General features: G+C 30.1%; 5 protein-coding genes, 1 long non-coding RNA gene and 2 other non-coding genes across 16 annotated transcripts in view; 7 read left to right on the top strand and 1 right to left on the bottom strand.

Moving 5' to 3' along the window:
* The first annotated feature begins 3851 nt into the window (after positions 1 to 3851).
* LOC100799756 (probable magnesium transporter NIPA7) lies at positions 3852 to 8149 on the top strand. Of its 3 annotated transcripts, XM_003525097.4 has the most exons (10): positions 3852 to 4265; positions 4380 to 4436; positions 4531 to 4621; positions 4903 to 5063; positions 5154 to 5281; positions 5424 to 5561; positions 6955 to 7047; positions 7153 to 7270; positions 7592 to 7742; positions 7839 to 8149. In XM_003525097.4, exons 1-9 carry the CDS (start codon positions 4145 to 4147, stop codon positions 7717 to 7719), a joined length of 1035 nt encoding a protein of 344 aa, XP_003525145.1. In that variant the 5' UTR covers positions 3852 to 4144; the 3' UTR covers positions 7720 to 7742; positions 7839 to 8149. The 3 variants fall into 3 exon arrangements, with proteins under 3 accessions (XP_003525145.1, XP_040871549.1, XP_006580355.1); XM_041015615.1 differs by lacking the exon at positions 6955 to 7047 and having other exon boundaries at positions 3854 to 4265; XM_006580292.4 differs by lacking the exon at positions 6955 to 7047 and having other exon boundaries at positions 3855 to 4265; positions 7592 to 8149.
* A 1723-nt stretch (positions 8150 to 9872) lies between these two features.
* TRNAH-GUG (transfer RNA histidin (anticodon GUG)) lies at positions 9873 to 9944 on the top strand. The gene has a single exon. It is a non-coding gene; the product is annotated as a tRNA-His (tRNA).
* A 2788-nt stretch (positions 9945 to 12732) lies between these two features.
* Positions 12733 to 18019, top strand: AMT3.1 (ammonium transporter AMT3.1). Its single transcript, XM_003524271.5, has 3 exons — positions 12733 to 13566; positions 14250 to 14535; positions 17196 to 18019. The coding sequence occupies exons 1-3, from the start codon at positions 12901 to 12903 to the stop codon at positions 17702 to 17704; spliced, it is 1461 nt and encodes a 486-aa protein (XP_003524319.1). The 5' UTR covers positions 12733 to 12900; the 3' UTR covers positions 17705 to 18019.
* Positions 18020 to 21051: 3032 nt separating this feature from the next.
* On the top strand, positions 21052 to 26954 carry LOC100799227 (probable LRR receptor-like serine/threonine-protein kinase At5g63710). 2 transcript variants are annotated; one of them, XM_003525096.5, is made up of 11 exons: positions 21052 to 21425; positions 21990 to 22142; positions 22697 to 22829; positions 23252 to 23323; positions 23739 to 23882; positions 24193 to 24258; positions 24357 to 24427; positions 24583 to 24729; positions 25028 to 25369; positions 25571 to 25965; positions 26391 to 26954. In XM_003525096.5, exons 2-11 carry the CDS (start codon positions 22034 to 22036, stop codon positions 26700 to 26702), a joined length of 1791 nt encoding a protein of 596 aa, XP_003525144.1. In that variant the 5' UTR covers positions 21052 to 21425; positions 21990 to 22033; the 3' UTR covers positions 26703 to 26954. The 2 variants fall into 2 exon arrangements, with proteins under 2 accessions (XP_003525144.1, XP_014631284.1); XM_014775798.3 differs by lacking the exon at positions 21052 to 21425 and adding an exon at positions 21453 to 21829.
* An 8442-nt stretch (positions 26955 to 35396) lies between these two features.
* LOC100306557 (putative SAUR-like auxin-responsive protein) lies at positions 35397 to 35903 on the top strand. Its single transcript, NM_001249773.2, has one exon. The coding sequence runs from the start codon at positions 35415 to 35417 to the stop codon at positions 35718 to 35720; it is 306 nt and encodes a 101-aa protein (NP_001236702.1). The 5' UTR covers positions 35397 to 35414; the 3' UTR covers positions 35721 to 35903.
* Positions 35904 to 51567: 15664 nt separating this feature from the next.
* LOC121174906 (uncharacterized) lies at positions 51568 to 54158 on the top strand. Of its 4 annotated transcripts, none has more exons than XR_005891601.1 (3): positions 51604 to 53168; positions 53248 to 53341; positions 53512 to 54158. It is a non-coding gene; the product is annotated as an uncharacterized lncRNA (long non-coding RNA). The 4 variants fall into 4 exon arrangements; XR_005891599.1 differs by having other exon boundaries at positions 51618 to 52595; XR_005891600.1 differs by having other exon boundaries at positions 51628 to 53341; positions 53512 to 53827; positions 53933 to 54158.
* MIR166N (microRNA MIR166n) lies at positions 52248 to 52390 on the top strand. The gene has a single exon (NR_126721.1). It is a non-coding gene; the product is annotated as a microRNA MIR166n (primary transcript).
* A 4140-nt stretch (positions 54159 to 58298) lies between the features above and the next one.
* The window catches only part of DGK2 (diacylglycerol kinase 2), a 5977-nt gene continuing 2602 nt past the window's right edge, over positions 58299 to 61673 (bottom strand). For all 3 annotated transcript variants that reach the window (XM_041015613.1, XM_041015614.1, XM_041015612.1), the window contains exons 3-8: positions 60999 to 61374; positions 60849 to 60925; positions 60263 to 60382; positions 59987 to 60151; positions 58896 to 59033; positions 58299 to 58814 (exon numbers count right to left, since the gene is read on the bottom strand). In XM_041015613.1, the coding sequence (XP_040871547.1) occupies positions 58662 to 58814; positions 58896 to 59033; positions 59987 to 60151; positions 60263 to 60382; positions 60849 to 60925; positions 60999 to 61374 (1029 nt within the window). In that variant the 3' untranslated portion in view covers positions 58299 to 58661. The remainder of the gene's footprint in view (positions 58815 to 58895; positions 59034 to 59986; positions 60152 to 60262; positions 60383 to 60848; positions 60926 to 60998; positions 61375 to 61673) is intronic.

Genomic DNA, 61673 nt, shown 5'->3' with positions numbered 1-61673 from the left:
AAAAATTTAAGCCAGAGCGGTGATAATTTAATAAATTGGGCAAAAATGGAAAATCTAGAAGGTGGCAAGGTCAACGAATGAGTGTTGAGTAGTCATGAATGGAGGAGCAAGAAGCAACTTGGGCAGACAAGCCGACTAAACAAACAAACAAACTTGTTTACTATGAAAGCCAAGAAATCATTAGTTTGAACTTTGAACAAACAATGTAAACACAACACGCATGTACATCAGTACACATATGCAAGTGCATAGAATACAATAAATAAATCAATAGTGTATCAAATCTCTCATAAAATATAATAAACAGGTGGTTGGTAATGGTAGTGATGGGCTGGGAAAGCGACTAGTGAAGAGTTTAAATTTTCACATATGAAAAATACTTGATTTTGGAGAAAACATCTCACTTTTGTGTACTTTAAATCCCCCAAAGCCACGTAAAAAAAAAAAAATCCCCCAAAGTAGATTAATCCCATATATTGAATCACGGAAGATACTCCTCACAATTATATTTGTACTAAAAAAATCTCTCTGTTAACTTTTATAAAGTTGGCTTAACGTAAGGAAAGAAGAAAAAAGAAAAAAAATCGTTAATAAACAAAAAAATTACCCACATGCAATAAAAAATTAAATTAACAATTTCAATAAAACAAAAAAACTTTGTCTAAGTATTTGCTAAACTCCCCAACAAATTTGGCTGTCAAATCACTTCTTGTAGAATGAAACTAATTTTATTTTAACAATTTAAATTTTAAGATTTTCACAATAACAACTGTTCATTCATTTCAGGTTAGCAGTAGCATTTGTGGTGCACATTTCACAATCTTTGACTGTTTTGCATATTCCTCAAAATAGTCTAATAATTCTGTCTTGTTTTATCAATTGAAATAGTCTAGCATGACAACCCATGCATTCACCGTCCATAGACAGCAAAATTTGCTCCCCAACAAAATAAGATAATTAGTCAATTGAAGTCACAAACAATATAAAACTCTCAGAGGTTTGGACACAGTATTTGGAGGGAAAATGCTCATCGAAAAGGACAGGTATATAGTTCCAAGTCTGGCCAAAATTTGTCATGATGATCTTAGATTTATAGAAAATATATTAAAAAAATAAATTATTGATAAAAGCAGAAAAAAGAAGACAAGGTGGACAGTTGTCGCCGGAGAGAGAGAGAGAGAGTGCAGAGCCAACGAACAAATCAATGAAGACGGGAAATGTAATAACGAAAGCCTTTAAATGTTTGATTTTAATATATATGTTATTACATTTTGTCTGTATCTATGCGTTTCTAATTTCTATCTTCTCTTTCATTTGGGATAATTTTATAACTTTTTTTTAAAGAAAATTCGTAAGCTAGTAGTATTTTTTTAAGAACTATTAATCAAACACTTCTATAGAATATTATTTTTAGTCAAATAGTAAGATAGTTTATTAAAAAAGTCAAATAAGATAGTCGATTAACTTATAAGTTATCATTAGTAAAAAAAATATTATATGTTATCTAATTATCTTGTCAAACACTTGATTTTCTTTTACATCACATTAATAAGGTCAAAGAATTGAAATATAAGTGTGCAATTTTTTTTAATAAGACCATATATAATTAAATGACGAAAATGATACGCATGTGAAATAAGAAAAAAAAAGTGACAATCTTAAACTTTGACATTTTGAAAATTCATATGGTGAACTTTAAAATCTAAATTTTCAAATTGTTATTTACAAAGTAAAGTTAGGAATATATATTTTCACGTTTAATATAAAATTTTTAAAATATATATAGATATTATTTATTTTAAAAAAAAAGTAACACTCATATTATACTTAATTAATTCAATTGAAAATTGTGGTGTGTTTAATCTTACAATATATGAAATAATTACATGGCTAAAACAAAGTATTCTCATGAGCATTCATCGTTTATCATTGTCACAATTTGTAAGGACAGAAATGAAATAATATTTTTTCACGTAGGAAATAAATTTCAAATCATAATCAGGTATAAGGACAATTTTTTTAATTTAGCATAGGTATTCAAATACATGTTGAAGTCAAATCATACTCCATCAATCAGGTAGTTAGGCCGACTGACTCAGACTATGTTTGATTTATGGTGGAAGCTGAAAAAATTTACACATTTTATTTATTATTCATATTTTTTTACATTTTATTTTAATTTTAAAAAAATATTTTTATTTTCTGAATCAAACACATTTTTACGGAGTTATGTTATGAGTCTTGTTTTGTTTGACTATAATAAATGGCAAGAAATTATTTGAAAAAAAAATAATCTCGCGGACAAATATATCACATTAAAACATATATATATATATATATATATATATATATATATATATATATATATATATAAATCAAATTAAAATAAGTGTCAAGTCAAAAGTTTTAATTCAATCTACTAACTAGTAACTATTCTCATAATGATAAACAGAAATGTATATTTTTCCAGTAGGCAATAAAAAAAATGTGTTAAAGAAAAATATATGTCAAAGACTGCATGTGTACTGGCATTTCTCAACTAGGTAATGCGACATGTGCATTGGATAATTATGTAGTTTCCACAAGTTCATATAAAAATTGTTCATTTTTATTCATAACAAAAATGAAAAGTAACATTCATGTTGATTATATAAAAAATAAATTATAAAAAATGGTTAGTAAATTTTTTCAAATAAGAAAATTTTCATATAATAAATTTATAATATGAATAGAAATTGATATTTACACAAATAAAAATTTGTATTATGCAGTAAAACTATAAATAATTATAAGTATAAAATATCATAAAAAAGAAAAGCATTAAAATTTTAATAGCATCATTGTTATTTTGATTTCTTTTAAAACATTGAATTGCATAAAAAAGTATAATCCTAAATAAAATAAATAGTACTATTGAATTCAATAAAGATATATATATATATATATATATATATATATATATATATATATATATATATATCAGAGGAAAGATTGATATCTCATTTGAAGACAGAAAAATTTTCTAAATTCAAAAGTCAATAAAAATATATTACTACATAAATTTAATATTAATATATATTATTAACATAAATAATTATACATTATTAATTAACTAAAAAAGACTTTAAATATATTTCCTTTGTCCCAAAATATTTGTTTTCCTAGGTTTCATTTACACAAATCAAGGAACGAAAACCAATAAAATGATGAAAGAAAGATATAATTTTACAAAATTATTTTTATTATCATTAATTTACTTATAAATTGCGTTGTCTTTTATTAATATTATAACAAATATAAGTTAAAAAATAATATTAATATTACATTGAAAAATTAAAATGATTATTAGTATGTTTGGGTCAACTTTTCTTAGAAAAAAGTTGTTTTCAAAATAAGTTAAATGTCTGGGATGGTAACTTAAATTTTTTAAAATATATATAAAAAAAGAAATTATTTTCATGAATCTGAAAATTTATAGCTTATGGTTGTTTTTTCACGTTTTTTATTTCTACTATTTTCATACTCTTTTACTTTAATTAGTAGAATTTAATTTTTTTATTACATCCAAACAAAATTAATTATTTTTAAATCAATTTTGAACAAACTTACCCAAGCCTAAATTGAATCTAATTATAATCAATTATAACAATATTTGATTATTTAAATAATCTAATTTTTGTAGCTGCTCCAAGCACACCATTTTTATTCTTATAAAAGAATTATTTCGAGGTGAAGGAAATAATAGAATTTAGAATATATCACTACAAAAATTAAGAAATTTGAATATGATGAAAATTCAGCAATTAAATTCCTAATTCGTATGGAACAAAGTAATTGAGCTACTTTGGACAGTGAAGAATAAATGGAGAGGCTACTAATGACAAACTTTATCTAGAGATGCGACCAAAGCCAAGGCCCGTTCCGACAGACAAGAGCGACAGAATTTTAATTGATTGCAAAATAGAAAAAAAAGAAAGTGAAGCGTGTTAGTTAGTTAGTAGTTGGTGCGCTGCGTTGTGAGTTCGAAAGTGAATCTAGGAGAAGAAGGAGTAAACAACACAACCAACAAACATCTTCGATCTTATTCTAGGGTTTCAATTGTGATGTGAATCTAATGAATGTAACGGGAAAAGACTGTAGATAGATGAGCTCCAGCAATTTGACGGGGTTTGTGTTGGCCGTGCTTTCCAGCGCTTTCATTGGCTCCAGCTTCATCATCAAGAAAAAGGGTCTCCAACTCGCCAGTGCCAATGGCCCACGTGCCAGTCAGCCTCTCTCTGCTCTCACCCAACTTTTTCTTTTCTTTCTTTAAAAAAAAAATACATTTTTCTGGGAAATAATGTTTCATTCGTGGTCGTGTTTTGCATTGTGGTTTTTAGGTGTTGGTGGCTATGGCTACTTGCTTCAACCTCTCTGGTGGGTCGGAATGATTACCAGTATGCAACATTTTCTCTTTTCTTTGCTTTTTTACCCTTTACTTCACCCATTTCCAGATTTTTTTTTGTTGCTGATTTTGCTTTTTTGTTGTAGTGATTGTTGGAGAGATTGCTAATTTTGTAGCCTACATTTATGCCCCTGCTGTTCTTGTTACTCCACTCGGTGCTTTGAGCATTATTGTTAGGTAAATATTTATTTCCATTTTATACTATACTAAATACTATAGCTGTTTCCATTTCATGTTTTAGTCCCTATACAGTTTCTTTGTAGTGATTTTGTACTGCTACAAAGTCTTCTATATTAGTGAGAGGGACCAAAATTTTGTCAGGCATGCATGTGCAGGGACTAAAACTTATAATTTTCTCGTATAAAAACTAAAACTTAAAAATGGGGACAACTATAGGAACCACGTGAATAGTTTAACCTTATTATTAAGGAGCTGAGAATTGCTATGGATATGGGCAGTGCTGTCTTGGCACATTTTCTCTTGAAGGAGAAGCTGCAGAAAATGGGCATGTTGGGGTGTCTTCTGTGCATTGTGGGATCAACTGTTATTGTGTTGCATGCACCCGAAGAGAAATCTCTTAGTTCTGTACAAGAAATATGGGAATTGGCCATTCAACCTGGTATTCTGTCAATGTTTCGTTGATTATCCATTATGAAAAAAATGCCTAATGGTATTTTCTTGATTATTGCTTTCTGCTTTTTGCATCCAGCATTCCTCTCGTACACTGCCTCAGCAATTGCCGTGACATTGTTCTTGGTTTTGTATTGTGCTCCCCGTCATGGCCAGACTAATATTTTGGTTTATACTGGAATATGCTCGATAGTTGGGTCCTTGACAGTAAGTGACTCTACCCAGTTAACCTTGTCATATGTGATATTTTTATCATTTTGGATATTTCTGTACTTTCTAGCTGTTGACTGAGTTGTATACCATAGTCCACCATTTGTTTTATCTTTCTGATAAAATACTAATTTCTCAGGTCATGAGTGTAAAAGCAGTTGGCATTGCGATAAAACTTACACTGGAAGGTGCAAACCAGGCTTTCCACTTTCAGGCATGGGTTTTTGCAATGGTTTCTGTCACCTGCATCATTGTCCAACTAAATTACCTTAATATGGTCAGTACTATTTTTTTTTTCTGTGCATAATTTTTTGCATTACACATTAACTAGCTGTTAAAACCAGGCGTGCTTTCTTCAGATACTTTGTTGCATTCTGTTGCTTTGTTCTCTGTGTTTTACATGTATAACATGTCCTACTGAAGACAAGTTAGGCTGTTTGTGTTTGTTGAAACCTGTGATTGATGAAAACTATGTGAACTTTGTTTTCTTGTTTAATATCCTCTTAATTGTCTTCATTTTGGAGGATACACTCATTCATGTTTGCTGACCATTTATAAAATCTTGATTTTAAAATTATTTATTTTAATGATTTTCTTTGCCTTGATGCATTTGGCTACATATTTTATATGGTCTAATTGTCTAACCAAGAATTTGATGAATTCTAGGACAAGGTTTAAAATTGAGCTTTAGTTTTCATCTCCTATGCTATTGTTTGCAATCATACCTTATATTTTTTTATACAATTTTCTCTAGTAAGTAATTGATTGATTGATTGATTGAAAGAGACAGGTGCATTTTCCATAATGCAATCAATGAATCTGTTCATCCCACCACTTAGTTGATCTGTCTAGACTTATAACTTTAACACCAGTTCATTTATGAATTGCATGATTCAAAGCCACAATTTTATCAGTGATAAATAATGACGCCAGTTCATTTATGTATTGCATGGTTCAAAGCCATTTATGATTTATCACATGATATGAATGGCTTGTGGAGTTGTATGGAATCATTCAATTCTAACAACTATGGTTCAGGTAATTTTCAATTTGGAGCAGAACTCTTTTTCGAGTAACTAAGGTTGAGATTAACTTTGAATAATAAATACTGTGGTTAGGAGTGTATATGCCCAAAACACTACTTATTTTTTAACTTGTCTGTTGAGTATATGAATAAAATTTTGACGTCCAGAATCATTTGATTTTGAAATAAGATTGTTTGTCCTTCCTTTAGAAGAAAAGATCTAGCTCGTGTTGGGTTCCTGTTATATGTCTCATCTGATTATATGTAGTATGGGGAATTATTTTAGTTTGGAGACTTTGATCATACTTTTCTTGGCTTCTTAACTTTTTCTTTGATCACTAACTATAATCATGCTTGTATTGTGTTTCCTTGCAATTCTTCTGACTCCATGTGCCCATTGATTGTTCCTTTCTAAATTAAATTGCATATCCAATTTTTTAGAAACTCTTTGAAGGTTGTGAAATAATTTAGAAGCCAGAGATGTAAATCCCTTGTCCAAATAATATCTATGTGATGCTTGAGCTGAAGCCTACCACCTGCATTTTGATTTACTGGAGTGTTTCTGTTCCTTTTAGTTGTCATAATTTTCTTGTTATTTAGTCTTCAATCCTGGCTTCTATGGTGACCAACTGTTCCATGGTTGCAGGCATTGGATAATTTTAACACAGCAGTTGTTTCTCCAATCTATTATGCATTGTTCACTTCTTTTACAATATTGGCCAGCGCAATCATGTTTAAGGTTTATACTTTTCAGAAACATAATGAGAAAATTTGTGTGTGGAAGGAGACATTTTATGGTTCAAGTATTTTTTGTAATCCTGCCTCCTCTGCTTTTCTTATTTAGGACTATTCTGGTCAAAGTATAAGCAGTATTGCATCAGAGCTATGTGGTTTCATCACTATTTTATCTGGAACGACTATATTGCACAGTACAAGAGAGCCAGATCCTCCAGTCGTTGCAGGTAATACCTCTTGCACTTTAGTGTGGAGGACTTGGATGATAGAAGCTCATCATTATTCCAATCTTATGTTTACGTGGATAAGGGCTTTTCTTATGTTGTTCAATATTCTAATCAGTATATTGTACATTTGTCCTAATCCTGAATTCAATATCTGGATAGGGGTCGCATCAGATAGTGTAGGATTTCATAGCATAATAGGATATGTTTACTCTTGGCACTGAGATTGGAAATTATTTGCTACTTTCTAGTAATCTTAAGTTGAGATAACTAATGCTGTTTCCCAAAAAGTACATACACTATCTTATTGTTCTTCACATTCAGATTTATATACACCATTGTCTCCAAAAGTGTCATGGTATATCCAAGGCAACAGCGAACCCTGGAAACAGGAGGAGGATGTGTCACCCTTGAATTTAATTGCGATTATACGGCAAGACCATTTCAAGTGACAAAGGAGGCTAAACTGCATGAGGTAGATCTATCATGTGCTATCCTTCCATTAAGCTAGATATAGCACCTGCATTTTTCATATTCCTTAAGCTTGTTTATATTAAGCAACACTGTGCAGGCAGAGAGGAGACAGTGCTTCCTTTTTTGGGGGGAAATCTAGGTTTTTGTCTACTGGTAGCACTTGAAACGAAGGCTTGAGTGCTATCACCTAAGAATTAAAATGGTCCTTTGACCATGTTCATGTTTCTAAGGAGTGAGTTATAGTCTAGCTTGCTTCCTTTTTCTCAACTCTCTTGTATTTCTTCAATGTATTTCCCTATTGGTTCTTCTCACACCACCCTGTCTTTTTTATTTCTTATTATTTTTTTTGTTAAATGAAGAATGTTTCAGTGTTCTAGTGTTTTGCAGGCTGTGGAAGCTAATAATGTATATCGATCCGTGTAGTTTCAACTTTCAATTATTTAATTAATTAGTACTTGAAAATTATTGGTAGGATCTATGCATACATATGTCATAGTAGAAAACCTATTTGTGCTAACTGCTACTGCCTAGAGACCAGTAAGGTTTTGAACCAAAATGAAGTTATTCTGGCTTAAATTGTGGGATTTAGCTCATATGAAGCGAGTGATTCACTATACCGAGTACATTGAAGAAGAGTTACAGTCAGTGATTAAAAAACTACTGGAGAAGATCCAAACGACATCCTCCAAATTACAGCCATTGGTTAAAAAAATTTATAGGTTAAATTGTGGTAAAAATTAAGTAGATATGTGACAAATGTTTTAAGTTATTAACAATATCAACCTTTAGTTTTTCCAATTAATGGTTATAGGTGTGCTTTATCTTCTAAATTACACTCTTTTCATTTTAGAGAAGTCAAAAGCTATTTGTTACAATTTTTTTTTTTCGAATGGAAGGGGCAAAGCCCAAAATACAGTTGCAACGAATTACACCAAGGTCTTCATTTCTCGTGCACAATTCCCAGGCAACTTTCATCATGAAGGCATCATTCACATGCCTTCATCATAATCTTAACCAATAATTTTCAGGCAATAATCTTAGTTTCTCACATAAATTTGTAAAGTAAATCCTTTATTTTAGAAGGGTTAAATATTAAATTGTATGATGGCAGTTTAGTCATTAGAACTGAATGATACTACTATGGAATTGCACATAAACCAACAAATAATGGCAATATATTTTGTAATTTGATATAATTGTTATTGACAATGGAAAAAGTTAATAAATTGTTGCAACTGTGAATATGTTGTTATATCCTTATTATGTTAATCATTTAAAGTTTATTAATATTGATACTATTCAAATTATTATATATTTTACAAATTTTCTCTTTTATTAAAGTTAACTACTTAATTTTGGTACATTATTAGTATAAATATTTTTAGATTGTTAATTAATTAAAAATTATCTTAGAAATCTGTCAAAAAAACATCTTAGAAATAAATTTTAAAGTCATTATCATAAAAGTTAATAATTTAATGATACATTTTAATGATTTTTATCATAAAAATACATTAAAATTTATGATTGAATCATAATGTAAAAATTATTTACAATATTAATACATTCTGATTATATTCTTTTGGGATTTACTTTATTTCTCAATCATATTTTACTGTCAAATATTATTGTTAAGATTTGGTTAATTTTAATTTAAAGTTGAAAATTAAACATATTAAATTAAATTAATAACATGGAAATTATGTATTTTTTTATTTAAATAATTTATTCTATATTCTATTTTCAATTAATTTTTTATTTTTATTAATAAATAAAATTTCATTATTGATAATGAAATCATCTCTTATCATATTTTTCTTTCACAATAAACTCAAGTTTATCATTATTTAATAATGATTTTTTTTATCTCTTATATGTTTTATTATCTTAAATTTAAAAAATACTTGTATAATACATCATAGCAAAGAGTTTAGCCGCGTCATTCGTTTTTTCTTTGGAAAATTATTGAAATCTTCTACAGATAAACTTAAGGGATGTGATTTCGTGTAATTTTAAAGAAGATGGAAGCAGGATCTGGAGAACAAGATCCAAATTCTGAGGAAAGTGGGCCCTGTTGTATTTGTATGCAAATGAAAATTATACAAAAATAAACATGAACTTATCAGACAAAGTGGCTGTAGTTTAGTGGTAAGAATTCCACGTTGTGGCCGTGGAGACCTGGGCTCGAATCCCAGCAGCCACATTCTTTTTTTTACGTGCTTCAGTTTTCGTTCTCCTTCTTTCTTTTCGACCTAAACAAAATTGTATCGGTTTCTTTTACAATTTCATTTTATTTAGTGAAGTTTGATTTGATTAAAAATTACACCTACTAATATCTAATTATCTTTTTATTCAGAAACAATTAAGGGGCCCAATAAATAAAATACTACCAATAATAAAGTTTGAATTGTAGTGCAAATTAAGTTAAGCCAACCTATGTGATGTTCAAGAATGCATTTTTAACTGACTTGACCCGATCTCATATGATCCAATGCAGGCAGCTGGTTGACATTTGAACACCCCGAATATGCGAACTTTTAAAAAATGTCAAAATTAATTATTATAAGCATTAAGTTTTTTTTAATGTTATTAATATATCTTTTTTTTAAATAAATATTTACGAAGTAACAATTAGTTAATTGACACCAGAGTTAATTACAGGTCTAAATAATTAAACAAATTAATTAACGAATGATTGATTCACACGTATATGTTTGATTTCTCTTAAGAAAGATTTAATTTTTGAAAATTGTGTTTGAAAAAAAACTTTATTACTATATTTTTATGTTTCTCATTATATTTTTAATGATATATAGTAAGAAACTTTTCTTATTTAAAAGCGGGAAAGAACTTCATAGGTTTATGTCAAAAAAAAATCATAGGTATTTATCTGATATTAGACTAATTTGTTTAAATTTATGTTTTTTACTGCATTTGTTTTTGGTTGAGAAACATTAAGATTTAAGAGAGAACGTGGGATAATATCTTTTGGAGATCATTTTGGTTGACCTTAGATACATTAGTTATTAATTAAATCACTGTGATTAAGGAAGGAATAGTTGCAAAACAGGTCATTACTCAAGCGCTTCAATATTGTAAATTGGTCCCTAAAAAAAAGACTAATTATTCAATCAAAATTTGCAAATTGCGGGTATTATAATCGCTGAAATGCTCCTTCAAGATCATTGTAGAGATTAATGGGGGAATCTTAATTAAATTAATCCTTGAAAAACGCAGTGAGATGGAATTACAATATTTTTTCCTAATAAAATAGTGTTCAGTGTCAGTTCACAAAAAAATTGTATTGCGTGACATATATATATATATATATATACATTTCTCTTCTTTGACAAAGCAGGATATCTTTAAGTTTAAGATCGGATTAACATCTGGCTGATTCATGACTTTGACAAATTAATAAGCCCTTAATAATAATAAACGATCGATGATTCAGGTTAGCTGGCAGTTAACGTTAATTGCTGCTGAGGTTTTGCTTATTAAAACACCAAACTACAGATAACTTATATAAACGACAACTAATTATACTATTATATACATGCTAATCGCGCAATTACAGATAATTAAAAACACAGCTTCCAATCTCTATTATCATCATCATGTCATCTTCGTGCATGAGAGAATAATGAGGGTTGAGTCTAGTCAAAAGTGTTATTCCTTTGTAATAGTTGCTTTTGCATCATTTTTTTTATATGATTTTATGTGAAACCAAACACGCATCCAATGATAAACAATGTTGGCTGCAAAATTCTATAATATTTATGTTGTCTTTGTTTTAGCCGTTAGTTGCCTTATACTGTTGCCCTATGTTTTAATGGGTTATCAGTGTGAATTGATATGATTGGGATAGCCTAATTTATATTCAGAACCTGTGCATTGGTTTTGATCTGATTGGTATATAGCTTAATGTCATGGTCTAAATTCATTCAGGATACGTACTTACAAAATACAGAATATTGCATATAATATTTAGAAAGTGAGAATCAAAGACAAAATAACTAAGTAACTACATAATAAAATGTATACATTTTTATGAGAAAAATATGCTTTTTTAATTAATGTAAAAATGTTTAATTTTAATTTCATTTTACATAATTTTAAAAAACATTAAAATAATTTTATTATTTTTATTAATTAATATATTTAACTGTATCCTATTAGATGTCAATATCATCACGATGTTCATATAGTTAAATATGTAATATCAACATTAATTATTAATAAAGATTATTTTCAACAAACTTAAAATTTACAACAATAAAAATCAATAAATTTTAAAGAAATTAGAATTAAATTTAACTATATTTATTAGAATTTAAAAACATATTTAAGTTCCTTTAAAAAATAAATTTATGTCTTTATATTATTTAGAATTATAAGATTAATTGATGGTAAAATAAAAAAAATTATGAATTCGATTTTTCAATCTAAAAGAAACTAATAATTAATGCAACAATTAATACACGACTAGTAGTAGTGGGTCTGGTTCATGTGCCAAGCTGGCTAATACGACAACCCGCAGCGCTCTAATTCGTGCCACTATCCTCGTAATCGTATGCCTCCAATTGTCAGCTTTGGAACCTAAGAAGGAATCTATCTATATCCTTGTGACATTTGGGCCAGATGCCCCACCAGATTATCATTTTTCTTAATATAATATATACGATTCTAAATTATTCTCATAATTTAAAATGTAGTAAAACAGTTAACTTATAATATAAATGTTGTTCACAAATTTATATATGTCAGTATTGTTTTTATAATTTAAAATTTCTAAACCCACCAATTATATAGTATTCTCATTAGACACTTAAGGAATATATATATTTTTTATAGCTTAATGAAGTGCATAAGCTCACTTGTCCTATAATATTATTATCCTCAATATTAGAAACTTAATTAAGGAAAATAAAGAAAGAATATAAATGTGCAAGAATCCTGGGATGTCAACGTGGAGGATCACCTTTTACTTAGACAAGTAGATGGAATCAGTAGGGAGATGCATCTTCTCTTATATCTTAAAAAATACGTAATTATTATTAGGAGCCAGGCGTACACTTGAAGTATGAATAAAAAGACACACCAAAGATACCATTGTTAAAAGTTTGGGCAGCCCTAGGCACAAAAGAAAGTGGTGATTGATGGCTACTCCTCCGGTGAATTCGTTGCCAATAGCATACCAAGCATGGACAAGCCTGGGAGTCCCAGATTGGTTGAACAAAGGAGACAACGCATGGCAAATGGTGTCAGCCACCTTGGTTGGGATTCAAAGCATGCCGGGCCTCGTCATCCTCTACGGAAGCATCGTCAAAAAGAAATGGGCCGTCAACTCTGCCTTCATGGCCCTCTACGCTTTTGCGGCGGTTATCATCTGTTGGGTGGCGTGGGCCTACAAGATGTCGTTTGGGGAGGAGCTGCTGCCGTTTTGGGGCAAAGCCGGGCCCGCGTTGGGCCAGAGGTTTCTGATAAAGCAGGCGGGCCTGCCCGCCACGCCGCATTATTTTAGAAACGGTGGTGGTTTGGAGACGGCGGAGATAACGCCGTTTTATCCGATGGGTACTATGGTATGGTTTCAGTGTGTTTTTGCGGCTATTGCGGTTGTTATATTGGCTGGGTCGGTGCTGGCTAGGATGAACTTCAAGGCGTGGATGATGTTTGTGCCGCTTTGGCTTACTTTCTCTTACACCATTGGGGCGTTTAGCTTGTGGGGTGGAGGGTTCTTGTTCCACTGGGGCGTTATGGACTACTCTGGTGGTTATGTTATTCATCTCTCTTCCGGGATTGCTGGCTTCACTGCTGCTTATTGGGTTTGTTACTTCACTTCTTACACTTCCACCCTAAGGTCATCATTTTTAATTTTCTATATGGCCGCAACCATGCAACCTAATTTCGTTTCTTGATGAGAGTCTAGGATTAAAAAGACAAAGTAAATTATTCAACATACATACTAAAAATGAACAAGGATGTGTATACACGATATGCATGCACGCTTTCACTGTTTAGTATTTTCTGAAATGCATCAAAATTATATTAACTTTAATTTAATTAATGTGTGTTTTTTGCTTTGCCTTGTTCCACATGACCTTATTTCCTTCTATAATTAAAAATTAAAAGATAAAAGTCTAGTTAAGAAACATAGTTTAAATGAAAACCGGAACCGTTTGATAGTGTTTGTATTTTATATATCATTAATCTCTCACTATATATCTAATAATTTTTGTTAACATAATGACGCATCAACAATCACATATATATTTTAATAGGGTTAGCTAAGCTTACACGTTAAATTAAAATGTAAAGCTTAATTTTCTTGGTGATGCAACCACAATATTTAAATAAAAGCGGGAAATTAATCAAACAGAATTAATAGAGTAATTATCATCATCGATCGTTATCATGGAATTTGAAAGCAACGAAATTAATCTGAAGACAAAGAACAAGGTGGACCGATGGAGAATGGTGAAATGATAAAATTTTGAAAATGAAACAGGTGGGGCCAAGATCGAAGAAGGACAGAGAGAGATTCCCGCCAAACAATGTGTTGCTAACGTTGGCGGGGGCAGGGCTACTATGGATGGGATGGGCAGGTTTCAACGGCGGAGATCCGTACGCGGCAAACACGGACTCGTCGATGGCGGTGCTTAACACCAACATTTGCGCCGCCACCAGCCTCCTCGTATGGACGTGGTTGGACGTTATTTTCTTCAAGAAACCCTCAGTTATTGGAGCCGTTCAGGGCATGATAACTGGCCTTGTTTGCATCACTCCCGGAGCTGGTAAGTCCCTAATTATAACAAATCCTATCAAGTGGTTTTTATTAGGATATGTAAAATTATATTGTTTATATTTTTTTTATGTGTTTTTATAATTTTTACATTAATTTTTTAATTAACATCTTAAGAATCAGATTCATACTTAGATTATGTGTTAATGGATACTTACCAATAAAAATAAAAGTGAACATTAAATTTAGGAGCTAGGAAGTTGAACGCTCAACCAAGTTAATTAGTTCGATCCGTTGATCACGATATAAATCCTTCTTAATAATCAGGAATTATCCTTTTTTAATTTTTAAATTTTTTGGGTACGAAACTAGCTGGGAGATTCCACTCTTAACTTTGGGATCCCAATAGAGTTGAATGCTTAATTAATAAACTAATCAATAAACTTTAAAAAATGGGAAGATAAAATTAAAGCATGAAACATTCAACATTAGCGGAAACAAACTGCAACTGGTTTAATTATATTATCAAAGACCGAATACTTAATTATTTGAGGTCATGCTAACGAAGGGCATAGATTAATAAATATAGTATTTTGAAAACTATTAAAAAAAAGTAATTTTTAAAAGAGTTTAATGTTTATACATGATAATTTAAAATAATTTTACATTGTTATTTAATCACAAATCATCATTTAATTATTTTAAAATAATTATTTTAAAAATCAATAAATTTATCATATGATAAGTTATGATTAGATTATTGTGTAAATTTTTTTACACTATAAAGGCATAACTCATTTTCTGTTTTTGAAAAGTAACTATTAAATAATTTTATGTTTTTAATATTATAAGTGTTTTTTTTTTTTTACTTTCATCGTAACGGGATCATATAACATTTGCTAATTAATTTAATATGTCAGAATATGATATTGCAAATTTTATCTATTTCAACATACAATTTGTACTCAATGATAAAAAAAAAGTTAAATTAATTTTTGTTCACTAATTTATATTTTAGATTCAATTTGACTCTTTAATTTTTTTGGGATTGATTTTTGAATTTTTTAAAACGATTCAATTTGATCATATCATCAAAATTGAGTCAATATCCTTAAAAATCATAATTTATAACGATCTTAAATCGCATAAAATATATATTTTCTAAACGAAAGGATGAAATTAAATCAATTTTAAAAATTATAAGATTAAATTGTGCCAAAAAAATAAAAGATTTAATCGAACCTAAATAATAATTTTGAGAAAAAATAATAATTTAACCTTAAAAAAAACATACAATTTGTACTCAGATTCATTCCAATGACTTCATCACTTTATACATACAATGACTATTCAAAATTCATTATATATACCCAATAATTTGTACAATTAATGCGTCTAGATTTAAGGGTATACAATTTTATTTTATTTTTTTGCTGAAATTAAGGGTTTACGTACATTTCTAATCTAGAATATATACGTGTGATGATTCTTTTGCGTCCTATTTACGAAAAAAGGAAAAGTCAATGCCTGCATGTGTGATTCATTTTAAACTATGTTTTGTTTTGAAAAGAACTACGTATTGATATGATATAATCATAACCAGTCATGGTATACAGTATACACAAAAAAAATTATTATTTCACGAAAAGCCTTAATTACCAACCGATTATTTCAGCTAACAAATGATAATTAAAAACGAAATAGGAAAACAAACTCTTAACATAAATTAATCGGCCATAGTAGCACTTTCGGGTATTTTGTTTCCTATCAAGTCTAGCTTTTTTTTTAACGCAATCAAAGTCTAATATTATATATATTTACATTTTTCAAATAATATATGCAAATGGATCAAGTCTTGATTTATTGTTATTAATTAATCGTATATTTGTCTAATAATATGTATGGATCAAGTCTTGATCTGTTGTCAATCGTATTAATTAATCATACCTTTTTATTATTCAATTAGCTGTTTTATAAAAGTTATTATTGTAATGAAACTCTTCATATTGACGTTGATCATATCAAAATTAAATTCATATAAAATATTAAGATAAATTCTTGCCGGCGGTCAATCAAAACTTAAAATTCGCTATATCACAGACTCCCGGTGATGTTGTCTACCCTTTAAAAATATTGTTTACCCATCAAAATTTAAAAGCTTATCTTTTGTGTGTCTATCCCTTACAAAATAGGGTACGTAGAAATTAATTATCTAGCTCTCATCATTAATTTTATAGAGTTTTACTTATTTAATTTCTATCCAGACAGATAAATTTTAAGCACGAGTTTATTATTATGTAAAAGTTTTTTTTTACTGCATTATGTAAAAGGTTAAACTGTTCATTTCGATTCTTGTTCTTATCTTAAGTTTTAATTCTTATACAAGAAAATTATAAGTTTTAGTTTCTAGCTAGACAATTTTTTTTAAGATTTATTACCAAGGATTTTTTTTTTTATAGTAATTTTATATCATCAGATAATTTTCTCTAGTATTAATGCCAAGCATCAAAAGTTATCTTTTATCTAAAACTTACAATTTTCTAGAATAAGAGTAAAAAGTTTAAAATATAGACTATAGAAATCAAATGAATAGTTTAACCTCACGTAAATTTAAACATAGGGTAGGATTTAATTTTCCCTTAATACAACCAACATATTCAGTCAATTAATCTTTGTGCCAAATGTTGGCATTGGATCTTAATTTGTGAATAGGTCTGGTTCAAGGATGGGCTGCCATAGTGATGGGAGTTCTTTCAGGCAGTGTCCCATGGTTCAGCATGATGGTATTAGGGAAAAAGCTGAAATTGTTTCAAATGGTTGATGACACCCTTGCTGTGTTCCACACTCATGCTGTGGCTGGCCTTCTTGGAGGCATACTCACTGGCCTATTTGCCGAACCTCGTCTGTGTGCACTCTTTCTACCTGTCACCAACTCCAAAGGAGGAGTCTATGGAGGCCCTGGTGGAGTCCAAATCCTTAAACAAATCGTGGGAGCTTTGTTCATCATTGGGTGGAACCTTGTGGTCACTTCAATTATTTGTGTGGTTATTAGTTTCATAGTTCCACTTAGAATGACAGAGGAAGAGCTTCTCATTGGAGATGATGCGGTTCATGGGGAAGAGGCTTATGCTCTGTGGGGTGATGGAGAGAAACTTAGCATCTACAAAGATGATACCACTCACCATGGAGTTGTGTCTAGTGGTGCCACTCAAGTGGTCTAGATGATCGAGGAGTTGTACTTGAATTGAATCAATTGATTCTTTGTTGCTAATTTGTGTCATTCCATAATGTTTCTTTAGGATATAGCTGTTGAAGAAAAAGAAATCTGATTTGTTCTGTCATCTGTGTTTGTGTTAATTAATGCCTGCAATGTTGATTTTATTAGTATCATCTTAGCGCTTTGGTCTCAGACTCTCTGTTTAATGATTTCTTCACAGATATAAATGTACCAATGGGCAGTCTTGGTAATTATGTATTTGAGAATTGAGCTTATGAGCTTGGAAGTTGCATTTACGAAATTTCGGAAATGAGAGTAATTTTAATAGTTTGGAATATTTCGCCGTTTGGGGCTAGCTCTATTCTTTTCTTTTTTATATTCAAACTATTAAATGTGGTAGTCTCTTTTTAAGAATTTAAACTTTAGATCCTTGCATTGTTCATATTGTTCCTTTATATTAAGTTCAACTTCAATGGTCTTGAATCTCCGTTTGGTAGGGAGAAATAGAGGGGAGGGGAGGAAAATAGTGAAAAAATTAGATAGTCTTATTTTTTTATTAGTAAATATTAATTATTAATATGTTAATTATTTTGTTAAGAGAGGAACTTGAATCTAATATTTATCTTTCCTCCTCTTTTATTTTTACCATCGAATCAATCTTATTTCTTCTAGTAAATCTTATGTGGGTATATATTTTTAAATGATGCTTTAATTCAAATATTTTTATTCTCCCATGAATCAATTTATTTGATGTATTTTATTTAAAAAATAAAAGTAGGATTTATTTAATTATTTTTTCGCAGTTTTTATTAAAACTAGATTAAATTGTTACAAAAATAAACTAAGTTGTTTCTCTTAGTTATTGCTCATTGCTCATGTAACGAGATCATTGTAGCTGGAGATTTTGTTAGTAAGAAGCAAAGGGGCCCCAAGAACAGTAGTATATTAGTGGGGTCTAATTTATGGTCATGATATCGCCTTATTCCATTGCCATTGAGCTTTGTGGAGTGGCTGTCTTTCCACCCTCAACAATTAATTAAATATTTAGACGTGATGTGAATAGTTTCGCTCCCATCAGTGGATGCTTCATTATCTTTTGGATTGAATCAAAATTTAAGAAAACAAACCATCAAATTTTTTTTTTAATAAATTTATTTTAAAAAATATTTTTTATTTTTATTTTAGAATTTTTAATTTCTACTTCTTATTTAAATCTCAAGATTCAAGAATGTCTAACTCAAAATATTTTTTTTAAAATAATTTTATATTAAAAATTAACATTATTAGATGAACTTTTTGTAAAAAAATTCTAATTTAAAATAGTTTTCATAAGTGGTAAAGGAGTTAGACTAACTTGTTTGGTTCTGTTTAATGTATTAAAAAAATCACTTATTTTTTAAACATTTTTATAAAATAAGCTAAGGTTACCAATATGTTGGTTTGACGGGTCAATTTTTTTAATAAATTTTTTAGTTTGAATTTTATAAATAAATAAAAATAAAAGATAAAATAAGACTGATATATTAATAAAAGGTGTCACGAAGTGACCCTAAAAAGAATATATCAGCACAAAAACATACAAAACAAAACGAAAAGAAAATAAAAACACAATTCGACTAAAACAACAAACGATTATATGTCAAAACAAGTTAATGTCCCACGATCCATATACTGAAGTCATGACCAATACCAAAAAAAAAAACTAAGTTTATGTTTAGTCTATTTTTTCCTTTTAAAAATAATTAAACAAAATTTTTAAAAAAATATAAAGTAGAAGTTGTTTGATCATTTTTATTTAGAATCTCCTTTTCTACTTAAAGTCTTGTTTCTTTGTCTCACATTAAGGTATATATGCAACTCATTTTTAAAAGTCACTTTAGTTAGTCTTTTTCATAGCTAATTTTATTTTTATTTTATAAAAAAAAAACAAAGTCTTAAATATATTTTAAGAGTTTCCTCTAGATGTTTGATTCAGCCTTGTCTTTAAAGGAAAAAAATTACTTATTAAGGACTAGTTTATTATAGATTATAACGAATCAATTCTGACGTAAAATATTTTAGTTATTATTTTTCAAAAAAATTGAAAAATAATTTAGTTCATGTTTGTTTATAATTATAAAATTTACATTTTGTAAGAGAGTAATTATTTTAAAAATAGTTTATGATTTTATTAGATTTTAAATTCTTTTTAACTTCTAACTATTTTATATATAAAAAAAAAACTAAAGCAAATGTATGAAAAACTAAAAATATACTTATTTTAAAAAATAATTCTCCTACAAAAAAAAAATAGAGTTATAACTAAACAGGTCTTGAACCAAGATGTAATGCCTTTATTTCTTGCATTTGGTTATCCTTGTATACCTTTTCCCTAAAAGAAACAAATGAAAATAGTAAGTCAACACGTGAACATTTTGGCTTTTTGGAATTTTCAATCCAAACAAGTACAACCATAGATAGATAAGATACTATCTTTCTCCTTCCCTCCTTCCTTCTCGTTGCTAATTGTCGTCGAAATATCCAACAGCTCCACATTACAGCAATTGCCCAACCTTCCTTCGTTTCTCCCACTCCCAACAGTAACACCAAGTACTACTGTGTGCCTACAAACGTTGACTCCCACGTCAACCATGTTTCTAAGACACCACCACTTTCAACAACATTACATGTGTCACAGTCTCACTACACCATACCAATTCATAATGTCACAAAAAATTATTAGATAATCCTAAATCATCATCAATTATCATCAAACATACTTCATTAATTCGTGTGTGTGAATTATTTGAATTTAATTATAGGTGTCAATTTCGAATTTTGAATATATTTTTTTAAAATATTTTAAAAAAAATCTTATTATTTATAATAATTCTATCAAACTTAAACAAAATTATTTTTGATAAAAAATCCATGTGATTTATTATAAAAAAATTATATTTGTCATTTCAATTCAATTATATGTGATAGAGAGTAGTTGAGTTTTTTAATTTATGAAAAAGAATTAATAATATTTAATTATATAATATGTAAAAATTGACTTAGATAATTGGGATAGTCTCACATCATATAATAATTTAATTTTAATTTGTACACAGTGATGCCATAATTATCCACAATTCCTTATCCTTCTTAAAACATTATTATGAGTCTTCCTCCTCCCCCGCCACGGTCCACAAATTTTACTTAATTTATTATTATTAATGGCACCTTTTAAAATCTAAAGTGGTTCTTTGCCTTTAAAAAAATTGAAGAAGCACCGTCACGGAACAGGAGAATATATAATGAAATCATTTTTAGTGGAAGCTTCATTGGTGCCACAGCTCAGCATAAATAAAGATGGGAATGAGATATATGCTTGGAGTTGGAGCATTGTCTTAAAAGAGATATAAAGGGGTGATGAACAAGGCGATTATTATCAACAAAGTGAAATCCTTGTTTAGTGGGATTCTCATTCTATTCCCACCACTCACACAAACCAAATACTAGCTCTCATATTCTTTATTGTTTTGTTTCATCTATTTATTATTTTGTTTATTCTAAAAAGGAGTCCTCGTTGCTTCCCTTTTGGGTCCTATTGCTCATTGCCACGTGGGTCCCTGCCACTCAACTCACTTGATCTTGACACTCATCATTGTGACAACAATAAAGTTTTTCCCTCTTCGACTGCCTCTCTCTCCTTTCAATGTTCATGGTGGTGTCACTGGTGTGTGCAGCGCGCTAAACTAGTATGTTTTTTCTTCCTTTTCTCCTCATTTTGTCCCCCATTGTTAACTACTTCATAGAAATACTAGCTAGCTTCTTGTTACATGAGCATCCATGTGATGTGAAAATATGTAAAATATGTATAGTGCATGCTTTTTTGGTCTATATATATATACCAAAAAAACATGCACATATATTATCAATCATGGCTATACATATTTTCACATCACATGGATCCTAGCTCATATATATATATATATATGGCCCCATCTCCTGGCTTACTTAATCTAATTAGTCACTCTAATAAATTCCATATTTAGAGTTCTTGCAACTGTGTCCGTTTTTTGTTGAATAAATGTTCTATGTTCTATGTTGGTTTTCTCTCTTGCATTCATCTTTAAAACCAAGGAGTTGCTGTTGTAAACTTGTATATCCTGCTGGCTATGATGTTACTATCATCTATATGTTTCTGGACATACTATATTTATTTATTTGTTTGCATAGTGTTATTGTTATTTTTATGTTAAAATGTTATTAATTAAACTGTTTCTGTTGGTGATTTTTTCCCCGTGGAAACTTCTGAAAAGGGATTCGAACAGGTGAGATTTCCTTGGAGACCAAAGAAGTTTATATGTTTCGCCAAAATTTTAGTAGGGGTCCTCTCAAAATATTGACGAGGTGGCTCATATTCCTTACTATCTTGCAAGTTGGTTGTGCTATCAAAGATCCTGATGTAGAAGGTGCGGTAAACTTTGTTGTTATTCTTTCCTCTCCAGAAGCATATGTTGTTTGAATTTAATTTTTGATTCCCTGTGTTACCGTTTTAAAGACTTTTAAGCTATCAATGAACCGTATAATCATACATGTTTGAAAAATTGTTTAAAGTTCTCAGTACAAATGAAAAACCTCAGTTACTGTAATGATCTGACCCTATATTGTTTATTTTTAGTGTCAAAAGTCAGTTAAAAAGTTTTTATACTGACAGGATCAAATTTTAATCATTGTTTTCCACTTGAGTACCGGTATTTTGATAAATTTGACATCAAGGGTCACTCTTGTGTAGCTTCATTCTCATTAGTTCTTCTTTTTACTAGTTAGATTACTACTATGTTTGTTTCCTAAGACCATTTTTAGCCATGTTATTCTTTGGTTCATGCATGACTTCAATCCCTACGTGATAATTTTTTATTATCTATTGACACTCTTAATAAAATAATTCTTAATATTTTGTCTTAAAAAAAACACTCTTAATTAAATAATTCTGAACTAATTAACTATTTTGGCTAATATCCAGGTGAAGCTCTGCTTGATGTTTTGCATTTCCTCAATGATTCCAATAAGCAAATAACGGACTGGGACAGTTTTTTAGTGAGCCCGTGCTTCAGTTGGTCTCATGTCACTTGTAGAAACGGGCATGTCATATCCCTGTAAGTTCATTCTCATAGAAAGTACAAAATGCTTATGATTATTATATTCTAAGGGTATGTGTGGATAAATTTATCCATAAAAACTTACTATAAGGAAAGAAAAGAAATGAAGAAGAAAAATAAAATGTAATTGGCTTCTCCATGAGGTAAAACTAGCTTTAACACAAGTTAAAAATAACATTTTGGAGAAGCTAATATGAGAAAGTTTCTACAAATTAACTTATGCATAAGTTAAGTTCAGCTTATGAAGAAGTTAATTTCATTTTTGCTTCTCATTTTATTCTTTTAAAAGTGCTCACGGAAAAATTTATCCAAACAAAACCTTAATCTAGTTTTCAGCCTTTTCTCTACCATTTTTATGTCGCACCCTCAACTTCTAAGACTTGTAGTAATTTAGCTTTTTAATTCTAATCTATCTACAGGGCCTTGGCTTCAGTTGGATTTTCTGGAACACTTTCTCCCTCAATTACCAAATTGAAGTATTTGTCTAGCTTGTAAGTGTTCATTATGATAACTTGACGTTTATTATAAGATTTGCATCTACTGCGGCTATACTAATCCAGATAATGAGACCATCATCATTTATCTTGAGTAATTTTTCCAAGAATTAGGAGTATGATGCCATAAAAATCAAGGTAGCGTTTAGTTTTACTTTTGTAAATCTTTTTAGTTGCATGTTGGACTCCTCATTCTCTGTCTCATGTTCTGAACCAAATCATCATTTTACTAAGAATAGTTTGTCATTATGAATAGGTAAGTCATATCACTTACTTTGCAGATTATTTGAAATCAATGTAAAATACATCACAGGTCTTTGGTGAAACAGATTGATCAGTGATGCGATTTTTTCCTTCCATGATACAGTGAGTCTGACAGTTGTCTTAACACTTAACTATACTCTTAATGCAGGGAATTACAGAACAACAATCTTTCAGGACCCTTGCCTGATTACATTTCCAACTTGACAGAGCTTCAATATCTAAATCTTGCTGACAATAGTTTTAATGGTTCTATACCAGCTAATTGGGGTGAACTACCGAATCTAAAGCATCTGTAAGGCATCACTTTCCATTTCTTTGGCCTTTCCATCCTTGTATGTTGTATGTGTAAAAATAGATTTTATTTTTAAAAAAAGAGTCTTCTTGGTTCAGTGTGTTGAGAGGGAACATCCATCTGTTCCTGATGCAATTGCAAATCTTAAAGGGCCAGTAAAACTAAAAAATTCTGCATCCTAGATACTATTTTTGTTTTTATGACTTTAGTTGCTGCCATACTTCATTTCTTAAAAGTGTGTGGTGCATTCCCTATGCTCCTACCCTGATCTTGAATATTATATTAATTGATTTATGTTTTCACTTGACAGGGATCTTTCATCTAATGGTCTTACTGGAAGTATCCCAATGCAACTCTTTTCAGTTCCATTGTTTAAGTAAATTTCATTATATTCATTTGAATATTTTCTTTTAATAACAAACATTTCTGTATACTCTTTAATTATGGATTTTTTATTTCTATCATTAATTTCAGCTTTTCAGATACGCACCTCCAGTGTGGCCCTGGCTTTGAGCAGTCTTGCGCTTCTAAATCTGAAAATCCAGGTTTGGTTGTTTAACACAGACAAAAGGAGGGTGTAATTATGTTTTGGTACATATTAAAGAATGTGTAATTTAACTTGAAGAATAAGAACTAGAAATAAAATGAAAAATAAAAAAGATTAGCTAGGTAGCTACTTAAAGTTTACCTCTTCCTGCAGCTTCAGCCCACAAATCAAAATTGGCAAAAATTGTACGTTATGCAAGTTGTGGTGCATTTGCACTTCTGTGTCTTGGGGCTATCTTTACGTATCGACACCATCGAAAGCACTGGCGAAAAAGTGATGATGTCTTTGTTGATGTTTCAGGTAATTTTTTATTTCTATTTTCAAAGCTTGTAGTATAAGATTCAGTGATTTATATATATATATATATATATATATATATATATATATATATATATATATATATATATATATATATATATATATATATATTAAAAAAATGACATCTTTATAATTAAAAGTAAAAATTTTAAAAATGTTATAGTTACCATTTCTAGTCTTTGTTTTTACTTTTAAAAAAATTTCTCTTGTCTTCCCCTGTGAAATTAATTTTCCATACACATTCAAAGTAATACTAATATCTGACAAATTAATTCCACAGGTGAAGACGAGAGTAAAATTTTTTTCGGGCAATTGAGAAGATTTTCTTGGCGTGAACTCCAACTTGCCACTAAAAATTTCAGTGAAGGCAATGTAATTGGTCAGGGTGGCTTTGGAAAAGTGTACAAAGGAGTACTCTCTGATAACACAAAAGTCGCTGTGAAACGCCTCATTGATTATCACAATCCTGGTGGAGAGGCTGCGTTCGAGAGAGAAGTTCAACTAATAAGTGTTGCAGTTCATAGAAACCTCCTAAGACTAATTGGATTCTGCACAACCACAACTGAAAGAATCCTTGTGTACCCTTTCATGGAAAATCTAAGTGTAGCATATCGACTGAGAGGTAAAACTATATATTGCTGTTTTTAACATTTTGATCAAGCTTCTTCAAACTTAAGTTTCAGTATTAAGCATGTTAAAATATTTGAGAACACAACATGTATATTTATTTTATGTTGCTTTACTATTCTTTAATACAATTTGAAAGGGTGTGCAAAGATGAAGAAATGTCATTGTTTAACACTATTTCTCTGTGCTGACTTAGATTTAAAACCTGGTGAGAAAGGCTTGGACTGGCCAACAAGGAAACGCGTGGCTTTTGGCACTGCCCATGGTTTGGAGTATCTACATGAGCAATGCAATCCTAAGATAATACATCGTGATCTAAAGGCTGCAAATATCCTACTAGATGATGAATTTGAAGCTGTTTTAGGTGATTTTGGGCTAGCCAAGCTGGTTGATGCAAGGATGACTCATGTTACCACTCAAGTGAGGGGCACAATGGGTCACATTGCCCCTGAGTATTTGTCCACCGGAAAATCTTCAGAGAAGACTGATGTTTTTGGATATGGCATAACACTTCTTGAACTAGTCACCGGTGAGCGTGCAATAGACCTCTCTCGGCTTGAAGAGGACGAGGATGTTCTTCTGATTGATTATGTAATCTGCCTCACCATTTCCTTGATCACGTCATATAAATGCTGCTTACTGGTGATACAAAAATGTGTTATTGTATTGTTGTGGATGCTGTTATGGGCTTGTTCCAATGCTCTATCCTTTCTTGCCTCTAGACTTGCAAATAATATATGAATTAAATTAGAATGTGCTAACCATGTAAAAATTTTATATTATCATCTAATCATGTATTGTCATTTATAGTATGTTTGTTGACTTTTATAATAACTTCAAAACCATATCTGAGATGAATTCTACAACGTAAATAACTTTACACTCATAGTGCATCCAAATTAAACTCATACTATATATTTTCACCATTTACTATTTAATTGGTCCTTAGAGCTTTTGTGATCATTTACTTTTTAAGATGTGGTGATATATTATACTGATGAAGCTTCTATACACAGGTGAAAAAGCTGCTGAGAGAGAAACGGTTGGAGGACATTGTGGATAGAAATTTGGAGAGTTATGATCCAAAGGAAGTTGAGACGATTCTTCAGGTTGCGTTGCTTTGCACCCAAGGCTATCCCGAGGATCGTCCAACCATGTCAGAGGTGGTAAAAATGCTGCAGGGAGTTGGGTTGGCAGATAGATGGGCTGACTGGCAGCAACTTGAAGAGGCTAGGAATCAAGAATTCTCACTCATGACTCACCAATTTGTTTGGAATGATGAATCTACTCTTGATCAAGAAGCCATACAGCTTTCCAGAGCAAGATAAGCAGAGCTGGAGAGTCAATTTTGAAATTTGGTAGCTTGTTATGGCATAGAATATAACATATACTTGTATGTACTTCAATGTACTCTAAAGGAAAATATATAATTACCTAAAAAGGCCTGTGTTTGTATAATGCTGGATGTACAATGGAAAAGAAAGGAAAGGAATGAGGGAGATTTGGCACAGGCTGCATATCTGAACAAGGGAAAATTCTTGTTGCAATATGTATATCACAACTATGTGTTGCTTTTGTAACCTTGGAAATGGCTTGTGCTTGTAATAGTTGCTATATTCTTTCTTTTCTAGCTTCTTCTAGTTTTTGGTTTTCAGGATTCAATCACACTAAACCTTAGCCTATCCTACATGAGAAGGTTTCCAAACTCAATGTCATTACGCAGCAGGGGAGTGCTCAAAAAGTTTTAGCTTGAATAGCTAGAGATGTTGTATGTCTGACCATGAATGCCATGCTAGATGGGGGAATGGGCTTTGCAGGAAAAAAAATCATATATATGTAATTTCTTACTTGACTTTCCAGAGGGTATGTAGCATAAATCCAAATGATATGCCCCACAAATCCTCTGAGTGCAATCTGCCATGCAAATTATCAGGGCTGCGAATTCATAAGATAAGCTTTGTTCATTTCTTTTGTTGTCTTCGAGCCTAGAAACTCCTCACAACTTTCTTTACACACATGCTTCTATATTCAAAAACTACAGCGGTGGTTCCCACTTGCCCTACATATGAATGAACCTGGTTGAGTTCTAAATGTAAGGCAAACATGACACTTCAAACACACAGAACCGATCATATCCCAATGTTGTAAATTCACTTAAACTTAGTTCAATTTTTATGCATAAAAAAAAATCCTATATATATATATATATATATATATATATCAAACTACTCCATTTGGATATTTTATTTTCAATACTAGAAAGACCCATCGTTAACGTGGGAACATAGACTGGACTGGATCACTGGACCCAGAAAAAATCATATTTTTCATGCTGAGAACAGAACTCCGAGTTAGGCGATTGTGGACCCGATCACCAGCAACGTGGCGAGTTGTGGAACAGAACAGAGGAGGAATCCGTATTGATTTTTTTTCTCTCATTTTCATTCATCCATTTTCACTTTCCGTCCATAATTTCCGACCAAAAATGACCTATAACGGAAAACATCACCCACCCACCCTCCTCCTCTCTTTTCTTTACATTCGAATCATGCTCAAGAAAAATTATCTCCTTTATTAACTTTTTCTTATCAAAAACATGAATCAATAATTCAAATAATATATTTTTTGAAGAAAAATAAACTTTTAGCTTAATTGCATTGTTTATCCTCAACTTTTTATTTTTTGACAAATTTTACCTCAACTTAATAATTTTGTGTATAAGATAATTAAGTTAATTAAAAAATCAGTGGCAAGGGACTGCTAATCCTGTCCTACGCCGTCCCCCACCCCACAAAAATCAGCAACGAGTCGTGGACAACTAAATTGAAATGCCGGCACAAGCAGTCGTTGAATTTAAAATTTAGACAGCGAACGCTGAAAATACCAAAAGCCATGATAAATACAAATTTTGAAATTCTTCAAAGCCAAAAGGAATATCGTAATTTTAATTTGAGGTTAATATTGTAATTGTGATTTGATATGCAAAATTACAAATAAACTCATACGATGTGAGTGTGAAGAAATTCAAAATATCACTGCAATTGTGAGTGTGTCACAAATTAAACCATAATTTGATGCTTATAGCGCCATGCATGCCTAATAATTCAAAAATGTTGCCATGGATTAGTTATCTGTCTTAATGGTGGCACTTAAAAATTAAATTAAAAGTAGTTCTGTCCCAATTATGATCCTCATTGGTTTCCCGATATCTTGTTTTAATTTTCGTGTATAGTGTTGGGATTGGGATTCACGAAACACCCAATTTAATGCGGGCGATGGCGGTGACATTGAAAGGACTTGGACCACCATTCATATTTGATAAATGTAGCAGTGAAAATAGGTCAGCTTCACATAAACTTATCGCCTAACTTACTTCAGGCCTTTTTAAAAATTAGGTTAGGTCTAGATTTTTAATAAAATTTGTTTAAGGTTATCGATTATTTTTTTAAAAAATTAGAAAATGGATTAGGTCAAATTTTTTAATAAAACTTATTTAGTTAAACAGTAAGTTTTAAGTCATTTAAAAAATCTTTTAGTTTATTTAAAAATTATAAATAATTATTCGTTATTAGTATTATTATTATATTAAATTTATTATAATTTTATATTTATTTATCTTTTTAAATATTAATTGTGTTGATTTACATAAAGTTAAAGTTTATAATTAAATTTATTTCTTATTTAAATATTTCACTACAAAGTATATTTTTAAATAAGATGATGAATGTTATATAAAATCGTATAAATAAATTAGATTTAATTCTTATAAAATCTCATCTATATATTTTTATTTTTCTCTTAATGTTAAATTATCACAAATTAAATCTTTTAAAATAAATTTGTGTGTCAGATCAAATTTTTATGTTGACCTAATTCAACTTTAACAAATTTATATTATATTTTAAATAAATAGTTCAGATTAACCTATTTATATCCCTGGATAAGAGAAAATTCTCAAGAATAAAATGTAATATTTTAGTCTCCTTTAATATCAATTGCTCAGATCAAATTTTTATACTTTTAAAATTAATGAAATTTAGTTTAACACTTAATTTATTGTCAAATTTCTAGCACACTCAATGCTTTGAGAATTGAGACCATTAAGACATTAATTACTACTAGTAAATAAATGATAATATTGTAAAACTAAATAAAAAATAACTTATGTTTTTCAATACCGATTATCTTTATTATAACTTAATCACTCCGTATTAAGCGTTTTTTCTTTTATAAAATTGTGATTTATTTTTTTTCTTTTGATATTTAAGTGACTGGAATAAGAAATTATTATTAATGTAATATTATTTTTTGTATGCTGCTAAAAATTTAAAATTAAAATAAATAATTATTTTTAATATTATCTTGAACTTTTATTTTTTATTTCAATATTTTAATTAAAAATAAAAACCTTTTGTAATAAAATCTTGAAAATCAATATTTTGTATTTCACTAAAAAAAACCTTTAGATCAATAATAATACATTATTTAATCACTAAGATATCCTTTTTAATTTTAGTACTATGTAAATTTTTTCTTATATTAAATTTAAAAATTATTTTAGATAACTAATTATAGAAGCATAGTTGTATTTAGCAAATATTTTTTTGTTGCATACAAAGAAAACTATTACATCAATAATAATATCTTATTTCAACCACTAAATAGGCATGGCAACGAGCAGGATAGTCCCGTCCCCAAATCTAGATACCGTCTTCGTCCCCAATCTCCAGTAAAAACTAAATATTTACATCCATTCTCGTTCCTGTTTGGGGTTAATTATTCCCACCCTATCCCTATCCCCATCCGCTGATTCAAAAAATGAATAATAATTTACAACAAATCTGATTTGTGAATTGTGATCCACACCTAATAAGTCTTGGTTCTTTCATAGTACTTAAATTTACAAACACTTGAACACAAGGTTGAGACTCGACCCATGAGTTTTACAACGATAAGGGATTGTGGGTTTAACGAGCACTAGCATGTCATATCCCAAGCACTTGCAATAGAAAACAAATAATGTACAACAACAAAGGTCCGTGAAATCAAAATACCTAAAACAAAGTTGAGACTACGTGAGAGAAATGAGGGTGATCATTGAACAAATAAGGGGCGTTGAAGCAAATAGGTAACCATCAACGGTGCAAACTAAAAGGGCCTAAGAGATGAGCGATCGATGATAGAAAGGAGTGGTGGTCGATGAGTAGGAGTGGTGGGTTGGGTTCGTCGTGTGAGGGAGATGGCACAGTAGAAAAGAGACTAACGAAGTGTTTAAGGGTTTCTATCTTTGTCTTGTGCAAGTGTAAGTTGTAGCCCTATGTAATTAGGGGTGGAAATAGGTCAGGTCAGACTAGGCTTTAAAAGGCCTGAGCCTAGCCTACGATTAATTTTTTAGGCCTGAGCCTGGCCTATAGCCTATCAAAGGCTTTTATTTTGGCTCGGCCTGGCCTTTTTAAAAGCCTAGTCTGGCCTGGTAGCCTATTTAAAAATCTTCTTCACATTAAATCTTTAATATTCCTAGTTATTTTTACCAAAAAAAAATAAAATAACACACCTTCTATAATAGGCTAAAATAGGCCTTAATATATAATTTGCCTTAATTTTTAATCTAACGTTAATTTAGTTGGTGGTCCTAAAAATATATTAATAATATAAACAGAAATCACCAAATGATATAAAATAATCTAAAACAAAAGAAAACCTCATACTTGAGGTAGTATCATCCAACTCTATCAAACCAACATATTAATTATTACAATAAAAAAATAAAGCCTACATCTCCATTCTATTTGAACAGAACCGGTGCATAAAATATCTATCAATAAAATTAATAGTAACGTCATTTCATCATTAGCTCCTCCATATCCATTATAAGATAGGATATGATTTTTGTATAGAAACGTAATAGAATATGATAGGATATGATTTTTGTATAGGAACGTAATAGGATATGATAGGATATGATTTTTGTATAAGAATGTAGGATATGATTTTTATTTGCTCTAGAATAAAGAAAACCTAATAGGAATAGAAAAAGGAACTGTTAACAAAAATAAGAAAACTAATAAAAATAATGAAAAATATAAAGAAACTCACACCTTGTAATTAAAATTTTACTTAATTATAAGAATGAAATCTGCCAATTTTTTTAAAAAATAATATTAATTGTACCCAAAAAATAATACATATATATATATATATATATATATATATATATATATATATAGGCCGGCCTATCAGGCTTATAAGGCTTTTTAATAAGCCTAAGCCTGGCCTATTTAATTTAATAGGCTTTTAAAAAAGCCTGAGCTTAGCCTTTTAATTAAATAGGTCAGGCTGACCAGTGTTAGAGGGTGGGTAAGAGTACAAGAAAAAATAGTTATCTATTCTCATCCCCAAAAATAAAACTCAAGGATTAACCATCTTCATATTCATGTCTTATCAACTTGAATATTACTTGTCAAACTTGAGACGGAGATAGACTGGTACATGCTCACAGTATTATTTGTCATCTCTATTATTAAAGTATCAAAATAAAAAATGAAAATATAAAGTAATTTTATGCAAGAACAAAATTATTTAATATGGGATAATAAGTTACAAGAAAATAATTAGTATTAAAATGTATAATATTATTTATTTACTAGCTGTAAATATACGTGCATTTTTAGTTCTCTATACATTAACTTATATATAATATATTTTTGATGTATACAACAAGAATGTTATAGTGTGTTGTGCTTATCGTTAAAGTATTGGATAATGGGTTCAAATCCCACCTCGATTAACAAATGTATGAGAGCTTGATTTTTTGAGCAATTGAAAATAGAGAAATTAAAATTATCTATTTGATAAATTATAAGAACCAAATATACAATTAAATATTTATTATTATATTTTATTTACTTGTTATTTCATATTTAACTAAACATTTATAAATAACGTACCACTAAAAGCTATATAACTTTCACAATTATTAAATGATATAACCATAAAATAATAAATAATTAATATTTAAAAATTTATTTGGTCTATAAACTGATATGATAACTCAAAAATCTCAAACGGTATAACTTATAGCTATTTGGATATAAACTTTTTATATACGTTAAAATTAGTCTATATAAGTTTTTTGATGAAAAATTTATGAGTTAAAAATTATCTTTTAGAGAAATTAATATAATAAAACTTTTACACTTAGCTTAATATAGAAACTAATTTGAACTTATTTCATCTTTTCAATTATTTTTTTCAAAAAAGTTTATAAAAAACATTTTTTTATATACAAATACTAAGATAAAGAGGTGTGTTTGGTTGAGGAAGAGAGGAGAGAAACAGAAAAAAGAATTATGTAAATTTCAAATAAATCTCATACTTTCTAAGTTTTATTTTAATTTTAAATTTTAAATTTTTATTTTCTGAATCAAACATTCGTAATCTTGGGAAAAGTGCAGCAGCACCAAAGTAATTAAGTAAAGCCGCAGAAAAGGGTATGGTCCGCATATATCGTCCCTTATCCTATTATTACATGGAAAATATTATTATTTTTTTATTTTGAGATATATTTTTAAAATGAGCATATAAAACATTTCAAATAATAAAACTTTTTATTTCCGTATGCTTTTGAATTGATAGATAGAGACACGGCCGCTTGTGCTTGTTTACGATAAGAATCATGTCATAAAGAAAAAATTCCTACTACTTTTTTATTTTGGTTTCCCAGAGAATCACGTCATAAACGTGAACCCTTATCGTTGAAATTAGTTCTTTTAGTTAGGCCGAATCCGTTAGTCAGATTTCTCATTTTGTACATGTTTAAAATGAATGATAAATGAACAAAACACCTATTTTAAGAATTTCTTAATAATAATTAAACTAATTACTAAAGCTTTTATAATTAGTTTAATTATTATTTTTATACTTTTCTTCCTTTAAAAACATAAATTATTTTAATTAAAATTTATAAAACAAAGAAGAGAAAATACAACTTAAAAAATTTAATATTGGCCAAATTATCATTTAATGGATTGAAATTATTTAATATTTATTTTGAACATACACAAGATTCAATAAAGATTTAAAAATATTTCAATCTACTTAATTCACAAAAGACATGTTAAAATTATTTATTTTGACATATTGACAATCGAGATTGAAAATCCATGTTAATTATCAATTTGTATGATGAACATTGGAGATCACATATTTTTAAGAATTAATTTTACGTCACAAATTATTGAAATTACTTTTATTTTTTTTATAAATACCACATGCAAACACTCCTTCGATTATATTGTTTTACTCTTCTACTAAAATCTATTGAATTATATTCTTGTAATTAGGTTTTACTTAAGGTTTATGAGACTCAATTTAAAATTATTGAAATAAAAAAGTATAATTGATCATCTTAGATTTGTTGTTGGGGTTCTTATTTACATGGTCCCCTCTACCATGAATAGTAATGGTAGTTCAAGCTTTAATTTTGTATTAATTGTCATGATTGGTATCTCATTACTCTTAGATGATTGATATGACTATCAATACTAAAGATGTGGGTGAGTAAGTAGTTGAAAGTCAACCATTAAGGGATCAGTGTTAAATTGATGGAAGGATTGACATTCGATCAGAGAGATACATAATTTATGATTCTTGAGTGCATAACCACATAGATATTTGAAGTAATAAGGTCAATCAGATATTTGATCAAAGAAATACACGACCTTGAGTTTTGAGTGTGAAGCACGAAAAAATTTAAAGTAGTAAAATTGATAGACATATGATCAAATACATCAATATATAACTCCTCACCCTTGAGTCCATAAGCACAAAAAAGTTTAAAATAATAAGATTGAGAGACATATTACCAAATAAGCACAAAATTCATATTAAATTAAGTATTAAAGTATATTTTTCTTTTCTTTTCACTCTCTCTAGGTGTATAATATGATTTGGGTGTTAAAATATATTTATTCTAATTAATTTGACAGGAAAAAACTAGACTTTAAGATTTTTATCTCTACATAACTTGGCATATTTTCCATTTTTTTAGGACTAAAATAACAATTCACTTAAAATATTATTACTCTTAAAATAAGGACAGATCGAGAAATGGCCGGACAATCCGTACGTGTAGGTTTGGACTAAGAAGACAAAATTGACTAGTTTTTATTTATTTTAGTTTCAGTATTATAGTGCCGTGTTCAACTGCGAGTCTCTGCGATTTTGTTATGTACTGACTCTACTAGATCGGACGGTTAGAATTTGGATAAAGAAAAAATAAAATAAAGCATATCCGTAGGATGCTGAGTGATAGTTAGTGTGATACTAATCTGACCATGACTGCATTAATTGTTTTCTTCGTCATCATTCATTAGGTTGTTGTCTTCTTCTAATTATAATTGAGATTTTATTTAATCCCCAACTAACCGCAGCGTACAAGAAAAAGAATTAAAAAGAAAAATCCAAAAGAAAAGATAATGTTGATTCGCATAATTTAATTTTATTATTACAAAATGAAAGCAAAATATTAACTAAACGATAAAGTACATCTCCATCGTAACTTTTATTTATTGTTGTAAAAAAGCGCAACCACTAGTTAGCCACTTAGCTACAAAGCACTCCATTCATGTTTAGTGGGTATCTTCTTAATTATTTTTACGTTAAAAGCGGCAAATGACGCAAATTTAGAACTACTCTTTACAGCTTTTACTAAATAAGCGGGATTTAAGTAAATTTTTAGCCATCTATTAGTTTTCAATTTTAAGTAAATTTTATCAACCTTAAATTAATTTCAAGTCCATATCATGAGTAGTAGTCCCTACAATTCCGGAACTGTTTTGATTCCGTATCACGTACACAACATACATACGGATACAATACTACAACAACAAGTTATTATCTCTTTTATTATTACAATTTTACAACCCTATTTATTTGTTTTTTCTATATAAAAAAGAAAAACCACATTACCTACCCTTGTGAGGGAGCACCTATAATACTAGGGTTCCTTTGCTTTGCTCTCTCAGTTTGCAAGAAAGGAGATGAAGGTGAAGAAGGGTTGGCTCGCGGTTCAAGTGGAAGAAGAAGGTGGCGGTGGAGGGTCTCAAAGATTTGTGATCCCAATTTCGTATCTTTATCACCCTCTCTTCAAGCACCTTTTGGATAAGGCTTATGAGGTTTATGGCTACCACACCGAGGGTCCTCTCAAACTGCCATGTTCAGTCGATGACTTTCTTCATCTCCGATGGAGAATCGAGAAAGAATCCACTACCCATCACCACCACCAACATCATCATCATCACCATCATCGCCAACTTCCTCACGCCTTGTATTTCCATGCTTGTTAATTCTAGCTCACTTTTATACTCTTTCTTTCTTTTTCTTGCTTTTGCTTGTGCTTCTTTCTTTTCTGCCAAGCTTCACCTTTACCTCTTTTTTTCTTTCAAGAAATAGAGGAAAACATAAAAAGAAAGAAAGATTGACACCGCTCTGTAACTACACACTTGGAGAGAAATATTACCATGCTTTAGAGAAGTCTTTGTCTATGTGATTTTGCTTATTTGGAGGATTGGATCGATATGTTTATCTCTTTAAATTTTCTCTCATTTTTCCAAGTTTTCTTGAATTTGAAGAGAGCCCAGAATTAATGTGGTTCATGTTTATCTACTGTACGTACAGCATAAATTCGATCGAACTTCTTAGAAAAAGAAAAAAATCTAGCCGAGTGATATACTGTATATACGTGCACGTAAGGGGTACAATTAATTTTCAATTGGCGATTACGTATTTAATTAGCATCAGCATGCGTTGTCGATCCAAGACAAGAGCAAGACAATTAATAGGCATGATTGTTTGAGGTGTTTATGCGTAGGATATGAGTTTAATTTTAACCAAAATATATATTAACTAACTTCATTTTTTATTTTTGTTATGATGAGCTTAATTTAAAATGCACTTTCGTATCAATACAATTTTATTTTTATTTAATTGCAATTAAATTTGATTGAGTTACGTTTACAATTCTTTAAATATATAATTAAGTTCATCAATTAGGTTATTATTTGTAGACTAGCTATGGATGTGTTGGATTAGTCATCACTTAGCTTATAGCTCATTTGATTAACTTACAGGTTTTAAATTCATCTAAAAAGGAGATATTTAGTAATCAAGTTCTCATTTGTTTATAACACCTTTGCAATTGCTATTAAAAATAATGTATGAAATGTTGATTTTTAGCTATATCGAATAATATTATGTGATTTTTGTAATCGATCTTATATAATGAAATAAAACTTTGTTGTTGTTAATTTTGTGATCAATTGATGACAACTAATCCGTGCATGGAATCACGAAGAAAACAAGTGATGCCATGATTGGATTATAGTTTGTAAAAATCATAGTTTGGTCATAGAATTTTTCTTAACTTTTACTAATAAATCATGATTTAAATTTAAAATTATGTTCAATCATAATTTAATTATATATTTTTCAAACATATTATTTATGTATGAAACTCAGTTAATTAGACTTGCATGTCCCATGATGGAAATTGAATAGTGTAAATTATATTTAAACATGTTAACAGATGATTTTTTAAGTATTAGGGACGAAACTTAGTGGTTAACAATCTTAGTAAATGAGATTTGATATAATTATTTTTTCAATAAAAACAAGAATTATTTAAATAAAAATATATAACCTCAGTTATGCAGATTATTATGATCATAATTTATTTCACTTATACATATACTTTTGGTGTAATGGTTTGGTGGATGCACACTAACTAATTGTTCCATGTTTATGGTCCCGGACCAACATAGTATTTTACTTTTTAGAAACAAATTTTCTTTTGACAACATTTCCACTTGGTGATAAACTGATAATATAAAGATTAAAGTTAATGGACCATTGAAAAGCTAGATCGACAGGTTTGGCAGCGAGTGGTGGTCGAATTCACAATAGCAAAGGTCTCTTTTTTGGTGGATTATTCTACAACTTAGGGATATGCTCTTTTGTTAAAGCAAAATTTTGTGGCCTTGCGTTGAGTCTCTGTCTGGCTCCTACTCAAAAGTTGTAATTCATTTGGTGAGAAGAGGGACGATGATCCCATCAATGTCCCAACTTCTCATTTCGAACATGTGTCTCTTGTATGTATGCTTATTGGGCGTGTCAACCCCATATTATTTATAAAGAAAGACTTTTTTTTTTTTTTTTTTTAATGTTGAGTTGAGTAAATTTGGCTACTCATTTTCGAATCTGTGATCCTAGAATTAGAGAGAACAAAAAACAATCTTCGTCACTAATTCATTGATTTCACGTAGTCTTCTATTTGTTTGTAAAAAATGAGAGAAGAGAGAATTTTTTGAAATTTGAATCAAAGAAAAATTAAAATACGAAAAAATGAATTTTGGTTTTTAAAAATGATTTTCTTTCTCTCCTTTCCTCTGTTTTTTTTTTAAAAAAAACAAACAAAAAACATCATTATTTATTTTCTTTCTTGTAGAAAAGAATAATGATCTTTATGTTTATTCGAGTGTGAATAAAGAGAAAGGGTAAGAGAAGATATGGAATGAAGATTTTTTTCACTGAGAGTATTTTTTTTTAAAGGTTTAGGAAATAGAATTTTTTTTTTTTGGTATTACATGTAAAAAAAAAATCCTTCTAAATTGCCAAGACCCGGGGAGGGGGGGAGGGAGATGTTGGGTTGCTTAATTTTGTGTTTATTTTTCTAAAATTAAATAAATTTTATAATATTAATACTAATAAATACTTTTATATTAAAAATGATTTTTTTTGTATTAGATTTAATATTTTTAATTGGTAGGAAAATCTTTTTGAACTATTTATTTATTATCTATTTCTGTTCACTTTTGACTCATTCATATAAGTAAAGAGGAATTTTTCTACTCCATTCTTTATTATTTGCATCCATTCAAGTAACATATTTTTAAATTTATTTTCTCCTTTTTATATTTTATTTTAATTCAAAGAGCCTAAGTAAAATGAAATGGGAAGAAAACCATAGAAATAAGAATGGACGATGGGCCAGTATTATTTTCGTTCATTAGCTGGGTGATCTCATAAGCCACGTTGGGCTAGAATATTTAAGAAAAGAAAAGTTGAGACTGAGTCTAGATTATGGGCTAACTCGCCCATGGATGCTGTTTCAGGTTCACCTTAATATATTTTTATTTCAAGTTATGGGCTAGAATATTTTTATATTTTGGAACATTAAGATAGATATGTATTATATGATATATCTTCAAGTTTTTTAAAGAAAAATCTCGCTTCAAAATTATTTTTAGACATATTTTCAACATTATTCCCGTCAATTTCATATGTATAAAGAAGTAGACAAAAATTAGGGAAAGGGAAGGTGATTTTATTTGCTCCATTTGTTCTTTATTTTATGTTAGTTTTGACTAAATCATAAAGATTTAAAAAGTTGATTTAAATGAGTTAATTTGAATTTCTAAAAATGATATAAATTTTCTAAAGTTATCCTAAAAAAATAATTTTTACATTAATAGTAAATTAAATAATATTTCTCTATGCTTAATTTTATTTTTATTTTTTTAAAAAGAAGGTACATTACATTATATCTTTCACAAAATAAATAAAAATATTTATAATATTATATACTGAAAAATAATATATATTAAAATTGTCCAAGGCATTATTATTATTATTATATATAATAAAACAGTAGACATTATTATTATTATATATTAAAATAGTATAATATATTATTTGTTTCTTATTTTTTTTTCTCTTGATTCTTTATAAAAAATTTACTATTCTTTAAAGCTTTTAATAATGAAATCATTTTTAAAATTAATAATATTTATAGTCGTTGATTATAAGTAAAATTTTACTACCATTTTAATATAAACTCTACTTCAAAGGGTTATAAATATCCATCCAATTTTTTTCGAGTGTGCTTTTTATCTTTTTTTTCATTATTATAATATCATTTTTTCATGCTTTATTTTTATTTTTATGTATGAAAAATGATACTTGAATGTGTTATTGATCATAGTCAAAATTGAGAATTTAACTCTTCGAAAAGGCATAAGGTAAATCTATATTCATAATTGATAAAAATTAATCTATTTAAATTTTTATTTTTAGTGTTATTTATGTTTATATTTTGATGTTATGTCTAACTGTTTATTTGAATGATTTTTGCGAGGTTGAATAAATATTTGAATCAATATCATGATTTTATTACAAAGTTCTTATATAAATTATTTATCTAATATATTTTGTGAGAGTGAATAGTAGAAATTGGAGACCATGTTTGATTAGATATATCATCTTAGTTTTTTTTTTCTTTTATCATTATTTTTTTCTTTGTAAGTATCACTCACATTATTTTTCTTTTTTCTTCATTTTATTGTTATGTCATTATATGTTTTGATTTAATGTCATTTCTTTTATTCTTCTTTTTTATGTATGAAATGATACTTTGAACTGTGTTATCTATCAAAGTCAAAATCAAAATTTAACTTTTTTTAGATTAGTAAGATATAATGTGAATCTACATTCATCATTGATAAAAAATAAATTTGCTTATATTTTTATTTTTAGTATTTTTTATATTTATATTTTGATTTTAGGTCCAATTATTTCTTTAAATAATTTTTATGAAATTGAATAAACATTTGAATCAATATCATGCTTTTATTAAAAAGTTGTTCTTACATAAATTATCGTTCTCTTTGTCTTTCATTATTTGTTCTTTTTTCCTTGCAAGAATCACTTTTATTTTTTCTTCTTCTTCTTCATTTTAGTGTTTTGTTATTATAATTTTTAATTATTATTACTGTTCAGGTTTTTTTATATATACTTCATATTTTTTCTTTTATAACTATTATATTAGAAATCTTACTTTTATATTATATTTGTTCAACAACACATGAAGAGATTCTATTATCGTAACATTTTTTTTTGTCAATCATATTTTAAATAATTTTATTATAAATGCTTATTTTTCTTACTCAAATCAATTATGGAAGGATATGAATAATAAATTTTTCTTATGATTAGAATTATAAAGATTCCTGTCAAATAGATGATTGGTTGTTTGATAGAATGATAGAAAGATGGAAGCGAGACAGAGAGGTAGTATTATTCGAACAAGACAAAATACTCCCATGCAGAAAGATTACTGTACAAATCTTCATTTTCAAGTAATCAATTGTTCAATACTCCTATCTCATCTCAATTTAATTTCAGAGGCAAAGTTGGTGCCTTCATTGTCAAACCTTAAGCCCAAATTCATTTGAGGGATTGCATTAGAGGTATAAAGTATACACATAGACTTGGACTAAATATATATCTTAAGCTTTCAAGATGATTCATTGCTTGATAATTTTTATCCAAAAACTTAGTCTATTACATCCGGAGTTTAACTATCAATGTTTTATATATTAGTTCTCCGTAGTATGTTCTCAGATTTTGTTTCTATTTTCACCAAAGTGAGGAATACTTTTCTTGAGGGATAAAGGGAGGAGGGTCTGGTAGACTTGGTCATGACCATGAGCCAATCATTCCATGACTCTTTACAACTAAGATGTTGTGTGCCTTTCTCCCCACTCTTTTACAATATTTGGCCGCATTAATTGATATTTTTATGCTTTATTTCTAATTTTGTTCATCTAACAAGTAACAACATGAAAGATGGGAATCAAGAATTATAGAGTGCATACCGATACCATTAGAAGGATTGTCATAGGTCATGCCAATTATATAAAATCGGAGCATATAATTAGCTTGTGTTTATCCCCTAAGAAATAAAACAAGATGATGAAATTTTTTTGCTCTATGTATTAGTTCAAGAGAAATAAATATAGAATCAATGGTAATAGATTCTTGGGCAAGAAAGCTATTCTTTACAAGGGTGATAATTTCTATTATTAAATGGTTACTACAGCCTATTGTTCTATCAAGATGGTGCCCAATTTCTTACCAAAAGGACTCAAAACATTCTGATCTCATTCTCTTCCGTCATTGATTATTTTCCATCATGATTTAATATAATATCAATTTATATATTTACTTGTACTTGACTTTTCAAGCATGACAAAAGCACAAACTGAAATATCAAAAAAAGAGGATAAAAATGCCTTTAATTGCTACTGATGAATCCTATTCGTAGACATGAAGCTTATAACTTTAAGTTTCCATTTTGCACTCAAAATGTGTCTGCAAAACTCCTAAGTATGAATATGTGTTTGGGTAAACAACTGATTTAAGTGCTTGATCAATAAGCTCTTATCACATGAGCTTATGTCATAAATTTGACCATAGAAGTTATTGAAATAAGCCAAATAGAGTTTATAGGAGTCATAAGCCTAAATAAGGTCCTCAAAAGTTCTTCTGAACACTTAATTAGTTTTTAAGAAAATTGAATGGACAAGCATGGTGTCTATATTTGGTATACTTAATCATGAAGTGAGAATGCCCCAAGGTTTATGGAGGAGATGTGCTGTTGAAGTTGAATTGAATGCCTCTTTGCTTCTAATTTAAGGAAGATCTATTGTCTTCAAGCTTTTAACTATTACCTAGGCTGTTTGGGATTTTGGGTGTAAGATTTGATTAAGCATATTGCTGCTTAGTTGCTAAAGTTGGCTTGGACTAATAGTACTTGAACTTATGTATATGTGTTCTCTTTTTGCTCATCCCTTGGTTGCCCTTCATTGGGAATTCACCTGTGGTATGTGTTCTTCATTTCATGTAAATGTTGCGGGAAATGATTCTGTTTTTAAATATTCGGTGAAATAGATATTTGTATACTGCTATGTTGAACTGATAGCAATTATTTTTCTCTACACCATCTACTGCTTCTATTGACTAATTCATCAATAAAAACATTCAACACTTGGAGCTTGGAGGAGATGAATAATGCAACAACTGTCCTTGATTAGTAAACTTTCTTAGTCAGAATTGCATGTGTTGCCTATCACCTGTGTCATGAAAGGCAGAGTTAATCAGTTTCTGAACTTAACCTTGTGCTGATTTAGTGATTATTACATTATTTTGGTTATTTCATTTATTTTCTCTTTGTAACTGAATGCTGGTATTATGATTCTTATTTATTTTTTTCCAGTTTCTCCTTAGATGTCATGCATCTACCTGATAAACTCCATGGTTAATTGTTGAAGTATTCTGTTTGTCAGGTTTGTAATGATGCATATCCTTTGCAGTAGAGTTGTTGAAGATATGATTGTTTAAGTAAATGAGTTCACAAATGCTTTACAATATCCATCAAGCTAATGTCTGGATATGCATATGCATTTACGTAAGACTTACTGCCTCTGTGGTGCCTTGTAGAAAGCTAAAAGTGTCCTATCAAAAAGCCCAAAAAAGGAAGAAAGCCATAAAGATAGGGTTTTCCACGATTGAGTAGTAACTCCTGGGCACTGCTAGCTTAAGTTGAAGCAAATTGAGATGGACTGATGAAGTCTCCACTAACAAAAACTAATAATATTAGCAACTAATAGTTGTCATAAAAAAAAAGGAAGTTAACGGCCTAATGCCCTAACAAACATTTGGCTGACAGAAAAAATTGTTACACATAGTTATGTAGTACTAGATCTGAGGGAAATTCTTATCTGAGTAAAGTTGGGGATGTTTTTGTTCTATGTCCCATCTTTAGCTATTTTAAATTAACATGTAGGATAGCTTAACTTAGTGCACATGCCATGAAAATCTGCTCTTCATTTTCGTTCCTTGTTTTACCATTTTTGTGGTATTTTGCCTACAATTCTGTTTATGAATCCTGTTGTTCGTGTGTGTAGAGTTTTATTTTATTTGATCACGTATTCTTATATACACATTTTTTTTATTTATCGAATCACTTATCACACATGTCAATTTCTCACCCTACCTATTTTTTTTACTCTCTCTGTCTCTCTTACACCCCAAAAGGGAGCTAGTTGTGCTTTGTGTTTTGCCAAGTTACACACATAAAGCAAATGCCATTTGTCATTCGCTTTGTTCCCCGAAAAGTTAACCAGGTGGTTCTAGTAAATTGTAGTAGTAGGTGCAATTATATGAACCTTTATCTTGTTAATTGTCACCCTACGTCCTGATGCTGAATGTGTGTATGGATATTGTCATTGATGTAATGATGTCTTGTTTTGCAATTCTCTACTGAAGAGCCTGCCTATGCATCAAGATGAAGAAGCATTTAGGAATGCCAGAAACATGGTACGGCAGTGGGCTCATTTTCAATATGAAAAAAATTCGGACAAAAAGATGTGAGGGAATATTAATAAGGCGTGACATAGGGTCAGAGAAATTAAAACAGATACTAGTATCGTTTATTTCTACCCACAAGACCTACCATGCATTTATTAAAAGGAAAAATAGAAATGTGATTTGATCAACATGAAAATGGCATTACAGTGGTCCTGTAATTCAGCTTTCTTTTGTAGCCATTAATAAGTTCGATCCTTTGTGAGAATTAATGCAATGAAGAATTAAAAACATACTAGTAAAGCTTAACTGTTGGGATGTGAAAAAGAAAATGGTTTTGAATTTGGAAGTTGAAAGAAACATCTTTGGATTCCCCCGCGCTTGACATGCACAGATCTAGATATATAAAGTCGACGGTAATAAATGTCTGCGCTGATTAGTCAAAACATTGGGACATAGCTTTCCTGTTGAGCTTATGGCTCGAGAATTGAGACTCGATACCTCATCCACTCACTCCCACCGTTTTTAAAAACAACAACCTCATCCCTTCCTCTTAATTTCTTACTTATAGATACTCTCTCTAATCACTGTGTTGCCCAAGACTTCTAATTAATCTAGTACTTAAAAGCTTCTTTCATAAATGAGTTCATTTTATATTATTTTAAAAATATGAGTAGCTAGTTTAACTAGTAATTTTATCTATCTTGTAGCTTTTAACTATCTTATCCATTGATTTTGTCAAAGACACCCAGTATCTATCTGTCAATGTTAATTTCCTGTTTTATTCTTGAGAGATACTACTAGTATTGTACAATGTTTCTACATGAGCTGCGGGTCTTAAAAGCGTCAACTTGACAGTATGTGATTCTAGTTTGTTCATTCTTGTGTTTTATTTCTCTGAGTTATTAATTAGTGTATAGTTTGTTCACATACTAATCATGATGCACTTTTACTTAAGTTGAGTATTTTATCCCTCTTATTATAATTATCGTGAAGGAATAAAAATAATTATTATTTTAATTTTTTGAAGTAACATTAAGTATTTTTTTTATTATATTTTTTATTATATTAATGATGAATAAAAAAGTTTATAATAATATAATTTTATTATTATTATTATTTATCTAGGTAAAATAACGTAATAAAATAATTAGTTTGAAAGCAAGGAAGTATTTATTATATTTTTGTTAATAATGTGATAATAGGAAGTGAGATTGATGTGCAGTGGAGGGGACATGCAGGTGATATGTATATTAGGGGAGGGCCCGAGAAATGCGCAATAGAGGGTCGCGGAGCTACAGGGTGTTGAAGATGCCTTAGCAATAATAAGATAGTGATGAGCCCATAATTGAATTGAAAAGGGTGGTCCCTACTTGAACAAGAACAGTAACAGGAACCAAACCTATCTGGTCACCATTGCTGGTCCCCCACGTGACCCAAGTCTTCAATTCACACCACGTGCTCTTGTCCCCTCCCCACGGGTCCCACACCCCCGCCGTACCAACCATCATTTATTGCTATCACATGCCCATGCCTGCAGCGTACCATGCTCGGAGAATCTCACCCGTCCATTCCACGCACACCGCTTTGACTCCCTATTTCCTATAAATAAATAAATCATTTTCTTTTTTCACTTCTTCTCCTCGCCCTTCATTTTAAATTAAACAATTCAATTACTCTAAATGTAGTATTTATTAAAGATAAATAAATTATTAATATTTTCGTAATTTTAAGCTAAAATATTCGAAAAATAATAACATCCCACAATACTCTTATTATTAACACGTAAATAACTGTTACGATATTAGTATTTCAGTTTAATTAATATTGTAAAAAGAAAAAATCATTGTATAAAAAGAAAAGATTTGACTTAATAATTTTATTCCTAAAATATATGATTAAAGAATAGGTTAAATCCTTAGATAAATTTTAGTATTTCAAGAAATTAATTTTTAACTCTCGAGTTAAGAAATAACAAATTTATTAAAAAAAAAGTGACTTGATGAGTAACTTCTCTTAGTAATAGCCTCTAATGCCTAAAAGGACTAATTAATAAATAGCAATTGGTAGAATTGTCTGCAATATGGGTCTTGAGGATAATATTCCAGACGTTTTTATACAGATAGTTTTATTGTGTAATTGATTTCCTATTCAATATCTCTTTGTTCTAGTATTTTTAATTTAAAAAAGAAGAAAAAAGTATTTTGATTGAAAAAGTAGTAGGAAGAAAGGAGGAGTGTGTTTGGTGTTGGAGAGGTCCACGTGAAGAGGTGCTGGTGTGTCTTGTAGTCATACTCATAATATAATGGTGATAGGTGAAACAAGTGTTTTTGGTTTGGGGTGTTGTTGTTGTGCTCCTCCTCGTTACTCAGCTTCTCCCCATCCTACGCTCCCGCTGACACCGACATGTCCGGTCTCCCTTCTAGCCCTCCGATCCTCATAAGCAACGGCTCTGATTCACCCATTCCCTATTCGCCGTCTTTCCCATGACGTCTTTCACGCAACACACACTTCAGTCTTCACGCTCCCACTCATACCCCATTCATTTATTATCGGTATAAATAAAAAATATCACAAAAAAAAGTAGTGTCTTTACCAACTGCATGCATGAGAATTGAAGTTTGAAGCACCGTTGAGTGTGTGTGGTGTCTTAAAAATTAATTTTAGGGTACTCCTCGTATATATATTTATTCCTCCCATTTCAAATATAAAAAAATATCATAGTAACTAAAAAAATTAATTAATCATATTTATTTATATTAATTTTAATCAAAAAATGTTTTTTTTCGTTCTTAGTGATAAAGATCTTTCTATTATTCACATTTCTCAACAAGAATTCTTAATTAATTACATTAAATTTATCAATTATTTATATTATTATTTTTTTTTATCTTTTTATCTACTTAACTATTTCTCATAAATATTTGGAGAGAATATGATTAAGATAGGATATGGAGATAAAAAATAATTAATGTATCTAGAAATTAAAAAAAAATTATAAAAAGAACAAACAAATTTTTAAGAGTCTTATAATCAAGGACGGAAGAAATAATTTTTTTAATTTATCTTTCATTGGAACTTTTGGAACTTGATATCAAGTCATTGAAATTAACATCTTAACTAAATAAAAATTATTTTAAAAATAATAATATTAAATAAGATAAAATTAATTGAAGTTTTATTATATTTAATAAAAAATTCTTATATTTGAGAAAGAAAAAAAGAGAGAGAGTATATAAGCCGTCCTATTTTCCTCTTTTATTCACTTAGATGGTGAGACAAAAGTTCTATGCCATACGGTTCCACAGCTTCAACTTACTTTTCTAATGCTACATAACTGGTCCTTTTGGTGCAGGAGTGCAAGTAAATTACTATCTCTTCTCTAAGTTATAACGCGTGGTCCACTCATCGATCTTTATACCAATACGTAACTCTATCTAGCTACTTTCTTGTGCTTAACTAAGATATATACTACTTTCAAATCTAAAACGGCCATGACTTATCAGATCAATTAGTAAGACAAAAATTTAAAAGCAGAACATATATCATATCATTGAATGAATTACATAAAATTGGTGTACCTAGTCAAGCTACCTAGCTATAGTCATACGGCTATACTATTTGTGAACTTCTATGGCTTTGGATCCTTGCATTAGTAAATAGTAATAATATCACTATGCTTTAGAAGTATTATGTCATAAATTTAACTAATGTTGTAGTAGTAAATAATGTTTACTAACATTTTTAATTAGCTTGATTTTTTTTTGTTATATTCAAGACCAGGAAAAATGTCATAAATTTAACTAACAAACTTGTTGGAATAAGCTAAAAAAAACTTATTTTAATCAATTATACTGATAGAGTTATTGAAGTATGTCATTTTACTTTTTTATCCATCATAAAAAAGTAAAAAAATTTAAAATAACTCTTATATCTTATTTAATTAATTAAATTAGACTCTTTACAAAAATCACTTCACTTGAATTGACGTTTCCATTATCAGCTGAATTCAAGTATATTGTGTAATCACGTGTCTCTTATATGGCTCAATTGGCGTAAATGGTGCAGTCTAAGTTTATAAAATTTAGATTTTTCCCTGAAGACAGGACTATGGATCGAGCTTGGAAAATGTTTACCTATTTATCGATAACATAATCAGGTCACATGAATTGAGAATTCTTTTATAGGCAATCCGCATAAAATGTGCAGCTTAATTTGTTCTTCACTTGAGATTTTCGACGAACATATAATATATGATTAAAAATGTTGCTTCCTTGGGTAACAAATAGTCTTAAAAAAAACTTACTAAGTCACGGAATTTACAGTAGGTTAGATGTTCGAATATTAAAAAATAAATATTTGTAAGAAGGAGTGACGTGAATACTTTTTTACATAAAGATTAGTCTTGCACACATTAAAAAAAACTTGATAACACAACTAATAATATATTTTCGATCAAAATAATGGCGTTACCTTATACGTAGGAAAGAAATAGTAAAAATTCAAGCACGAGTAATAACGTAAAATAATGTGGGAAAATACATATTACAACTCACCCAGTGGATCGTTAGTTTCTTGAAACTGTAAAATGAGATGACCTATAAGAAGCTAGACATTAGACATGACACTGGTTGAGTCAGACGTGTATATCTGGCCCTATTTATGATAGTTTTTATCTGCCCCACATGAAATTCTAATGGTATTTAGGTACCGTAAATAGACTAACTAATTGTATGCTGCTCATTAACCCATTTCTTTGCAAATTTAAAAGATAAAATATTAACTCTCTTCCGCCCACGTCTTTTCTCTAGTTAAATTATTACGTACAATTAATATAGTATATTTTACTTATTTTTACATATACTTCTCTCACATGCCATTGCAAACATTCTTATGCAAGACGACGCATCTGTATATGAGCATGTCATCACACCTATCAATCTTTTATTTTTCTAGCATGCTAACCCGCACATACATACAATACGTATTTATTAACGTCCTTTATGTGGCTGCCAATGGATGGAGTTAAATGTGACAATAAAGCACGGTATACAAAGCCATTTATTAGAAACATTTTAAGCTAATCGCTCAGGCTATTAGTAAAATAAAATGCTTTTATATAATATGTAAACTACCTTTAATTCCAATACTATTTCAACAAAAATGGGGCGAATAAATAAATATAAAAGTAGTAGTACTTATAATGGGAGAATGAATGAGTTCTCAAAAAATATTCCTCCAATTGTTTTGCGAAAATAAAGTCATGCCTACTTAAATTTTTTATTAAATGTTACTTTTGATCCATTATAATTTAATATTATTTTATTTTGATACATTAAATTTTAAAAAAATTATTTAGATATTTTATATTTTCAAAAGTTTCATTTTAAGAATTTCTTCTATTTTTTATTGACAAACATTATTGTGTCATTAACTTTAAATTTTAAAATAATCAATTTAAAATAATAACAGCAAAAAATACTCCTATTTTTTTAAAATCTATCCAACCACCTATTTTTCTAACTTTCTTGATCTTCTTTTACAAACAACATAACCACAACATAAACAATTGTTAATGAATTGACAAGTATATCAATTCATTCCAAATAGTAAAGTTAAAATAGAATTTCGAGTATTATATCCATATGAATTTTGTTTGTACTTAGATAGATGAATATTTAATTAGTAAAAAAAATTAAAGAAAAATTATGAGAAAAACAATAATTTAAATTGGCAAAAAATTAAATCAAACAAGAGGAGATATTAAATAAAAATTTAAATTAATTAATTAAAGACATAAAAGATGAGAAAATCCAATATTATTGTTGAAGAAAATTTAGAAGATGAAAATGTTGAGAACTTAGCCTACCAGGATTATTGATGTAATGTTAATGATTTTTCTCTATTTATAATTATTTCAATTTACACAAGTATCTACTTGTATACTCTAACTTTGGTCATCCGCATGAAAGAGCCTAATTTTAAAATAGTAAATTACATTAAGAATAAAAATATATAACAGACTAGACAAATATCAACTTATTTCTAGTGATAACTTTATTTAGATATCCTTTGCTAGTTCTATTAGAAAATAATATTTCTCAACGCTACCCTTAAAACTTATCATGCAAATGGGTGATCAAACCACAAACAATAATATTAAGCACAGGAAAAAATAATACAAATGTAATATTCATAAATAGATAGGAAAAAAAATTACATCAAGAGTAGTTGGCAGTCAAGTTTCCAACAAATGGAGTTTAACCTCTCATTGTCATGGAGGCTTTACAATTGCACGAAGGGAATATTTAGTAAAAGGAAAAAAGATAAGAAATGGAATGAAGGAAAAGAATGACTCCTAATGATTGTTTCTCCTTCTTTTAGCCTTTACATTCTATAAAGAATTGTATCCTCTTGAATTTTTGGTGTGTCTTTTTCTTCTTTTCTCTTATTCTTTTATAGATGCAGATTAACAAACTTCTTGCGCTAAGTTTGTCTTTACTTTCATGAATTAATTTGTTTTCCTTGATTAGTCTGTTTTTCTTAAGTATTCTGCTTTCCTTAATTAATCTGTTTTCCTTAGTTAGCATTGCTTTCCTTAATTAGCCATGCCTTCCTGAGTTATCATATTTTTTTGGGCTTTATTTTACTTACTAAGCATCCTAAATTTATCACTTTTAACATTCTTTGCAAAAAACTTAAATAATGTTAATTTAATAATTATTTGCTCAAAAAGGAAAAATTAGGAGAAAAAAATTACAAATTCCTGTATAATTTAACCCCAAAATATACTCATAATTAATAGTTATCAACAATAAAATTGTCCACTAAGATGTACAGTCTTCTCAACACTATAACCATCATCAATGAATAAATTAGATTTACAACATTCATCACCAAACAACACCATTGCGCCACCCTTTAGTCACATCATGACCCAACACCAACATAGAGCATAAACATTGGATATGACAATGGTGACAAACTTCAAATTTGATGACATGACAATAATTTTGAATTTTTTTATATTTTTAGTCACACTATTTGAAATTAATATAATACTAATGTTTGTTAACAAAAATAAAAAGAATAGATCAAAATGAAATTTTTTAAAATATAAAAGATTAAAATAAAAATTTTAAAACATAAAAATAACATTTAACTTATATTTTTTATTATTAAAAGAATTAGAGACTCATAATTTTTCTGTTGAGTCCAATAATTGACGAGACTTGTGTAGCACAAAAGGCTGAGACTATTTTCTCTAGCTCAACTAGACCATACAGGTCGGGTGGAGAAATTCTGGTCTACACCATCATTCTTGCTATTACATATTTAACGTTAAACTAACGAGCGAGTGTACAGATTTTTCTCTAGATAATTGTATTTTTAATATTATAGCCTAGCAACTTCAAAAATTAAATAAAGAATACTACTTTAATTATTTATAGATTAATAGTATTGTTTTATTTCTTAAAATCTTGATAGGTATAGTAAACAGAGTTGCGGATAGAGTATAAAATCACTGCAATAACAAAGATATGATAACAAGAGTATCTTATTCTAAAATCACCACAGAATTCACCCGTAATTAGATATAGAAACTAGAAAGCTAAAGAAGAAGAAAAGTGAAAAGGAAAGGAAGGAAGTATGCGTATGTGATTGTGATATGATGTGGCCGTGCGGGTAAAGTATCGTACAGAGGAGTTTGAAAGTAGGGATAACAAAGGCTAAAATAATAAGGCAATGATGAAAGAATCGCATTAAAGGCATACTTGTCTCGTGTCAAGTGTATTTTAAATACTCCTCATTTTGTCTTGTTCTGTGTTTGACTAGTAGCAACTGTTGGTAGCAGGTAACGGGTCGGTTGGTTGACCGGCACCATCAGGTCATTCTCACAACATACTACAGTATAAGAAAAAACCCTACATCTTTTAAATTAAAAATAAAATTACTCTCGCTAGCCAACATTAAATCCTATAAATTATTTATTATAGTAGCATTGTTACATAAGTGGGTGTGGATGAATTTAACTGTGTGCGCTCACTTTAGGTAACTGAATTTAGTAAAATTTGAGTAAATCTCGTGACATGAAACAAATCGAAGTCACTTGGATGTTGTTTGTTGAAAGAATTTCTCCGTCTTTTGTGGTGATGAGTTAACTACGTACGATGCTTTGCTTTTGTTTGTTGTTTTTTGTTTATCATATTCTTATCTTACAGCTCATGAGTAGTTAGAGTTTAAGTTCCGTTTTGCATAAGCCTAATTTTGGAACATCTGAATGGGTGGCTAAAAAGCACACTTAGTGTGGTAAGTGAGTCAGTGCTTGGTTTTTCTCTCTCATCTCACTCACATCACATGGGCTCGCTATATATAATGCGGGTTAGGGTTTTGAAGGGTGTTGTGTTGAGATGGGTTGGTATTGAGGGGAATGTTGGCTGGCTCGAGGCTTTTCACAAAGGAGGTTCACAGTGGATGGAACTATAAGGCTTCGGACCAGGCTTCATTCCCCTCAAAAGTACTTCCTTCATTTGTTTATACTTCAAACTTCAAACCACAAGATCATAGGTGTAGCTACGTACCTAGCTAGCTTCTCTCTTTATTTTGAAGGATCTCTCTACACACACGTCATGTGTGTGGTTGAGAACTTGAGATGTTTCCTTGCAAAGGTGAGGTTGAGAGGAATGTTGTCTGGCTCGAGGTCATGGAGGAAGAGGAGAGTACTGAGATCAGTGAAAGTTTCCAATGGAAATTTACCCTCTTAACACACACACAGAAAAAATGATTCTCGGACCAGGCTTCATTCCCCCCACCCAACTTTTGTTTTCTATTCCTTTCAGTTTCTTTCTCTCCATTTTCATATCTTTCTTGCATGCCCTTATGGTAAGGCTTTCTCTTCCTTTCATCTTTCTCTCAATTTGCACACACACACAACAACAACAACAAAAAAGCTCTTTTTACAGTTTGTTTTTGCAGGGTCAGAATTTTCAACTCACTGGTGGCAATCTTGTTTTGTAAAGGTTGTATTTTCATTACCTTCGTTTATATTACGCGTGTGAATATGCTACCTTCTCCCAAATCCCAAGCTAGAACTTTAGTGATGAATGAATCAATTTGTTTACATATGTGTGTGTGGCTAAAATAGAGAAAATTGAAAAGTTTTAGTTTTCATCATTAATTTGAAGGCACTTCTATGAAGAATTAGTCCATGCTTGAAAATCTATTAATTTTTGGATGTAATAATATTTTTTAAACAAACGGTTATCTTTTCAAAATGACTTCTAGCTTCTTTGTGTTTCCCTATTTTTCTCTCTCATACATTCACTCAAGAGAGAGAGAGAAGCATGTTCACCGGCACAAAGCAAATCTGTCTAGTTTTCTGGTGTCGTATTAATTTAAGATTAAGATTTTAGGGAGATAAGATACCTATGAAAATATATTATTAACAAATAAGTTGGCTAATCACAGGCCCTCAGACCTGCGGGAATGTTTATTTCACGTGGACAAGAAAGCTGAATGAAAGCATCAATAGTGAAAACCTATCATATGTGAAATTCTTTTCTTTATCTGCAACTAGCTGCTATGCCTCTTAGGTCTTTCTAACATCCCTCTTCTAAAGTCCTTTCAGCTTTGAATAATGTTTCAGCTTTCTGTCAATTAACCTGTTTTCAGGCCGGTGAAAATTATAGGGAAGCCAACTTCATAATTTTACTTGGGAAAAAGACTTGCCATCATTTTCATCAACATCTGAAAGAATGTACTTCAGGTAAATTAACAGTTACCCAGTAAAGCAAGTAATAAATATGTATTTAATGAGTTATTAAATTAATTATCATACAACATACACCTTCAAATGAGTCTAAAAATATTTATGTGTGTGATGTCAGGTTTCGAAACATGATGCACTGTTGAATTTATTGTAGTTTTGTTGTGTAGTGAAATGACAGTGATGAGTGTTGAAGGCATGCACTCACTAGATGCTGAAGTTGCTGATGCATATACATGTGAAAGAGAAATGAAATAAGAGATGTGCTGGAACAGTTAACGAGAAGAAGTGAGAATCAGGAGAAGCTAGCTAGGGATTATGATCTATGTGTCTGTCTATGTCGCTCTTGCTAGCTAGAGAAACAGATACTATATGATTATGATCTATGATCACACCATGTCATTGCCAGCTTCCATTATCATGACGACTCAGATGTGTGCATCTAGCTGCATGCATAATTAAACCTGGAAAAAGAGAAAGAGAAAAGTAGAGCTTCTCTTCTTCTATTCTATTATTATTATTATTATGTGTCTGATATGTGTGTTTTAGTGTAATGTATTTATGGAGCTTCTAAAGTTGTTGAAAATGCAGAAACCATCTCTGGAAAAGTTGGATAAGCAATATCAGCTTCATATGCTGCCTTTTTGTGGAGTCATAGTAGAAATAGTAATAGTGAGATGAGATCTTTTAGCATTTGAAATTGAAAAGCATTGTAGGGAGAGAGAGAGAGAGTAAATAAATGTATAGAGTATCTGGTGTTTCTTGGGAAATGAAACTGAGAGAAAGACACAGCTACTTGGGCATCGTTTCATGACAACCTTGGTCTCTTTAAAGAAGTGAAACAATTGCACTCCTTTATTGTTGACAGCTTCATCATGAATTTATTATCATTTGAGCTAGCTGCTAGCTTTTCTACACTGTCAGCTAGCTAGCCAGCAACAAAATCTTTAAAACATTTAAAATTTCACAACAATATATACCAGTGATAAACAAATTCAAAATAATATTATGTGATGTTAATTTACTTAAGAATATAGTGAAAAACATGCGTTATACCAGTGATAAACAAATTCAAAATAATATTATGTGATGTTAATTTACTTAAGAATATAGTGAAAAACATGCGTATTTCGCTTACCACTTTTTTTCTCTTCAAAATACCAAAATTTGATTTTATAATTGTTATAATTATTTAAGCTCATAGCTTTATTTTCATGTGTACGTAGACGAAGCATTCAATTTATATCTCTCTACTATTATTCGGCCAGTTTTTTCTTTTTTATTAGATGCCACGGCATAAAGAACAGTGCTTTTCCTGGGTGATGTATCAAAGGAGTTTTGAATATCGATCCTTTATCGATCCTTTTTCTCCCTTTTGAACTCCAAGCTATTTCTCTTCTATTAATTGGTATGCACACATAGTAGGGAAAAGATAAAAAGAAGAGAAAATGATTTGGGTCATCATTTGTTTGGTTAGGATAAAACAATGAAAGGAAGGGAATTGAAGATCGATATGCAATTTTTGTGGGTGCCATCATGTTTCATCCCTCTTTCTTAGTGAGGTTTGGAAAGGGAAATATAGTACTAGAGTGGCCATATATGTCTTCATTCGTTTTTGTTTTGAACCCATTAATGGCACGTGTCTTAATCCAATACACAGGTGGCATAAGCTTAACACTTGTGCAAGTTGTTTCTTCGTCACTGATCCAAGCGATTTGTGTATAACCCACCCGACCCAAGGATCAAACATGACTTTTAGAAGATTCTGGGATCAAACAATGTATGCGTAATGTTGTTATTCTCAGACTGATAGACACATCTAAAGTCCTCCCTAACCCCACTTAACTAGCTATACCAAACATTTTTTGGTGCAAACACATTTTGATATTACATAAAACCCTCGAAGTAAATTCTACTGTCAACATATACATTCATATTATAAGTATACATTGAGAAAATATATGTATATATTAAATAGAGGGCAAAGATGCATATCGGCGTGACTTTGGTTTAACAAAAGGATTAGTTTCCTACAATATGGTGAACTCAATCTCTGCTGAAAGAAGTCTCCTACATTCATTTAGTGTCTGACCGTGTAAAAAAATGCCTACGAAAAAAGTGACTTATGGGAAGGAAATAAAATGACGTTTATAAACTTAGTCTGATTATGTTTAATTAGAAGTTATAAAATACAAATAACACCTTGATGACGTCGAAACCCGAAATGAACAAGCTGTTGAATTCTTCTTAAAAAAAAGTTGAATATGTATTTTTTTTTACGTGGACATTTAGTTCTAAATTTGCAAATTGATGTTGATGAAATTTATTTTGAATTGTCAAATATAATTGAAATGTGTATTTAAATAAAAACGAAACACTTTTATGTGCGTGTGTTTTATTAGAAAATATAAGAAATACCTTTCTAATTTTAAAAGGACTGTATTGCATTGTTCATTAGAGTCTTCTCATTTTTTTTTCAAATGAAAAAGAATTAGTATATATATTCCTAACAAAACTGGTTAAGACAACAAGTTAATTGGTTCATGAGGCCCAAATTATTCAGTATACAGAAAACCAAATTATGTGTTTTAGAAAATAATATCTTATGGTTCTCTTTTCCACGAAGAAGATAAACGTACGTGGTTACTAGTGAACAAGCCAACTATTATGTTGTTTTAATGGTTTTTGTTTTGATAGAACATAGGCTGTGTTTGGAAAAGAATAAGTAAATAAATTACTAGTTCAAAATTAAAAAAGTTAGTTAAAGGCTGAAATTAATTGATTAAATTAAAAATATTTAGTAATCAAATCTAGCTGTTAAATTAGTTTAATTACTTTGTTGTTTTGTTTTGCAAACACAAATTCTATGACAGCTAGAAAGTTTCCCTCTAGGAATGGAGATGCTCTTACATTAAGAGGGTGTTTGATCGCGCTTCCATTACGTACCTGCCTTTATAATAGTTTTTACGTCAAATATAGTAATATACAGAAAAGACACAAAAAGTACTATATAGATCACCGAACTTACACGCGTCTAAGACTCACAAACGCGTAACCAAACACCCATTGAGTATTAGACTATTAATTACCCTTCACCATATTTTGTAGGTTTCTTTTTGCATCCCTCCTTTTTTTCTCCTCACTCGCTCCCTCCTTTTTTTGTTTTTTTATTTTTCTAAAATACCCCTTTTCCTTCTCACCTTCACCCTCTTCTTTTCCTTATAACCTCCCACATATCACCCCCATCCATAGTCCCCCCCTTCTTTCTCTCACCTCCACCCCTCCCACACACCCCACCATATGCACCCTGCTTCTTTTGCACCCATTTCTCATTTTTCTCTCAATTTTCTTTTCTTTCAAATCTACTTGGGTCATCACAAATTTTTTTCCCGCTTTACGCAAATTTTACAGAAATTAGTTTCCGTAATTTTCACTTAAGAAAATTAATTTCCATAATGTAGTAAATTTTTATACATTGCATAAACTAATTTTCATTTTGTAATATTTTTGTACTCCCTCCTCTCCTTAAGAAAAGCAATTTATTTAGTTACTATTCTTCTAACTTCATCCTTCATTTCTGTCCACTTAATTACTTATCACCTATGAGTAATTAATATTTGGAGAGAGAATAAGAATATATATCATAAAAAAATAATTAACGCAACAGACAACTAAAAAATAAATCTTATAAAAGAGATTAAAAAAAATGAACTTATCTATAAGAACAAAGAGAGTACATTACAAAAACTAGTTTTTGAAAGGTAATTTTTCCACACATTACATAAATTACATAGAATAGTTTTTGTAATATAGCTGCAGTAATGGGTCACAAATTTTAAAAAATATATTATGGAAATTAGTTTTTTTATAAATATTTTGTCAAACAAAAAAGAATAAGCAATGTGAAGAGAAAGAGAAACGAGGGGTGTGTAAAAAGAAGCCCTTACTTTCTTTCTATTCAAAGAGGCCAGTCATTAAAGTTGAAAAGAGTGGAAGCGTCACCAAACTTGACCTTGTGAGACCCACTCTTGATTGCCATTCGCCACCATGCAAAGCCTTTTATTTAAGGAATTACTATTGGTCGCATGATAATTGTTTTTAGCCCCTATTAAGAGGTTGAGACTTTTTTTATTCCAAAAATACTCTTCCCATGAAATTACAATTCTGTTGTACAAACCCCACAACGGAATTGTGATTCTGTTACAAATCGATTTTCACCCCTTTTACATACAATGAAATTGTGATTTTATTTTGTTAGGGGTGCCACAAAATATAACAACGAATCATGATTCTGTTGTTATGATTAAAGTTAAAAAAAATACAATAAAATCGTGATTCCGTTGTGGGTAAGAGGAGCAAAAATTGATTTGTAATGGAATCGTAATTTCGTAAAAAGAATATTTTTGAAATAAAAAAGTCTCAATCCCTTAGTAGGGGCCAAGAGTAATTTGTGGAGGGACCAATAATAACACCCTTTATTTAATGGCCACCAAACTTGCATTTGAACCCATATCCTCCCACTGCAATAATTCATCAGGGTAATACTAGATGAGCTGGAACACCTTCAAGAAAGGGGCAAGCTGTAGTGTATGTTTTAAATTTGAGAGGGAGTACAGTATAACCCTTATACGACTCAAGAAAGGAAGAATAATTTACTCTTTATTTTGTTAATCATAACTTTCTACTTTTATTTTCCTAATATCAATACTCAATGTTAACAAAACTAATAATCATTCTATCCAACTCAAACAAGATTTCTTAATATCATCACAATTTTTTATGTCGTGCCGTGAGGACATTTGCCACACATTTAAAATACAGTAGTATACTAAACAGAATTATTTAGAAGAATTTTAAATATCAAAGACTTTTTTTTTTACTTTTTGAATGCACTAAGAGCACTCTTGAACATTTTTTTCCCCAGAAAAGATCTCATTACAGTGGTAACAACAGTACAAGTACAAGGATTTCATGAAATTATATTTGGCCCGGTTACAATATACACAGCTTGGGGTGTTAGACGCAACAAACACAACAGTAAACGGAAACCTTAACCACGCCGCCGAACACTTTTCACTCTTCGTGGATGAGTATAGATCTTTGTATCTCTATTTTCAAGATTTTACAAAAATGATTAAATTTAGACGCAACAAACACAACAGTAAACGGAAACCTTAACCACGCCGCCGAACACTTTTCACTCTTCGTGGATGAGTATAGATCTTTGTATCTCTATTTCCAAGATTTTACAAAAATGATTAGATTTAGAGGGCAAAAAGTCAAAAACCCATGCATGGACAACTGAACCAGAGATGGATCTTTATGAAAGATTGATGGCCATCTCTTGAAGAAGAGCTTTCTTCTGAGATGCATTAATAATGCCCTTGCACTCCGCATCTAGTAATACTTCTGTCATAATTGCAGATGCTCGTCCTTTAGGCTCATCTTCAGAAGTCCTCCTCGACATGAAAGCCTGAATATATAAGAACCCCATGATATCAACACTTCCATACAAGAGTGAAATTTATACAAAAACTTGAAAGCATGCCATTACCTGCCCACGATGTGTTATTTCCAAGTATCCTGGTTGTATGATAAACGGTTCCCCATCAATTTGAACTGGGAAAGGACTGGAACAGTGTATCTTGATGGCTTTACCTTGAGCAAGCCTTCTTGCTTGTGAAAGTCCAACCTATACAGTAAATCAAGCATTGTTATTACTAATTTACCATGAACTTCAGATTTTCTTTTATCTGTTTTATAAGCTTGCAAAGTGAAATAAATGTACAAATACATTAATCTCTTTTGCAATAGGTGTTCTACAATATCTAAAGTAATCATTTCAACAGACAAGGTTTTATATAAAAAAAAGTTTTTATGGTAGAGACTGCTGATATCCTTTACAGGAAACAATTTTGTTCCAGCAGGATAGGAGTATTATAAGCAGAAGACAAGGTTTTTAACAACCCAAACAGCTGGTGCAGTATGAAGAGGGGGGATGGGGGGAATGAGTGGAGCGATTTGGAAATTACCACCAGAAGGTGGAATAAATGTGAGGAAGAGGGGTAAGAGGTTTAGGCAAGAATTAAGGTAGAGAAGTTTTAGGAGGGTGGAATATTCAGTCATTCAGTGGCTGAAGAATTTCAATAATTTTTTTCTTTCTTTTCTGGCATTCTCTGTGATTCCAGTCTTAACTGAGGGCTACTCTACCTTTATGGAGCTTGGTCTTGTTTTGTTTTCACCGAGTCCAATATAGAGTAAGGATACAAAATAAAATAAAATCTTGATACAGAGGCTCCATATTTAGACCTATTTCATTAATTAAGAAGAGATGGGAATGACCAAACCTGTGAATACCTTTAACTTTTAGATTGTTAAAATTTGAATCAGTTTGGCACTATCAGTATTAGAATTACTTTCTTTAATGACTAAACTACATATATAACTTATATCATTTAAAAAATAAAGAATACCTCAAAAACCTACCTAAATGTATTCACATCATTAGTTTATAAGAAAAAAATATTTTTGTGATTTAGTTTTCAACCAGTAGTCCAGTAGAATAATTTTAATAAACAATATCAATATCATGATAAATACTTGATTTGATATTTAAGAAGTGCATAAGATTCAAATATCCTATACCTGAAGTTTTCCTAGGTGCCATGCACCACATACGCATACCACCTCCAGCATTTTATCATGCATGGATTGCAGACGAAAATCATCATCATGCTCATAACCATTTTGCCAAAGATCTACTCCACCCATATAGCTCCCAATATTGAGCACAATTAAGCCCTCAGAATCCTGTATGAAAGAAAGGATTAAGGAATGATTCTTTACCCATAATATAGAGGACACAATATTCAAAACATTAATTTCTTAATGTGAAAATAATTATCAGAATCAGCAATTAACCTTAGGAATCTCAATGTCTCTCCCGTCAACTTCAAGCCACACTTGCCATGGCAAGTCAGCACAAGTTCTGTCCATAATATCCCTTGCGCCTTCTTTTGCATATCGCAATTTATTCAAAAACTGTTGACAGAATTATCATTGGAGATTAACAAACCCAAAAGTATTAGGTAAGGAAGCAGTGAATGGATTGTACACAAGTTAAATACCCTAGATAAAAGAAGCCAAAATAATAACACCCATACTTGCTGACCATCCACTAATCCTCACCATGGTCTCTCCTGGTTGTCATTATGAATTATAATAAAAAAATAAAATTAAAAATTAAAAGAATCAGTCTCAATAGGTTTCTATTTCAGTCAACTAGATTTAGCATCCTAAATTCCTAATGCTAACAAGAGCAATTTAGAATAAGCTTAGCCTATAAGCATGTACCGGCAGTGTAATTTTTATAAAATATTACATAGTCTTGCAATGGTAGTTTAAAGAAAGTACGTTGAAAGAAATTTAAGAAAACCAGACAACTGACATGGACTAACACGATTGAATATTTTACAATGATATACATAAAGGAAGGGAGAACTTCTACCTGACTACAAAACTTTTCAGGATTTATTTCTCGAGTAATATGAAATTTATATGCAACCTTTGCATCACATCCAATGCCTATAAAAGCAGGTTGAAGATGTCAGTAACTTTTAAGAAACAATTGCAGGTAGTTGTTGTTTTAGAGTATTACCAAGATAGTTCATCATAGATTTAGTTTTCACTTTATTTGATTTTCCTTCAGAACTTTCTTCTACGATTTTTACTTCCCAGCGATCTAGCATAGTAACTGCTGCATTGCTAATGTCATGCAAAAGCATAGTCAATCCGCCTTGTCCATCAAGTGTAGAGAAGCCTCTTCCCCAGTTAAGTACCCTGGACAAATCATTTCCGGTGCCAAGGGGAAGAATTGCCACAGGAGGAGGTGACTCAAAATTGTGTCTTTCTATAGCATCAAGGACCCATGCAACAGTGCCATCCCCACCACATACCAGCACTTTAAAATATCGTACACTTTTGAAGAATTCCAAGCCCACTTCAGGGCCTTGAGAAGCACTCAATTCAAATATCTACAGTAAAATAACCAAAGCAGAAAATGTCCATTGAGACTATGACATGGAAGAAAAATATTACCTATATCTAGACAAGTAATGCTAAAGAAAGGGGGGGGGGGGGGGGGGAAATCATAGATAGCTTGCTCTTAAAGAGTTGTTAGTAGGATTCTATGAAACATTAATCTGTATTGTCATACAAATATCCACTATAAAAAGACAAGAATTTCAAGGGGGAAAACCAACAGAAAGTTCTATTTGACGAGAAAATTGAAAGATAACAATTCGATAAAACATAATGTGTTGAATTTCTCACA

Source organism: Glycine max, chromosome 5, assembly GCF_000004515.6.
Source record: "Glycine max cultivar Williams 82 chromosome 5, Glycine_max_v4.0, whole genome shotgun sequence".
NCBI lineage: Eukaryota > Viridiplantae > Streptophyta > Magnoliopsida > Fabales > Fabaceae > Glycine > Glycine max.
The sequence above is the reverse complement of the archived record's forward strand: the minus strand, read 5'-3'. Positions and strand labels throughout refer to the sequence as shown.

What these genes read in the sequence shown, in the direction of transcription:
- LOC100799756 (XM_003525097.4), top strand. Translation starts at nt 4,145, where the DNA reads ATGAGCTCCAGCAATTTGACGGGGTTTGTGTTGGCCGTGCTTTCCAGC. An exon ending in GTGGGTCGGAATGATTACCA is followed by an intron (nt 4,437 to 4,530) that starts GTATGCAACATT and finishes TTTTTGTTGTAG; the next exon opens with TGATTGTTGGAGAGATTGCT. An exon ending in GCTTTGAGCATTATTGTTAG is followed by an intron (nt 4,622 to 4,902) that starts GTAAATATTTAT and finishes GGATATGGGCAG; the next exon opens with TGCTGTCTTGGCACATTTTC.
- AMT3.1 (XM_003524271.5), top strand. Translation starts at nt 12,901, where the DNA reads ATGGCTACTCCTCCGGTGAATTCGTTGCCAATAGCATACCAAGCATGG. An exon ending in GCTTCACTGCTGCTTATTGG is followed by an intron (nt 13,567 to 14,249) that starts GTTTGTTACTTC and finishes AAAATGAAACAG; the next exon opens with GTGGGGCCAAGATCGAAGAA. An exon ending in TTGCATCACTCCCGGAGCTG is followed by an intron (nt 14,536 to 17,195) that starts GTAAGTCCCTAA and finishes ATTTGTGAATAG; the next exon opens with GTCTGGTTCAAGGATGGGCT.
- LOC100799227 (XM_003525096.5), top strand. Translation starts at nt 22,034, where the DNA reads ATGTTTCGCCAAAATTTTAGTAGGGGTCCTCTCAAAATATTGACGAGG. An exon ending in CTACCGAATCTAAAGCATCT is followed by an intron (nt 23,883 to 24,192) that starts GTAAGGCATCAC and finishes TTCACTTGACAG; the next exon opens with GGATCTTTCATCTAATGGTC. An exon ending in TGTAGCATATCGACTGAGAG is followed by an intron (nt 25,370 to 25,570) that starts GTAAAACTATAT and finishes GTGCTGACTTAG; the next exon opens with ATTTAAAACCTGGTGAGAAA.
- LOC100306557 (NM_001249773.2), top strand. Translation starts at nt 35,415, where the DNA reads ATGAAGGTGAAGAAGGGTTGGCTCGCGGTTCAAGTGGAAGAAGAAGGT.